Below are 72,089 nucleotides of genomic sequence, written 5' to 3'. Positions count from 1 at the left end.
CTAAAAATATGTGACAAATATCAATTGGGCAGCACCTTTAAACATATTGTTCAAACATCAATCCATATATCCAGAAGTCACCTTAGAGTAGTAAACAATGAGTTCACATCATGCAGTCATATCACTATTATACTATGAAAGTAAGATGAGAATATTTATCAGTTTTAACTTAAAATCTTAGATCAAAATCACACATGAGACTATGTAATAACTTCAAATAATGCTTCATATCAGATTATCCATACAACTTATTTACCCCACGTTATTGACAGCGGGGCCCACAGAGATGGCTCCCATCTCAATGATATCTTGTTAAAGTACTTTTTATGCCCCATTTATGGACATAATGTTTTCTGGTCTGTGCGTCTGTCCATCCGTTTGTCCAAAATTTTGGTTAAAGTTTTTGGTCGAGGTAGTTTTTTATAAAGTTGAAGTCTGAAACTTAGTTAACATGTTCCCTATGATATGATCTTTCTAATTGTAATGCCAAATTAGAGATTTTATCCCATTGTCACGGTCCACTGAACATAGAAAATAATAGTGTGGATGGGGCCACCAGGTACTTGGGACACATTCTTGTTTTTTTAGTAGTTTTTTTTTTTAAATTTCCCAAAATTGACCACCTTATGGTAGATTCTTCAGGAACCAATGGCTGTCTATTATCATTCTCTTTGTATTTCTTGTTTCTATACAGTGCTTCATTTCTATACCCATCTCAAATGAGGAAAATATAGATGAACAGTGGCGGATCCAGTGGGGGGTCCGGGGGTTGGAACCCCCCTTTTTTTTGGATGATCAATGCATTTGAATGGGAGCATATAGTTGGAACCCCCCTTTTTAAAATGGGTGGATCTGCCACTGATGAAACAAGTACCTTTCTCTGTACTATGACAAAATGGGTAAACATCTCTTTTACACAATAAAAAATATGGTTAAACAATTCTCTTTCTCTTTAAATACAAGATGAGGAAAATGGATAGATATCAAATATTTACAACACATCCAAACACTGAATTGTCTCGCCTGCATTATTTATGATTGAATTTATGTTGAAAGTGTGTAATATGAAGGTTTTACTATAAGTTTCAAATAAGGTTAATGTTTTAATGATCAAGGTAAGATGAACCTTGCTAAACAGAAATCAGGTCCACCTTACACTCATTCAATTCACCAATCTTGTTTCACCTTTTGCTTATGGTATATGAGAAATGGACCTAATAACGAAATTTAACATTGACTTATGAACCAGGAATATGAGGTTAGGGTCAGACAACATGGACACCAAACATTCATTCCACACACCAGATTTGGTTGAACTATTGTTTACAGCATCTGAAAAAAAAAACAATCATGAAATTTTTACATTGACTAATGAACTATGAAAATGAGGTCAAGGTCAGATAAACTACCAGACAGACATGTACACCTTACAATCCTTCCATACACCACATAGTTAACCTATGGCTTACATTATTGGATAGACCGGCAAAACCACGAAAACTAAACATTGACCAATGAATCTTGACAGTGGTCAAGGTCAGGTGGATCCTGTCAGACGGACATATACAGATATAGGAAGATGTAGTATGAGTGCCAATTAGACAACTCTCCATCCAAGTTACACATTATAAAAGTAAACCATTATAGGTCGAGGTACGGTCTTCAACACGGAACCTGGGCTCATGTTACAATCATTCTATACATCAAATATTATTAACTGCTGCTTATTGAATCTGACAATTAGACCAAATTAAGCAAAATCAACATTTACCAATGAACCATGAAAATGAGTTCAAGGTAAGTCCAAATATAGGTAACCTATTGTATCTGAGACATGAGTTCGAGGTCAGGTGAATCCTGTGTAACGGACATGCTATTAACCTTTAACGGAACCAATATGCCAAATATCATTATCATGTTTCTCATAGGATCCAGGGCCGTGCCCCCCCCCCTTTTGTTGGAAAAATGTTGTTGATCATTTAGAGAATCACCAAATCATGACTGGAGGGGGCCCTCGTAGGGCATTCGGTGCCCCCTCACCCTTTTAATGAAAGTTTCTGGATCTGCCGCTGTCAGACTAAATCAGTACATGCGAGTAAAAAGCAACAAGCTATTTTATTTCTTAATATTCAATGCTTTAAACAATCGTTTACGCCGCCGCCGCCGTATATATAGTAATGCCTATCTCTCACAAAGGCGAGACTGTTTGGACGAAATTTAAATAGAAGGCATGGCTAAATAGAATGTGGAAGCCAATGCTCATATACAAAACAAATTGTATGGTTAGTGTATCTTAACGTAAGCCTGTGGCAAGTGTCGCTTGTCATATTGAGAGTGTATTTGTCCATATAGACGCTAGACTCAGACGTGCAAACACATCTATGAAACATTTAAACCCAATCGCAAATGGCCTTTTGTTAAAAGAACTGTGAAACATAACTTACAAGAACGAAGCTAGACAATTAAATAGAGTTTACACATCATACATGAATTTAAAATCATTGAAAATTCTAATACTCTTAGATAGCAACACCAAAACATGTCTCTATGAATCTTTTTAAACCCGGTGATTTTATACTGAGACTACTATAACACTATATGCCTTTGTAACACTATGTGTTATAGTAGTCTCAGTTTTATAGTAGGATTATGTTACAATTAAAGTTCTTAAATTATTATGAGGTGATGAAAAGACAAATGTAAGCAAAATGGCACCGTAATTTCAGCGACAATATAAATTTCTAGATTTCTAATAGTGCAGTGTAGAACTGTTCATCATAAAATTTCAATAAAAATTAAAAAAAGATCTTGATTAATTGTTCATTTCAGACTTATTGCAATTTGGATATGTTTTAGTTTGTTATAAATCAAATATGAGAATTTGAGTCAAATCAATGAATATGAATTTGACAGCCAAGGATATTCGCACTTCTTGTTTTTTCGCTTTTTGTCAGATATTTAAAATCCTCTTAATTTACTATGTAATTCCAATAAATTAAATGCGCGCTGATTCCTAGTTTTCGTTCATTATTTTATTGCATATAGTTTAGGAGAAGCCGTTTTGAAAATCTTATAAAATCCTTGTTATTTTTTTTTTATGAAAAATCTAAAGAGATTCATTTCCCGCAAATTTTTCAATTGCTTATATTTCTCAACAAGAACACTGACCCTTCATTTTTTCTGCTCGTTAAGTTCCGATATGCATATACTTTCAATTTATCACAATCTTCTTAAAAGCTTAAAACATTTTAAACCAAAGTAGGAAACATCCTTAACATTATTATTATTTTTACTCTGAGCTATTTTCATCATTTGTGAAAGTCATTAAAGTTAGAATTGATCACACGAACCTCAGCTGTTTTAGCTAGCTTTGCTCTATACGATTTATCTGGCTATAAATCATATAACCAACGTTTTACTAGGAAAATACTGGTGATTGCATACTTCCTCCTCAGTTATAACACGAATACAATGTACAAATAGGCCATCACGGTAAGGCTATTCTCTTAAGCTCAGTTTAAACGATCACAATTTCAAGTGCTTAAATGTATAATATTTTGTGCCTTCTTTCTTAAAAAAAACTCTCAATATACCAATATGATGAACATTATTGTTTTTCCTCTGTTTTATCATTAGAAATTAGGATGCCTATAGAAAAAGGCCATGTCAGCTTTTGTTATCCCTTTGAGTGCGTCGTCTGGTTTAATTTTTTTCACAGCACTTCAAAATACATGACCACCATTGCATAGATAGGGGTAAAATAAAGTTGTTGGCTTATATCTAAAAACACCTAAAGCAGTTAGAAGAAATAGGTAAAAATAAATTATCCAAATGTCAAGGTCTATCTCCTGAAAATTTTCAGAATGTCTCTGAAATATGTTTTTGTTTAATTTCGTAGTTTTTTGCTTATGTCAAGTTAGAGCAATTCTGACATAAAGTACAATGGGTTTAAACGATCATAAAGGTCAAGTTTTTTTATCTACGAATTTACAGAAAAATCAGAATACCCAATTTGGAGTTATTGCCCCTGAAATATCAATTTTAGCAAATTTCACAGTTTCTGGTAAGTTTCTTGTGAATAATAACAGATTAAGATACATTTTGAACAGTAAAAATGTTTAATTTTCAATATTGTTCAAAAAAGTATAATCTATAAAGAAGTCAACATAGATGAATAGTCGACTGACCTCGAATAGAAGTAATGGTCCTTAAAAGGCTAAATACACATTTGTGTTGCCTTTGTCGCAGATAATGGATAAAGAGAAATTTTAAAAGCAAAAGTATTTAGCAAAAATAAGGTCTACAAACAAGTAAACTTTTCTGAAATCGTCAATTAACCGCCTATTATTTATGAATGCCATCGAAAGAGTTTTTTTATACATTTTTTAAGATCCACCTACGACAGTAGAGGGGCATTATGTTTGGTCTGTGCCTTCGTCCGTTCGTCCGTTCGTCCCGCTTCAGGTTAAAGTTTTTGGTCAAGGTAGTTTTTGACGAAGTTGAAGTCTAATCAACTTGAAACCTAGTACACATGTTCCTTATATGATCTTTCTTATTTTAAAGCTTAATTAGACTTTTGACTCCAATTTCACGGTCCACTTAGCATAGAAAATGAAAGTGCGAGTTTCAGGTTAAAGTTTTTTGTCAAGGTAAATTTTGATGAAGTTGAAGTCCAATCAATTTGAAACTTAGTACACATATTCCCTATGGTATGATCTTTCTAATTTTAATGTCAAATTAGATTTTTATGCCCCACATACGATAGTAGAGGGGCATTTTGTTTTCTGGTCTGTGCCTCCGTTCGTCTGTTCGTCCGTCCGTCCGTCTGTGCGTCCGTTCGCCCCACTTCAGGTTGAAGTTTTTGGTCAAGGTAGTTTTTGATGAAGCTGAATTCCAATCAACTTGAAACTTAGTACACTTTTTGCTTATGATATGATCTTTCTAATTTTAAAGCCAAATTAGACTTTTGACCCCAATTTCACAGTCCACTGAACATAGAAAATGAAAGGGGGAGTTTCAGGTTAAAGTTTTTGGTCACGGTAGTTTTTGATGAAGTTGAAGACCAAACAACTTGAAACTTAGTACACATGTTCCCTATATGGTATGATCTTTCTAATTTTAATGCCAAATTAGATTTTTTTACCCAATTTCACGATCCATTGAACATGGAAAATGATAGTGCGAGTGGGACATCCGTGTACTTAGGACACATTCAGAATTTCTTGTTTACCCAATTTCACGGTCCATTGAACATGGAAAATGATAGTGTGAGTGGGGCATCCGTGTACTTTGTACACATTCTTGTTTTCATTTTTTTTCTGAAAAAACTATTAGATTGAGATTGACTTGTAATAAGAACAGATGTAAAGCACAATCAGTTCTGCAAATAAGTCAACATGGCCCATAACTGTCGACAGTCCCCTTTTATGAGTTATTACCCCTGAATGACAGATTTACCCATTTGTAGATTTTTTGCTAATTGTATAGAGAAAATATATATAATCTTCACTATATACAAATCAGTCATCTTGTCGAAAACTTTAAACTGACTACTTATGAATGTTATGTCCCCTGAATGATGATTAGTATCTTTATTTTGCAATTGGGCAATATTTTAAATCTGGATTCAGAGATAAACTTTTAAAATGTAGCGAAAAATAATGGTCAAAATAAGACCTACAAGACAGTGGCGGATCCAGAACTTTTCCTAAAAGGGGGGGGGGCTGACTGACCTAAGGGGGGCCCGCTCCAGTCATGCTTCAATGATTCCCTATGTAATCAACCAAATTTTTCCCACGAAAGGCCCCCCCTCCCCTGGATCCGCCTATGCAAGAAATTCACAATTGTCAAATCATCACAATAGTTATAGGAGTAACTGCCTTCATATTTCAAAAACTTTAAAATATGGGTATGAACCGTAACCAATAAAGCTGATCAGTACAAGACGAACATAATTGCTACAAAATAAAATCTACAAATAAGTTAGCATTACTAGTTGTGATAGATTAAAAATATATCAGAATGGTATACATGTATATATTTACCAGATTAGCAGAACGGACCATTTGGAGCTTCTTGTTGAATTTACTTTGATAGTATTTTTGTTAATACTTTTTTTGTGATACACGATAGTAGCATTTTGACAAACGAGTGTGAACACAACATTGTTCCTGACACAAAAATGAGCAAGACACACGTTTCTTGTTTCTTTGACTTGCATTTTTTGTTACATGTATACAGGTTGTTCTTATTGTCCTATTTGGTGTAGATTCCTTGAGATTTCTATTATTATGATAGCTGCTCTTTTGAGATCTAAACTCTAACGGAATATACTAGCACACAAAAAAAAAAACTCAACAATATAAGACAAAACAAAAATCTCCCGTCCTTCTCTTAAAAACCAATCCATGTTTGACTTCGATTATTCTTATATATAAAAAAGAAAAAAATAAGCTGTGGTATGATTGCCAGGAAACATATCTTCATTATAGACCAAAGGGCATTTTGTAAACAAGTGGCCCTTAACAATGAACCAAAGCCATATGGTATATATAAATAAGGTGTGGTATGAGTACCCACGAAACAACCCCGGGAAACAACTCCCCATCAAAGTAAAAAAAATAAACAGTTATAGGTTAAAGTACGACCTGCAACATGGAGTTTTGGCTCACACCGAACAAGCTTCAAAAGGCCGAAATCGTACAGTACCTTTTTTTTAAGAAAAGGTTTCGACATGACAACACATTGGTTCATTCAAGAGAGAAAACAAACTGCCTGATTTATAATACAAAAAGAAGGAAAAAAACAGACAGTAACAAACTACAACTACGTCCATGACGGCGTTTAACAATACCCTAGCCTTGGGCAGTGGGTTAACAAAACGACACGAGAGTGGCATGATTACGTTTCACTCGCGCAATAGTGGTTCTGACCACGCCAAGTGTTTCTGTGTTAGGCGACGTCATAAACGGCACTAACAACCATGGAGTGACAGCTACAAGATAAACTGAAGAGAAGTTATCCAGCACAAAAAATATCAGTGCGTAAGAAAGATGCAACGAAGGGTTAAGAAGAGGAAATCAAAGGGAATGGAATTGCAAGTAACCGGAAAGAGAACAACTGACATGATAAAAAAGTGTATATGTGCTTCCAGTTTAATCCACATTAGTCTGTTAGAAGTCAAGGCTACCATGTGTAAATTGCTACGACATATTTTCGTGGAACTTAAACCAATCTATTTCTGGCCATACCTACTTGGTCTGTTTTTAATTTATTTTATAATCAACCTTAATATAGCAGACTACTTCATGTTCTTAATGTACGGACCAGTGAAAAAGGGACGAAGAGAAACTAGAGCACCATTGTTTTTCCGAAGAACAAGACGAGGAACAATTTATGGAGCAGGATATTAAAACTTTACTGAAGCTACTGATTGTTCATAGACATTTATACTATGGTTACATGTTTACATCTCTGTATTTCGTTTATATTATTTACATAAATCGTAAATGTTTCAACGTTCGTGTTATATTTGCATTTTTAGTTATCTAATTTCTTGTTGAGTTGCAAGCTTATAATGTTAAGACATTGTGACGGACAGGCGGGGATTGTTAGACAATGTGAAGGATAGGCGGCGGGGTTTGTTAAAAAAAGAATAACAGAGGGCAGTCATATATTTTGTTTCCATATCCGGCTTCAGTACAGTTTTCAAACTATATATAATTTCTTGATTATGCATTATATATTTGCCCACGTATTGCAGAAAGTGTATAAAAAATCTAGCTTAGCTACTACTCCTACAATTTTAATTCGAACGCAGACAAAATTTGATAATGAAATTCTTGATGTGAACTTTAAATATATGGAAAAGCTTAACTATTATCCGTTCTTCCGTGCTTCGGTGCGTGGGTTTTCAAGGCCATCAATACATTTTATACACTGTGGAAAACTACTGAAAAAAGTAACGTCGTAATTTGGCTTTTGATTATATTCAAATTGCATAATTGATCATCATCCAGTGTTATAGTATTAGTCTGTGCAATTGGATCAACCATGTTTTTATGCCCAATTTATGGGCATTATGTTTTCTGGTCTGTGCGTCCGTTCGTCTGTTCGTCCGTCCGCCCATCTGTCCCGCTTCATGTGAAAGTTTTTGGTCAAGGTAGGTTTTGATGAAGTTGAAGTCCTATAAACTTGAAACATTGTACTCATGTTCCGTATGATAAGATCTTTCTGATTGTAATGTCAAATTAGAGTTTTGTCCCCAATTTCACGGCCACTTGAACATGGAAAATGATAGTGCAATTGCTACATCCGTATAATATGGACACATTCTTGTTTAGGTCTGTAGGTATATAACGAAGTCAACACAAGTTCATATAATTTAGGCTTTGCACCCAAACAGTGCTTTTCTTATATTATAATTGTTTTGTCGGTTTCATTTCAAAGAACAAAATCATAACATTGCGTAATTCCCTTTCATATGTGTAAAAGCGTAGGTCAACAGCACTTTTGAAAGATATACTTGATTCTATCACTTGAGATGAAGCTTCCGATCACATTCAGGATCCTGCATGTTGTAGTAAGTGTCTTGTTTTCCGATATTGGTGTATTTTTTTTTATGTAAGTACCTTAGTCTGTTGTCGATAAGAAACTAGTGTGCTTGTAGACCACATCCAGGAAGCGTCTGAGCTATTGTTGTATTTTCGAAAGCAATTTTATTTGACAGAATTAAGCTAGTGTGCCTGTAAACCACATGGGCTGATCGTCTTTTTACTGTTGTGTTAATTAATGCCCTGTAATTGGACAAAAGATAGCGTGATAATTTACCACGTCCTAGGAGACTTCATGTACTTAATTCAAGTAATATAGACAAGTACATCTTCACTGGGGTAAAGCTGATGACCGTAACTGCATTCACGGTCATCCCAAGATGTCGGATGAAAAATTAGGTCAGTATCTGTATTGTCTGTTACAGTGTTTCTATATCATTTTCTTTACAAAGTATACATTGATACGATGTAAATTTATAAAAGATTCACACAGAAATCACAAATTACTACCGAAAAATGTTCTGGAAACGCGAAATTCAATTTGAAAAAATCGCTAAGATGTCCGTAAATTATTATCAAAATATTTTCAAGATGACCGTTAGGCCTACATAAAACAAGGGTGACCGTGATTGGTAAACAGATGATCGTAACTTTTAAATGATGACCCTCAATTCTAAGAATATCCGTATTTGTATTCATAGCTTTTTGTTGTGTTTGTCTCAATAGGGGCTTAGATAGCGGATATAAACATGTTTCATCAATTTTATTTTTAACTATTTGCCGTATTTTGAGTTCATGACAATGGTAGTAAATTGCAAATTTCTCGTAAACAATGAAATATTTATTGATAACGACTTTAAAATTTTAATACAAATTGACAGAGATACGACGAAAAGTTGAAGAAATAAGAATGTGTCCCTCTGAGGTGTCTCTAGTACATGCCTCATCTACACTATAATTTTCTATGTTCAGTGGACCGTTAAAATGGGGGGAAAAACTGTAATTTGGCATTATGATATGAAAGATCATATCATAGAAAACATGTGTATTAAGTTTCAAGTTGATTGGACTTCAACGTCATCAAAAACCTCCTCGACCAAAAACTTTAACCTGAGGTGGGACAGACGGAAGAACGAGCAGACGAACGGACGAACAAACGAACGGACGCACAGACCAGAAAACATAATGCCCTTGAATGGAGCATAAAAACCACTAATCAAACATATTAATATCCGGTAATCGAGCCTGTGTGTATGGTTCATGAGGAAGCAGATTAAAATCTTAGTTTGTCTTTATATATGAATAACATTGCTGTACATACAAATTGACAAGGTTCCCCTCAGTGGTGGATTTAAGGGGGGGGGGGGTCCGGGGGTTGGAACCCCCTTTTTATTTACCGATCAGTGCATTTGAATGGGGACACATTGTTTGAACCCCCTTTACCCTGGGTTGGGACCCCCTTTTTTTAAATGGCTTAATCCGCCCCTGCCCCTTGTGATACGCTATACGCACAAGACTATTTTAAGGATCTATTTTGCTGGAGCTCGCCTTCACTAGTTTAGTCGTAGTATTTTAAAAACAGGTTCTGTTATTTTACTTGCAGGACAAAATAGAAGACAAATCAAAGACGATATAATATCAATGGGTGTACATCCATTGGCATTTTTATAAAACGTGCATTTATTATATGTCTTTACAAGAGTTTCCAGAAATAACAAAACATCTTTTGGCTTTTAGTTGGAGGCTGTGCAGCACACTTTTTTTTTTATTATACTTGTAAGGTGTCATTTAATCGCGCTTTTGTTGCATGTTTTCCCCACTTTTTCAGGTGCATGTCTTGTTGCATGTTCATTTAAAAAATTATACCCTCTTCCGTAAAAAAAAGATATATATGGTGAACTTTGTATTTAAAGCACGTCTTATTTTCTCCTACCTATAGGATAATACTCTCATATAAATACGTTTTATATTAACACCATTAATCATTTGACACAAAAAAAGTAGTTATACAAATACGGATATTTCTTAAAATTGACGATCATCCTTTAAAAGTTACGGTCATCATTTAGAAATTACGGTCATCATTTATAAATTACGGTCATCTTTTAGACAATTACGGTCACCCTTGTTATGAATTGCTGATTCTGTTACGGTCATCTCGATTGTGATTTACGGTCATCTTAGCGATTTTTTTTAAATCGAATTTCCTGTTTCATGCTCATTTCTAGGAAGTATTTTGTGATTTCCGTGTGATTCTTTAATAAATCTACATCGTATCAATCAATGTCTCCTTTGTAAAGAAAATGATATAGAAACACTGTAACAGACAATACAGATACTGACCTAATTTTTCATCCGACATCTTGGGATGACCGTGAATGCAGTTACGGTCATCAGCTTTACCCCAGTGATTTTACAATCATTCCACACACCAAATAAAGGTAAGGTTAACTTTTGATTGAATTATCTGAGAAACAGACCAAATCTCCTAAACTATACAATTCAATACAATATTTTTCCAAATCAAAGGGCCCATTAAGAGCATAACATTAATAACAATTAAGAATTGAATGCTTCTTTTTGTAACATCATTGGGGTGTAAAAGCGTTGGCCGAAGTACATTTTGTATGAAGCGCTTCCGCTTCATAAAACATGACCAAGTATTGCCTGACCAATTTAGAACATATTCACACTTTCGAGTGACCTTACAAAATTATCCTTTCCCATTGTAATATTCAAACCTAAATAAGAGTTCACTTTTATAATTAACTAAATGTAAAACATAGGTTATCATCATTGCAATGGATGGAATGAAAAGGCTCGGACATAGTTTGTGAGGACCGAATGGATAAACTGTTTTTTTTTCTGCTTCAGGTAAAATTCATTACTTATATATCTTGAGATTTTGTTATTTCAAAAAGCAACACAATGTTATATAAATCTCCTTTTTTTGAAATTTGACTTTTTCTATAAATATAGAGTGAAATTCAAAACAGTGTGGCTGTGGCCATTGATTGACACATTAAATTCATCCATTGACTGGTACAATTTACATGAACGTTTGTCTGTAACGACCACTGTTCACGACGTACCTACGATAGACATTTAAACTGTGGGGTCACCAAAGGTTTCTTAGCGCCTTTAATTATAAAATAATTCAAAAAATTAATCAGGAATAACCTTTATGTTTTGATTTATATTATTGATATAAATCAAAACATCGTGTTATTTCTGATTAATTTTTCGAATTACTTTATTAAGGTGTTGAGAACCTTTGGTGACCCCATAGCTTAAGTGTCTTTAAAAAGTACATAGTGAGCAGTGGTCGTTACATACAAACATTCACATAAATTGTCCCAGTCAATGGATGAATTTAATGTGTCAATCAATGGCCACAGCCACACTGTTTTGAATTTCATTCTAAAACTCTCTGTTTAAATATTTAAATTCAGACCATTCAACGTTAAATGCTCACTTTTTATTGATAAATTAACATGTATTGTGTTTTTTTCCGAAAAAAAATTCTTTGCCTTATATATCAGCAGTCTGGCATTGTTTTCTTGATAGAAAAAAAAAATCATTAGTGCAGTTATTAAGAGTTCACTTTCATAATTAACTGACAATGAAAAGTCATTCATGTATAGCATTTGATAGTGCATGGAAAACCATGTACTATGAAAATTAGAGGGGAAAAACTGACTTTCCATTGGACGAGAAGGGGTGAGTATGTTCTAAGTACTATTAATTGAGTATGTTATTTTGTTTTACTCCACATGATCCAAATTGGATATTTACACATTTTTTATTTATCCCATTATCAATATAATCTGAGACTACTATAACCAAGGATTTTACTATACAAATCCTTGCCATAACTAATGTGTTTATATAGTAGTCTCAGCTTATATTATATGACTTATATGTCTCTGTCGGTATATATTATCAAGGATTTGGATACTATTTAAAGATGTTACTAAACAAAACGTCGATTACAGCCACATATCATGAGACTTTTTTTTTTTAAAGTCACTAATGACAAATGACATCGAAAAGTTGTTATCTTAAAATTATTTGATTTCGGGAATTGTATTGTTTTAAATAACAAGAAACAATAGGTTGTTTGTGTGTAGTATGTTTTTCATATTCCTCGACATCCGCCCTTGCAATATAACAGATTAATTGTATATCTATTTACATGTACTCTTATGGTGTTATTAATCTATGTGGTAATTCTATTAATTGTCCCTCCAAACCACCTGGATAACGGTCATGTGTAAATAATCCGTAGACCATGTATACAGATTATTGTCATTGCTTTCCGAAATATGAATTAAATTGAGAAAAAAATAAGCATAGTCATTTTAAGTACAGTCGTAGCCTTGAGGTCGTAAGGTCAAGACAAATGACAAGGCAATATAGTTACGAAACGTGCAACTTGTCACCTGTTCTCACGTGTCTTGATTTTGGAGGCGTGTCTGTATTGCATTTACATTGGTCAATCCACGGAGGTGTGTCGGGAAAATCCATAAGTGAACATGGATATATATAATAAGAATAACAGTGAATATATTATTATCGAGGAAACGTCAGCCAGGTAAGTTCATCTGGACTGATGTAGAATCAATAATTAATGTATTAGGGTTATACTTGTTTTCACGGCACAATGAGAACTAAATTATCTCATTCGCAAGGGATTTACCATTTGAATATTTAAATTTAAATTTGATATCATATTGATATACTGGATGTTAAGGAAGTAAAGACAATGATTTTGCAGAAAAAACTCTCCAACCCTCCCCCATTTTAAACGATATTTCAAGTAATGAGTAGGATGAATTTGTTTTGGGTTGAGGTTTTGGGACATCTGTTTCGATAGATGAAGATTATATAAATGTTCTATGCTAATATAACCCAAACGTTCCAAAGCGTTAAAGCAAGTATAAAGCTGAACATAATGCCAATAACCAAAAATTAAATTAAAAAAAGGGGGGCGGGTTAAATAATAGATATCTTCAACTCTATGTATAACAAGTTTTGTAAGTATGTGTTTTAGCATATTTCTTATTTTTTTTTGCATTTTATAAAGGACTTCATTGATATATATATCAATTGGACACAGTCTGTTTATATAGTGATGCTACATGAAATTGATAATGATTTTAATTTTTTAGAAGCAAGATATTCAGTGGGTCCCCTTAATATGTAGTTAGTTTATGTCTGTCATATTTTTTTATGAAATTGTATTGTTATAAATAAGGCTGTTAGTTTTCATGTCTGAATTCTTCCACATTTCATGTCAGGACCTTTTATAGCTGACTAAGCAGTATTGGTTTGTCTCATTGTTTACGATCTTTTAAGGCCTATTATTGTTTATATCCACTTCGTTGGAACTTTGGTGAATAATTATCTCATTTGGAATCATACTGCATCTTCTTATATTTATTAGGGCCCCGCCAAAGGCGGGTCACCCTATAGTGATCAGTCTGTCCGTCCGTCTGTCCGTCCGTCTGTCTGTCTGTCTGTCTGTCTGTCCGTCCGTCCGTAACACTTTGTGTCCGCTCCATATCTAGAGAACTATTATGATTTCATACTTTATACTTTACATGTTTATTAACCACCACCAGAGGGCGTGTCATGATGTATGTACAACTTCCTAGGTCAAAGGTCAAGGTAAAAAAACTTTGGTTTCAGTTGACAACCCTGTGTCCTGTGGTGAAGATCGTGTCCGCTCTATATCTTGAGAACCGTTATGATTTCAAAGTTTATACTTGACATGTATATGAACCAACACCAGAGGGTGTGTCATAATTTATGAACAACTGCCTAGGGCAAAGTTCAAGGTCAAAAACTTTGGTTTCAGTTGACAACCCCATGTCCTATGGTAAAGATCTTGTCCGCTCTATATCTTGAGAACCGTTATCATTTCAAAGTTTATACTTGACATGTTTATAAACCAACACCAAAGGGTGTGTCATAATTTATTTACAACTTCCTAGGTCAAAGGTCAAGGTCAAAAACTTTGATTTCAGTTGACAAACCCATGTCTTATGGTAAAGATACAATTTTTTAATGCACATTATTCACAGCGGGGCCCACAGAGATGGCTCCCACCTCAATGATATCTAGTATTAGGTATAATTATATTTATAAGGTATGTTTCTTGTCAAAAGATATTTTATTGAAATAAAAAAAGGGAGATATTTGGCAAGACCATTTATAGATTTGTTGTGTTGTTGGAATTCTTTCTCATGGATCACACCATTTTTATTCATAGATATAATTAGATATATATTTTTACAATTTCTAATATGGATGAAGCACTTGATATCCTAGCTGTTTAAATTGATTGAAGTGGCTCATGATTAAAATTGAGAATTGAAATAATTGTCTGTTTATTTTTTTACATTCTTGATATTTTGTTAAAAGGTGCTGCGTCTTGTTTCATTTACATCGCCGTTAGCCATAAAAGGGAGGTAACAATGAAAACTTCAGTACTTACAGGAAAAGAGAATTTTCAGTCTTTAAAACCACCAGATTTATCTTGTTGTACTAAACAGTAAGTAGATTTAAAGATTTATAGACACAACAATAAAAAAAATGAATGCCTTTTCAGGCACATTGTCAAAAGTTGGTTTAAACAGTAATGCCTCGTTCACACGCACCTTTAATTCGAATTGCATTCGAATCGAATGTGAATCGAATTCGCTGATCGCATTCACACACTCTTCAATTTTAGTTCGAATTAACTAATGCGCATTAGAAATACGGTTTGTTAATCCGAATTAAAAGTTAACGTTGTTAGGACAGTAAAGGGAATTTGACGCGCATTCCAATTCGAATTAGAATTGATGTTAGGACGTTAAACGTTTCGAATGTGAAATAAACTAATTCAAATTAGTTAATGCGAATCGAATTAGAATTACGTGTGAACTCAGCATTAGACACTGATCACAAGTGAGAAGTGGCATACAGAACTTTCCACAGCTAATTCATCTTATCTACCAAGATATATATGCAGAATTGGAAAGCATTAGAAACTCTGAAAAATGTAAATATCAAACACAATAGTGGAATCTGTTCTGACTCTTAAGATAATGCATGGTCAAGATTTGATGTTTTTTTAACAAACCAAAATACACAACATCATCAGTCCATGGTTGCATTCATCAAATACTGAAAGCTGTTAGTTTTATAAGATAAGGCAAATCAAATGTACAATTGAACAAAGAAGAAATGAGAACAAGCAAAAATACAAGATTTATCAAAACACAAACAAGGAAAGTTGAAATATATATATGAAAATAAAAAGTGTGCAAATAAACAAAAATTTTTACTGGGAAACGAGAGAAGTTTTCATCAATAAGCAATTTGTCCATCTTATATGTGTTAAGGAAATTGCTTTGAAACCTTTGTCATCATTTGAACACCAGTATTCTGTGAAACCTCACAATGATAATAATAGTAAAAATCCTCATTCAATAAGATACCATTTTGAGGTATATGACACAATTGAAACATGATAAACATGGCAAAATTCATATACATATACCGAAAACAATTGGTTATGTTACTCCCAATGATGTTAACTTTCAAAATAAAACTGAAAGCAGATTTTGTAAAATTCAACATTTTAAAATTCGAAAAATGCAGCACTATATTAAGCATGAATCACTTTTGAACTATGTCATTGCCTAAACTTATAAAATCTGCTTGCAGTTTATATTCAGGCTCCATTTACTTGCCTTTTGTTTAAACACCATGAAAACCAATATCTGAGATCTTTGACCTTACTGTGGATTAATTATTATTTGTTGGATACCATTTTTCGGGGATTTCATGGGTATAGGTAAACCATGAAATTTAATGTTCAACGAATGACAAATTTTCTGAAGGCTTGTTTGAAGACTTAGACAAAACCACAAAATTTAATGTCCACGAACATGCAAGTTTTCCTTCATCCACGAAAATTGGTACCCATGAAAATAAATGAATCCACAGTATTTAGAAATATGTATGCAAGCATTTTAATGGAAACCATATTTCAGACAGTTGCAAGACTATTTTGAGAACAGTTATGAGCTGAACGAGAGTCTGTTTTTATCTCTGAAAGGTAATTGTATCCATAGCATGTCTAGTTTTTCGTTATAAGGTATTTGTATCCAAACTTTGTCTGTTTTTATCACTGAAAGGTAATTGTATCCAAACTTTTTTGTTTTTACCTTTGAAAGGTAATTGTATCCAATAATTGTCTGTTTTCATCCCAGAAAGTCCTATTTGTATCCAAACTTTGTCTGTTTTTATTTCTGAAAGGAAATTACATATGTATATCCAAACTTTGTATGTTTCCATCTCTGAAAGGTAATTTTAGCCAAACTTTGTATGTTTTATCTCTGGAAGGTAATTATCCAAACTTTGTCTATCATCATCTCGGTACAGGAATTGTACCCAAACTTTATTTACATCTAAGCTCACCTGGCCCTTTCTCATCACTTGGCGTACGTTGTCCGTCGTCGTCATTGTCCATCGTCGTCGTTAACTTTTACAAAAATCTTCTCCTCTGGAACTACTGGGCCAAATTTAACCAAACTTGGCCACAATCATCATTGGGGTATCTTGTTAAAAAATGTGTCTAGTGACCCGGCACACCATCCAAGATGGCTGCCATGGCTAAAAATAGAACATAGGGGTTAAATGTAGATTTTGGCTTATATCTCTGAAACCAAAGCATTAAGAGCAAATTTGACATGGGGAAAAATTGTGTATCAGGTCAAGATCTATCTGCAGTGAAATATCAGATGAATCGTACAACCGTTTGTTAGGTTGCTGCCCCTGAATTGGTAATTTTAAGAAAATTTTGCAGCTTTTGGTTATTATCTTGAATATTATTATAGATAGAGATAAACTGTAAACAGCAATAATGTACATGTACAGCAAAGTAAGACCTAACAAATTAGTCAATATGACCAAAGTGGTCAATTGAGCCCTTAAGGAGTTATTGCCCTTAATAGTTATTTTTTACAATTTTCATAAATTTTGTCAATTTTTACAAAATATTTCCCACTTTAACAACTGGTCCAAGTTCATTATAGAAAGAGATAATTGTAAGCAGCAAGAATGTTCAGTAAAGTAAGATCTACAAACATATCACCATCGCCAAACACAATTTTGTCGTAAATTCATCTGTGTCCTTTGTTCAATAGGCACCTCTTGTTTTATCTCTACAAGGTAGTTGTATAAATAGTATGCAGTGTGTAATTTTTTTAAAATTGATTGCTATGAAATTGCTTGATTATCTATTCTAAGAAAAAGAGATCATTTTAGTACGTAAAAGAAACTTTTCTTGATTGGAATTAAACCTTGTGGAGTGACCATAGACTTGAGTGAAAGATGCCATAATAAAACGTTGAAATTAAAATTAATTTATTCTGTATAAGAGCAGCACCATTATATGAAAAGCATGCACAGGGAGTCAAAATCAATATCCACTATGTTTTCAAATGCATATAACATTTTCTTTAAAATAAATATTTTTTTCATTGTTTTTTACATTTTGTTTCTGTCAATACTTCAGAAAGGCAATAATGGGAGATAACTCTAAATTTTAAAAAGTCACTTTGACATCAATGGTTCAAACATCTACAGAAAATAGAGTCTGTCCACAAGGCATTATTTAATATGGTTAGAGTGGCTTTAGACACCTTTTATTAGTAAATCTTTATCTCATTATGAATTTTTGTCCTGTACTTTAAGAATCTTATCCATGTGTACTAGATAGAGGATCAATATTAAGTTATTTGGACCTTGAAGTCTTATCATACCTAGCTACAACATGTCACAAGTTAAATTTCTGGTACATTTTAATGTAACATAGATCACATGCACTGATACAAACATTCACTGTATCATTTTGTATGTTCATAGTATATTCTCCTGTTGAATTGGCATATGAAAAGTTTATCTGTTTTTCAATTTGCATAATTTCCCCCCTGAAAATCCTGTATATTGTTACATAGTGCAAGATGTCCATTACTAGCCCTATGAAAGCAAAACATTTAAGCTAATGGCCAAAAAAAGAGAATAAAGGGCAAACAAATAAAGAATCAAGTAAAATAGACAAAAAATAGAGAATAATAGGATTCTACATATAAAGAATTGCTTATAGTAGGGTTTTAAATGACAATTTTTTATTTGTAACTAGTATAAATTAGACTGTATTTGACACAATTCAATATATATTTCAGAGGACGACATTTTCTACAAATGTCCAGATCGCCTACGACTACCATTGATTTTCTACTTCTGTCATACATCAGTTGTATACGTCAACAAGCTGGTTCTAAGTGGACTATTGAAGGTATATCTCTTCCATGACTAAGGACTAGAGTTGTATTATCACAAATAGGAAAACAGTAAAAATGCATCTAGAAAAATATTAAGTCAACTGTTCTGTTACATTAATAATAGGTAAAGAACCACTAATGCTGCTGGGTCAGAAACAGCATACAAGAAAGTACCTGGTAGTACATATTTTAAACAAAATAGTTCCTACACATAGCTGTAATTTTGTTAATAAGTAAAAGAATGCATAATAGTGTAATTAAATGAAATCTTAAGGACTTTGGATTACTGTAGAACCCTTGAACATTTCTTTCAAAATAAAAAAATAATATATGAAATTCAAAAAGGTAGTCATATTTGCCCTGATGCTCAGATCATAAGAACCTGTTTTTGTATTAACCAAATTTTAGGAATCAGTGCTTTCACATATGCAATTTTAAAAAGTTATGTTGATTTTTTTCTGCAGAAGTCATGATAAGGAACATAACACAAACTTGCTATGAAGTTGCAGAATTTAACACTGAAAGCTATGGGACTATGAAAATGCAAAAGTTAACATAGAATTTGAAACAATGCTTGAGGCGAGTGATGATGTATTTTTGTCTATTTTGGAAAGAGTTAACTTAGAATTTGAGACAATGTTTTGGACGGTTTATGATGTTTTTTTGTCTTTTTAGGAGAGAGTTAATTTAGAATTTGAGACAATGTTTGAGACAGGTGTTGATGAGATGTCGTGGGATGACACTGTAAGTTCTATTTTCAGCAAAATGCATTGAGTATGTAAGTAAAGTTAATACCTTTGTCTAGTTTGCTTTCTAGCTGAACCATGAAGTCATTATTAGGTAAGGTGTACTACCCTCCTTAAGCAGTAGTCTAGTCCTACAGACACATAGATTGGTTGTCTGTCAGACTTGTCTACTTTTAAAAGAGGGTAGTATACTTAACCTAGGTTAACCCTTTCCTCCATAGTGACGCCTTTTGACGCCACCCCCTTTACTCCATAATAAAGCCTTTTGACACCTGTGAAGTACCTCAGTTGAAATACTTTGACTACAAAATGTCTGCTTCAGACTTAATAAAATTTGTATCCAATATGAAAAGGATATTCATAAGAATATCTGATTTGAATTTATTTGATGAAATATTTGTTTTTCACAATTTGTTTATACTTTAAGGCATATTTTTAGCATTTTATTGAAAAATCCTATGCAAATCAAGTATGCAAAAAAAAAAGAATGTCAATGGAGGAAAGGGTTAAGGTAAAGGTAAGGTTCAGCTAGTAAGCAAGCTAGACAAAGATATTACCTTTACCTACATACTCAATGCATTTTGCTGTAATTTAAATTTTCCATGTTTTAATTGCTTAATGTTGACAATACTATATCAAGCTTTAAGATTTAATAGACATTTTATTGTCAACAGATGGTGAGTGTTGGAGGGATGAGGAGCAGAGATTTTTTATCAATAGATCAATAGTGTAGGCTTATCTTCTTCACAATAAACTGGTCTGCAAAGAAAACCTTTCAAACATATGCTAAATAGTTTTAGTAAACTTATCTAGAACATAGACTTTTTAGAGCTTGCTATCATTTTAAAACTATTTATGATGACTAGGTGTGGTCATCTTCTTTTTACTCTCATATTTTTATGCCCCATTATGTTTTCTGGTCTATGGGTCCGTTCGTCCGTCTGTCTGTCCTGCTTCAGGTTTAAGATTTTGGTCAAGGTAGTTTTTAGTGAAGTTGAAGTGCAATCGACTTGAAACCTTAGTACACATTTTCCCTATGAAATGATCTTTCTAATTTTAATGCCAAATTAGAGTTTTTACCCCATTTTCACAGTCCACTGAACATAGAAAATAATAGTGCGGATGGGGCATCCGTGTACTAGGGACACATTCTTGTTTTGGATATTCATTTTCATAGTGTTTTACTGTTTTATCTCATTTGAATAGTTGTGTTTCAATGGGCTTTGTCCATACATATCTAATGTTGAAAATGTTTTTTGGTTTTTCTTTACAGGAGAATTATCGTATGGGTGGAAGTTATAAATGGCCATCAGTAAATGAAGTTATGGACTATCGTAGAACTGTAAGGAATATCATCATCAAAATGATACAAGACACACCACTTGTGCTGCCAATAACAAAGGAGAGTCCATGGGTAGGTTTATATTTGGCTATATAAAGGGAGGTAACTTGTGAAGGAATAGATCCCAGAAATGTATTTATGAAATTTGAGCATTAAAATGACATACTTTTTGTGCTACCTAATTCAAAGGAGAGTCCTTTGGTATGTTAATATTTGACATATTAAAGGGAGACAACTAGTGAACAAAAAGTTACAAAAACATGGCATGTTTTGTCACTACACATAAAAGAATTTAAAAGATAGAGACAAATAAAGGGAGGTAATTTTAAGAAGATGGAGTAAGGTAAATACAAAGTTTATTGGTAAGTTTTAATTTAAGTTTTATATTTCAGTGGGGACTATTGATGGGGATGGAACATGAAAGGATACATTTAGAAACATCTTCTGTTCTGATCCGTCAACTGCCCGTTGATATGGTAACTAAACCAGATGGATGGGTATATGGACCAATGAAATATAGTAATTATTAAAATTAATTTTAAATTTTTAATACATAAAACCTGCAGAGCATGTTATTTAGAAATTGATTTATATATTCTTCTGGGAATAAACATAGATTACACAAAATTTTCATTAAATTTTTTTTTTTTTATATACATGTATCATTTTTGTACTTTTCAGCTTATGAAGCTTATCATTGAACATGCTTTAACATTTTATGTTTTCTCAAGATACAGAAAGTTATAAAACTATTTTCTTAAGTATTTGTAAAACCAAAACTTTTATTTTATAATTGTATAAATAAACCAATTTTTCAAGACGTTATTTTATACTTATTAAGAAGTTATGTTTTGAATTAAAAAGGAACACCAGTTTACAATAGTATTTTGATTTAGATGTTTTAGCCATGGTAACAAACAAAATCTTAGCCATTCTTGTCTTCTTTAATTGTGTTCCCTCCCTTATTTTGAATTTTACAATAGAAATGGAAGAAAATTGTTATCTTGATGTGTTTGTTATTTCTTAGGTGAACCAGTGATGTCCAATCCAATGATCCGAGTTGAGGAAAGGGAGGTAACTTATGGGAAACCAGATGATTTTCCCTCTTATGGATGGGATAATGAATATGGAGAAGAAACCTCAAGGTTTGTAAAAGTGTAGCCATCTGTACAAGATAATTGTTTCTTCTAAAACGCTTTTTATAATGGTGAATTCAATGATTTATTTGTTTTATTTACCCTAATATCTGTATTAAGGCATTAAAGATTTTCATATTTTTGATAGTAGAAATAATTTTTTGAAAATCAATAATAATTTCTTCATCGTACATAATGCACATTTACTTTTTCTGCATTTGCATCAATAATTTCATTAAGGAATGACTGGGGGGTGAGTCAATAGGCAACAGAGTAGTGTAATATTTTTTTCTGTCTATGAAGAAATAACAAAAAATGTGGTACATAATGAATAACCAGCGTAGCAGGGTTATTTTAAAGTGACGTCAGCCAATCAGGAGATGTGATGCATCTTAAATTAAATGGTTTTGAAATATATAAATTAAGTACTAGATATAACAGTCCCCTGTTTTAGATTTTCTACCATCAGTTGTAATACACACTTTTGATTTATATATAGAGTTCCAGCATTTGAGGCATCCAAATATTTAGTGACCAACAGGGAATATTTAGAATTTGTACACGATGAAGGCTACAGTAAGAAAAATCTGTGGACAGAAGAAGGATGGGGCTGGAAACTATATAGACATGCTGAGCATCCAGCATTCTGGGTGTGTGATAATGGTACGTAAAGTTTTCAGAATGGCTCTGTTTCCAGCTTACCAGTATTTGTTTGGTGTCAGTGTTGGTAAAGTTGGGTTTTTTTACCAGATGAGTAATGGTTGATAAATTTTCTCACAACTCTCAATCTATCTTAGTTTTTGTTTATACATTGAAGATGTGTACCTAATTTTATGTAAATGTTTGGAGAATTATTTGTCTGCTTTAGCTTATTAATCTAGAGATACTAGTTTTTCTCAGTTTAGCTTATTTTTTTAGAAATAATGAATATCATATTCCTTAGGGGAAAAAACTGGTGTAATATGATTTACATGACACTAACCACTATCTTACTTGCTATTTCGACCATATTTGAATTATATACCGGTATATTAATTGAATTCAAACTCTGTTGAATTATTTTTTTCTAATTCTATGTTTAGGTTGTAAAGGTGGTTGTGGAGCTGCTCTGTCTTCATATTCACATTGTCACTTCAATACTGAACTGACAACCACTAATGGAGTGACCAATGGACAGAGCAATATAGTGACCAATGGACAAAGCAATGGACTTACCAATGGACAAAACAATGGAGTGACCAATGGACAAAATAATGGAATGACCAATGGACAAAGCAATGGAGTGACCAATGGGCAAAGCAATGGAGTGACCAATGGACACACCAATGGTTTTAATCGTGGAGGAACAGTGTACAAGTATGTAACTGAAAGAACACATCTTAATATATAAATGGGTCAAAGACTCAATTTGATTGGTTAAAATACATCAATATCTCTAAATTAACAAAATGAGGGAAAATACTATCTGCTTAGACATAAGGTTGACAGATAATGCTATAAGAGTTGGTCTTTGAGAATCCCTGAAAGTTCACTAAACTTCTCAAATATATGCAAATATCTTCTTCTATATACTTGAAGCCCTGTTCACATCTTCAATGTTCGTATAAAAAATATAGATTCTTTAATTGATATGATTTGAAAGCTTACTGAGAAGTTGATTATAACACTACTCTTTAATATCTAACATAAGCAATTCTAGTCACTACTTGTAATCTTTGTCCTTGTTCTAATCATACAGCAAACAAGAAGTATAAGCTTAAATACAAGAAAAAATATACAAGCTGTCAACCAATCAAAACTCAGCACACTTGTACAAATTTTTATTAAAAGGAGAATGAAATAACATTTTTAATCATTTTTTTTATTGTCAAAATGCCAGGTCAAATCAGTTTGACTTTGCAAAGCCATGAAGCAACAATTTTAGTACACTCTTCTGTATACTCCTTCATCTACTTATTTTATCCCTACAGATACAGAGCCATGTTTGATGTATTGGACATGCCATTAGACTGGCCAGTAGAAGTAAACTATCATGAAGCTCATGCCTACTGTTCATGGAAGGGCAGTGGTAATCGACTACTTACTGAAGCTGAGATGAACGTTATAAGAGATGATCAATTTCCACCAAGTGAAGGCCCAAAAAGTGATGTTATCTACCTAGACAATATAGATTTCAACCTCAACTTAAAGTTTGGATCGTCTACTGTGAGTTTAGTTGTCTTTTCTTATCTTTATGTAGTGTGAAAAAAATAGTTTTATAAAAAAAAAAAACAAGAATTGAAAATATGCCTTCTTTAAAAAAAAAATCAAAAGGAAATTAACTGGATAAGGAAGTTGTTAACTTTTAAAGTTGAAATAAACTGTTTTGATATAAAATGTATCTTTTAAATGAAAGAAAAAATATGAAGGGTTAGTATTGCTAAGGAACATAATCCCAAAGTATAAAGATATAAGTGTCACAAAGTATAAGTCTTGATGCAAGATAAAATGTCTACAATTTGAATAGCTGTACTGTTCCTGTGATAAATTGTTTTACTGAAGATTTCACCAGACTGTTTTCTCATGTACTCAATTGTTATCTGATGACCTTGTATTTATACCTAATGACCTTTCTTTTGTGTTGGTTTTACAGCCTGTGAATATGTTCCCAGCAACAGAAGCAGGCTTCCATGATGTTTATGGGAATGTCTGGCACTGGACAGAGGACCATTTCAATGGACTGTATGACTATAGGTCACATTACCTCTATGATGATTTTTCCTCACCTTGTTTTGATGGAAGACATAATATCATTCTTGTAGGTTTTATTATTTAGTTTTAAGATGTGAAAAATACTTACGTCTTCATATTCAATCTGCAGACTTAATCATTCATAACAAAAGTTATACAAGCTGCAAAGTATAAGTTTGATTTTATGGATTCTGTTTCAATTGAAGAAAGGCTAAGATAGTTTAAAAAGATGTCTTGAACAGTCAATAGAAATAAGAAGATCAATGAGAGAAGTATAGATTCCTACACTGCAACAAGTGTATTACGATATTTCTCCACTCGAGACTGTTAAATTTTATTATTTAAAGCGCGAGGCTTGCCGAGCTTTTGAAATAATTAAAATTTAACTATCGAGAGAGGAGAAATATCGTAATACACGAGTTATAGTGTCGGAATCTGTTTCTCTGATGACTTTTATCATTCTTTTTCAAAGATTGTTAGAAACTTTTGTTCTTTATATGCGACGTCATCAGGCAAGGTCGTCTTTTTTCATGACGTCACGATAGGAAAATTCAGAAGAGAGCAATACATTTTGACGTCATAATCAATTTCGACTAATCATTTGCCGAGAATAGATTTTTCACTAGTGAGGAGAAATATTTTTCTCACACTGGACAGGAAATGTGAAAATAGCACAAAAATTAGAGAACTCTCCATCCAAGTCACAATGTCACAGTACAGTCTTCAACACAGAGCCTTGACTCACACCAAACAGCAAGCTATAAAAGGGCCCCCAAATTTTTTTTCGCTGAATTTCAGATTTGTCCTTTTCTAGTTTTGAAAGATTATTCGTCAAAAACATATAGGTTATTTAAGACACACTTGTCAGTATCAACAACCTTATGTACTTGTTGGTTATTTTAAACACTTTTGTACTGACTGTTGTAAGTTAACTATATATTTTTTTGTACAGGGTGGTTCCTGGATATCGACTGGTGATGAAGCTTCAAGGTTTGCTAGATATGCTTTCAGAAGACATTTTATTCAACATGCTGGGTTTAGATTAGCTAGATCTCTGGAAACAGCAGAATTACCAGCTAGACTGATTGACTCTGAAGTATTTGTCCTGGGTATTGGTGTGCAGGGTAAATAGATAACTGCTAGTTTGATTGAATTTTTTATATTCTTTGTCAAGGGTAAAAAAATATTTTGTCAAAAGTTTATGAAACTAAACGAGCCAAACAAATTTTAGTCAAGGTATGGTACCACCTAAACTGTAAAAATGTAAAATAATTTTAAATGTATATGTAGTAGTTTCCAATCCTTCTGAATAAAAGTTATTGTGAAAATTCTTTCTTATCTTAATATGTTGTATTTACTTTGACTATTGTTCTCTGGCAGACTTTTTGGGATATAATTATTTTTAATTTATAAGAAGTACTAATTAATGATAGAATTCAATATTCCAGAATGAAGTCAATATGTATGGAGAAAAGTTGAAATAACTCAGAATATGAAATCTGTTGGTTATATTAACGTGAATTCTTGGTGGCAGTTATACATTTTGAAGTCTGATAACATAAAATACAATCATTGTAATTAGTTTATATGTTTTTGATAACACTTGTAGACTTAATACCAAATGTTCTTTCAGAAAACCCATATGTAATTGAAGAGGAAGGACACAAAGTTATGAAAGTTCCAACAACCAATAAACAATATGGATATGATGAAAAGCATCAGTTATATGGGATCCTCGAGCAGGAATTTGGTTACCGTGATCCATTGCCACTAGCCATTGCCAGACTCTGTAAAGAATACAAAACTGAAAGTGGAAACGAATCACTGTGCTGGATTGGTTGTGGAACAGGAATAGGACCAATGCATCTACACAATGTCTTTCAAAATGTATGTTTTTAACTCACAAATTATTTGTTTAGATATAATGATTTTTTTTCGTACATTCACAAAAAATTTTTGTAAAGAAGTTTTGATAATTCAGTTCATTCTAAATAAGATGGGAAACAACTCATTTGATAAACTGTAATAATTCAGAAACTGATTGACCTGTAATATTAATTTTAAGTTTTTATATATATGTCGTTACAGATTTTGGCAATAGATTATGGTGGTCGATTTATTGACACAGCTTTAAAACTTCAGAAAGGAGAACAAGTAGAATACACAAAGTCAAATGGTCAACAGGCCGTAGCAATGTTTGATGGCGTGGGATATGACAATGTTGTTTTCAAACAGGTAAATATAGACCATAGCCACATTTCACAGAAGGTAGATTACATAATGTTGTTTTCAAACTTGAAGCTTTATATAATTTAATAGTATTCTGGCTTAAATCTGTTTCAACTACATAAGATACAAAGGTACTATATTTCAAACAAGCATTAAGAAATCAGAACCAGTAATACCAAATTTTAAAAAATCAATGGCTTAGCTATGACTGCTAAAACTTGAAGTGGTATTATAAATGTTATAGTCATTTTTTATATGTAGAGTCTCTATAATGAGTTTTTCACAATACTTTTGTTTTTCCCTTAAAAATTCTGAATCAAGTAATAGACTTCAGAAGTAAATACTCAAATAAATCCTGTAGTGTGGTTTTTTTGTTTGTTGCCTTGTTTTAAAGATGTTTAATTCATGTAACTTATTAATATCTTTTAACTTACTTTTTTTTAGTTAACATGGTTACCAAATGAAGTGAACAGCCATAGTATGACGGTTGTAACCTTCTTGGACAGAACACTCAATCCTAAAGGTAACTTAGAATTGTTTGTATTAAATGTAAAGAATCAGTGAAATAAAGTGAAAGAAGCTGATTAAACAATAAATTGAAAATCACCATTTCAGAATCTAAAGCATTGTGTGTTCCTTCGCAGGAAATTAATATCTTTCGTTGAATATGAATGTTAAGTATGTTATAAGCAAATCACAACATTGTGGTGTATGCATTTGAAAATATTACTTAGAATGCATTAGATTCTTAAACAGTAAATTCCAAACTATAATTTTTTTTGTCAAATATTTTCTAAAGATTGTAAAAAAAGAGAATTACGTTTTCAAATCAGTTCAGATTTATTAAAACAGTTGTTTTATTGTTATCAATATTTAAAGTCTCTGAAAATTGATAGAACGGGCTATATGTATTTGTTTGAATATTTGACAGCATGGTTGGCTCGACTGTGGGAAGTTACAAAGGAAGGAGGACTTGTCCTAATTGTGTCTGATTGGGAAAGTGAAAAACTACAAGTCAGCCTACAAAGACAGTAAGTAAAGGATAGAATGACATTTTATAATGTAAACTACTGCTACTTGTATAGGAGGTTGATTAAATCCTTTTCAATGCTGGTTATCCCTTTTTTTCCAGTACCAGTCTTAATTTTTGGTCTTTCATCCATTTTGACCAACTTTGCAAGCCTTCCTATACCATTAATTTGTTCTTTTCCTGAATATGCATCAAACATTTGCCACTAGATATTTAGCATTTAAAATTATAATCAACATATATTAACCACCTTTGACTTTTTTTCTTGTGCCTTTATTTTGGTACACAACTTGAAACTGGCTTCTAGAATATCAAATTATCAACAGTTTTTCTAACCAAATAACCAACTACAACTTGTCACCAGATTTTAACTTGTGATGAACAGCAATGATTCTATTAGTAGAAAAGAGAACCAATTTATCAATCTGAATCACCTTGTTCGGTTTTTTACATTTTGTTGCTGAATCTTTATCATTTTATCCCATATTTATAATTGTATCTGTGTTGTTGTATTGTCTTAAACTAATTACTTATGATACAATTGACCCCAGATATTTTCTTTGTTTTATCATATTAGGTAATGCAACAAGAAAAAATGCTAAATATATCTTAATTTTAATCTTTTATTTTAATTTTTCAGTATGGTTTACATTGGAAAAAGAGAGTTGTCATATCAAGATGGTAATGCTGTTGCAATGATGACCATTTGGAAAAGAATCTGAATTTGTTGACTCAATTTTTATTGTCAGAGACAATATGTTACTACTTTTTTTATATTTTATTTACACAACTATTAATTGTACATTTTATATTGTTTTATTATTATTAATTTGATGATACATGTATTTCCCAATAACTTGTTTATTTATTAGTCCTCAAGTCGTTATATAGTGCTGATAGTAATGTGTTCCTTACATGATGGCCTTTGCTGTTCAAATATTGGTATATGTAGTTAAAATTATACCAATGAATACTTATTACATTGTTATTCTTTATTTTTAATTTGGAACATGACAGTGTAATGTTTACATATGTTTACCGTTATATTGATTTAATTTTGAATATTAATTGATAAGGATGAAGATTGTTGTTTAAAATTTTCTTTTTACATTGATAATTCAGTTTTTTTGTTTTTTTTTTATTTAGAAATCAAAATGTTACTTTATGTGTTATTAATTGTGATGAAAAAAATCCCCTTTTCTTAAATAAAGTGTTTTGAATTTTATTAGTCATTGTCTATGTATAAGATAAAACTTGTTTTACTGGCTTTTAATGTGTTATATTGTCCCAATGGGTACTTTTTTTTGTTATAATCCAAATAGTTTTCTTTGATCTATAAAATCTAAAAAAAAAAAAAAAAGTATGGTACGATTGCCATTGGGAAAACTATCAACCTGAGACAAAATGATGAAGATCTAAGCAACTTATGATGTAGTAAGTAGTTTATCAAAAAGAATAGTTTGAATGTGTTTTTTTCAAATTTGCCTGAACATTTTTCAAACTCCTGTGAGAGAGCCACTAACAATTTATCAATATTAGTAGTGCAAATAAATGCAATGTTTAAATGTAAGAGTTCTACTTTCCCTTCAAAATACTTGAACTAAAGACTGACAACAACTTTATTCACATTCTACTGAGGAAAAGTATTCACATTAAGTATGGACTGCTGCAGCACCATCATGGACAACATCTAAATGCCATATGAAGAAGAAAAGTAGAATTGAACAATTGAATTCTGGTAAAAACAAAACAAATAATAAACAAGAGGCTCTTATGAGTCCTATGTCCAAACACCTGGTTCCATTTATAAATAAGAAGATGTAGTATGAGTGGTAATGAGACTACTGTTCATCCAAGTCACAATTTGTAAAAAGTGCACAATTGTAGGTTAACATGAAGCCTTGGCTCACACAAAACAGCAAGCTATAAAGGGACTCAAAATGATATGTGTAAAACAATTCAAACTGGAAAATCAATGGTTTTATCTATATGAAAAACAGTGAGATAAACACTAATGAACCACACCAACAATCAACAACAACTGTATGTTCATTTACAACACTCACCCAACATTATAGGTTAGGTATAATTCTATCTATGATGAGCGTAAATATTACTAGCATATCATATTTGCTTGTTAATTGTAGCTGATAATTTTTGTTGTTTTAAGTTTTTTATGAACTACATATTTTTGCCGAAAATACAAAAATGGCTAAAATCTATTTGAAGTGGCAAACTACTGTAAGAAATAGACTGGGTTATTTCGCATATCATTAAGTTATTTGTGAATTTTTGAAGAAGCACATTTGTTTTAATGTTAATTGAGCTTTCTTTGATCATAACTAGTAAAAGTTCGAATATTTTGCATACAATGAAGATTACAGTAATGTCTCAACAATGCGATGGTATTGTTGGGTAAATGTCTTTGTTTTGTTTACACATCGTTGTCAATATCATGGAATTTGATGCGACTGTCGTGCAAGTGAACGATTTAGCGCTATTGAACCAGCTTCAATCCACCATATTCTAAATAAGAAAATGCCTGTACTAAGTCAGGAATATGACAGTTGTTATTCATTCGTTTGATGTGTCTGAGCTTTCGATTTTGACAATTGATTAGGGACACTCCGTTTTTTATTTTCCTCAGAGTTCAGTATTTTTGTGATTTTACTTTTTTCTCATCACTTGGTATCCATTGTTTAAAGACATAACTTTTACAAAATCTTTCCCTCTACCAAAATATACTATTCTCAGTGGTGTTAATTTGTCCAAGGTTAGTATATTCTTGACAGTGGTAGTGCTATATCTGTGTCTAGTATTAAAGTTATTCCTTATTACCATATTTTTGTGCATTTTATGCTAGCTGGTTTGGTCTTGGATGACGTGAGCTAAACTCATGAACGGATTTTATTGACTCCTTTCATTCATTAGCTACAAAACTGATAACTGCAGACTGTTAAGTCATGACGGGGTACTAACTTGAAGGTTTTGAGATTTTAAATGACTGATTGAATCCTGGGAATGAAAGGTTGGCTTAAAATCTTTGATTTCGGTTCTGTATCTTTTTCTTCTCTGACAGCAAAACGTTTTTTTTACTGAATCTGTAACTTACAATGACAGAAAGACGGGTATTCATATCCGAGTTGAGGTATAATTTCTAAATATATTCGCGTACGCGATTTGGTTGGTACATACAGTTGAAAAACTGGATGGAATTGGTACCTGTTTAAGTCTGAAAGGGTGTAGCACGACATACACGTTAAGGTTGTACCGCTTTTAACTGAGTTTGTGAACTAAAGTTGTTTTTGTTGTTGAAGAAACGAAATTTGAATTTGTTGAAGTCAAAATTCTAACATTTTTAGTTCCAGTTCTGTCATTCTGTTCTGTTATCAGGGTTGAGTTCAATATCGTAGCAGCTACGTAACGGCTACGTAGCTGCTATCAATATCTATGTAACAACAAGTCCATAGCTACACATTCAATAGTCAAAATCTACGTAGCACTACGTAGCCGCTACGATATTGAACGCAACCCTGGTAGTGAACAGTGACGATTGGAAGTAGTGATATTTGTGTTTGGAACACTTGACTATGACCTAAGATTGGCTGTTCCATTTGGAATGTAGTCATTGAAAATTACCTCGTTTAACTTTTCTACCCGTCTTGTTGTTACCGAATATTGTGATTTAAGTTCAGTAATACGATTTTCATGTAGAGCTATTTTAGTTACCCTTTCTTTGTGTTCTTATATGGGTTTTTTTGTTTGTTCCAGCTATCCTACTTGATTTAGCAGTGTGAATGTTTGATTGGACATTTTGGTCCTGGGAGTATGGCGGTACATTGTTTTTTATGAAATCCGATGTTTTTTATGGTTAGATATTTGTCGCTTTTGATCATGTACGATCTTGTAGCTTTGAATCAGATACTTGATCATGTACACCATATTTTAATGAACATATTTGGGATTCTTGATCAACTGTAGATATTTGTACTATAGTATCCGGAGATTCTAGGGGATTGGCATATCGTTCAATGTTTGGAGTATTTTGTTTCTAATCACAAGTAGATAGATCTTCCAGAAACTAGTGACGTTTATTTTAAATGTTCAAAATTGTCAATACGTACATATCGCATACCTCTAATGTAACACTGTAACGTTTCTTCACAGCTGACACAGATAACAAATTTAAATATGTAAAACATAATCTACTCTGTAAGACACATAAGTGATAGCACAGTTGTGTTTTGAGGTCCTATCCAATTCCAGAGTGTTACTGGTGATTAAGTCAAGTTATGGTAAATTTTTGCATTCATGTCTTTCATTTTTGTTAATGTGCTTTTATAGTGATTAAGATTGTAAGACAATGCTGACTGTTGTACCCAAATTGTTGACATTCTTGCCTAAGTTACCAAGTCAGGAAATTGACAGTTGTTATCCATTCGTTTAATTTTTTGAACTTTTGATTTTGCTATTTGATTTTCCGTTTTGAATTTTCCTCAAAGATCGGTTTTTGTGTGATTTTACTTTAAACGTGATTAACCTGTTACTCAATTCATTTTACCCAGCAAAGTTGTTGATCGGAATATTTTTTTAAATCACAAGAATAACCATTAATAAAGTTTCATATGTCAATAAAATTTGCTTCAACAAACAAGGGTGTTTTGTACTATCATTTCAATAGCTTGCCTCTTACAAATACGCTTGATTTGATACTATATGTAACTTATTTTTATTTGGCGTATAATACATAACAAGGGACCTTTTCCTCAACTCAAAACTTATTTAAACTGATCAGTAGTGGAATGCTTAAGTGACTTTCCGTTTTGATTTTTCCTTAAAGTTCGTTATTTTTGTTAGGGTCCCGCCAAAGGCGGTCCCCTATAGTGATCAGTCTGTCCGTCCGTCCATCCGTCCATCCGTCCGTCCGTAACACTTTGTGTCCGCTCCATATCTAGAGAACCATTATGATTTCATACTTTATACTTTACATGTTTATTAACCACCTTCAGAGGGCGTGTCATGATGTATGTACAACTTCCTAGGTCAAAGGTCAAGGTAAAAAAAACTTTGGTTTCAGTTGACAACCCTGTGTCCTGTGGTGAAGATCGTGTCCGCTCTATATCTTGAGAACCTTTATGATTTCAAAGTTTATACTTGACATGTATATGAACCAACACCAGAGGGTGTGTCATAATTTATGAACGACTGCCTAGGGCAAAGTTCAAGGTCAAAAACTTTGGTTTCAGTTGACAACCCCATGTCCTATGGTAAAGATTGTGTCCGCTCTATATCTTGAGAACCGTTATCATTTCAAAGTTTATACTTGACATGTATATAAACCAACACCAAAGGGTGTGTCATAATTTATGTGCAACTTCCTAGGTCAAAGGTCAAGGTCAAAAACTTTGGTTTCAGTTGACAACCCCATGTCCTATGGTAAAGATCGTGTCCGCTCTATATCTTGAGAACCTTTATCATTTCAAAGTTTATACTTGACATGTTTATAAACCAATTTTTTAATGCACATTATTCACAGCGGGGCCCACAGAGATGGCTCCCATCTCAATGATATCTAGTTATTTCAATTTTTTAAAAGCTGTACTAGAAGTCTGTACCAAGTCAGTTATATAGTTGAAATCAAGTCGTTTAATGTGATTGAGCTTTTGATTTCTGCCATTGATTAAGGACTTTCCGTTTCAAATTATTGGTGTGATGTAATTTTCTATCAACGTTGTCATCTTCCCGAGGAAGACACTAAACATAGATTCAGAGAATATTAAAAGCACATTTTGACTATATTGAAGCTTATTTATTAGTATTTGTTAATTCTACTTCTAATTATGATCTAATACTTGTATAGACTGCAAAACATTTATTTTATCATTTTGTATGTTTGTCACACAGTGGACAACACAAGTCGGCTAGTAGGAGAACATTCTATAGGCACATTAATCTGATTTCCTTACTATTCAATTGATACCATGCATATTCATATTATGTTAATGTGCATATTTGTTTATACCAAAAAGAAAACCAAAAGATACCACCGGGATATTCAAACTGATAAATAGACTAAGAATGCCATGGCAAGAAAAAACCCGAAACACGATAAAAAAAGACAAACAGTACACATAACATAAACAATGGGCTCAAATGTTTCTCCAAGCTGCAGTTTGGAATCATATTGCTAATTGATAAAAAAAGAGACCATATAAAGTCTATTGCTAGTGAAAGGTTCCTCGTAAGAAGCAAGTGCACTGTAAACAGTTAACTCACAAAATTACTGAACGATATCTTTCTAAAACACAAAATGCATTTAACATTTATATTTCTAGTGGATACCAGTCCTTAAATCATTTTCAACTGGACAGGTTAGTCCGTACTCAACATAGATTTAGTGGTGTAAATACAGGATTTTTTGTCCATTTGTTATGGTGAACCTTAAGAATATAACATGAAAATCGTTTAAAAAAAAGTAAAAATTTTAAAATACTGAACTCCGAGGAAATTCAAAAAGGAAAGTCCCTAATCAAATGGAAAAATCAAAAGTTCAAACACATCAAACAAATGGATACTAACAGTCATATTCCTGACTTGGTATAGGCATTCTCATATGTAGTGGATTAAACCTGGTTTTAAAGCTAGCTATACCTCCTACTTGTATGTCAGTCGTATCAAATTCCCTTAGATTGACAACGATGTGTGAACAAAGCAAAACGGTTTTTCATTTTATTTAGGATTTATTGATTGAACAGATGATCAATCATGATAAAAACGCTGTTTTATAACGATTGTGAAATGTTTAGTAAAATATGAGCATGTATTTTCTTAACTTAAACGTAGAATAGAAGGCGTTAGAATTAGATCATAACTGGAACAAAACCATATAGGTAAGAGAAAAGTTTGTCAATCATAACATAGTGAGACATTTATTCATACAAATCAAAATATATTGTTAACGTCTCCGCTGAGACATTATTAAGAATTGAACGATGGAAAATCTTCGGGCTGAATGCTTCTTACTACTTAATTGGAATATATTACAGAGACGTGAATAACAACAGTTCGTTGATTGGTTGGGACAATTCAAACCTAGAAAATGTATTTCAATCCCGTAGAGTATCGAATTTGTACTCTCTGCAATCATATTTTGCATAGTCACAAATCGTGCATGTCGATACACAAGTAACCTTTATCTATAAATAGCAGAATCTCCTGATGTTTTGCAAAATCGCACATGATTGTTTCACATTCAATCCAGTCGCTCACTGTTACGTACATGTTATAAATGAAAAACATAAGAAAACTTGAACATGGTTATGATATTTCATAATGAGAGAATGAATTGTTTGACAAACATGCAAAGCATTCACAACCATGATTTTGATGATTATCACATTATGGACCTTATTTGACATGCAACATTTAACGATATACCACGGCTTCATAACGTGTGTGTTAAAATTTGTTGATTAATATGAAAGGTTATTCTGAATGAATTAATCTACAAAGCGAGAACACTTTCCACTTTTGTCAGCTAAGAGACGGATAGCTTTTTCTGAAAAGCTATTACTTTGTCTTCGCTAGCCAAATGTTACGATCCACTCCCCTTCTTTCATTTTTCGTTTCCTGCTTCGCCAAATTTACAGTCTTTAGGTGCAACCGTGTTTTCACCTCCACACCAAAGAGAGTTTAAGTGCTACCATTGGTCAAGAATAATGTATTCGGAACGGGTGTGACTTTTATCAACCGTTAGATGGCGCAACATTGTTACCACAAATGTTGGCTCTATCTGCCAAGAGTTAAGAGGAGGGGTGTGGATCGTAACCCTTGCCTAGCGAAGATGTAAAACCATAGGTTCAGCAAGAAACACACTAAGTTATGTTACAATTCAATCGTATATATCCTCAATATTGACTGCCGATACAAATGGTAAACAGCGTGGGTACATTGTTCAGGTACGCAAGGGTCAATCAAAAATATCACTGTCACAATATGCTGAATTTTTTTCATTTAAATGTTTTATCGCTGCTTGTTGGTCAATGCTATCGATGTCATAGCTTTCGTCTTGTATGCTTGGCGGTATAAAATCTATACATGGTTCACTTGGAGCCAACTCACTGTCAGAGACTGTACGTAAATTACACTCTGCTGCTTCATTAAAACCTGTCCAAAAATGTAGCGCATCAATACATTCTATCTCTGGATAAATTGATTTCAGCCATGACTCCTTAGTTGTCAATGCAGTATCAGGATTATATTCCATGGCTTCGTTAAAGGCCTTCATAAAGTCCCTACCCTCTTTAGACGTTAGAATATCAATATCAGGTTGGTTGCAAAAATGGTTAAAATCGTCTTCCCAAGGATGAAAATCACTTATATGACAAAAAAATTCATAAAACTGCTTTACTAGCAGATACTGATGTTTGTTGCAAAGATCAAAGGGAACCTGCATATTTTTACTATGCCCAAACTGAACAAGAATGGTCTTTTTTGATATGTCAGAATTACCAATTGAACTATTTAATACAGTTTCAATGCATTTCATAAAAACACTGTCACAATGTTGTCTATATGCCGACTCTATCCACTGTGAATACTGATTAACTGAACACTTTGATAAAATGAATACAATATGATCTGATTTATTAACGGTATTGTCGATCCAGAGATTTTTATTCTTAATCTGTGACCAGGGAAAGAAAAAAACATTGAGTTTACAAGATTCTCGAAGGAAAATAACGAAAGACTTCACCAATGTATTATGTCGATCGCCATCATCTGCCGCTACAACAGCAACTATCCTTGACCTCTTATTTAAGGCTGAAAAAAAAATACAATTATCAATTTTCACTTCAATTGAGAAAAATATTAGCATATTTATCCTGTAATTCTATTTCCAATCTTTGTTTAGGGGAAGAAGCTGGAATGGTAAACTGTTCATTACCTAGTATTCTATGTTTAGAGGAGATAGTCAGGAGGATAGACTATTATAGATACACAGTATACTCTGCTTAGGGGAGGTAGACAGGAGAATACACAGTAATTGTATCGTAATCATTGTTGATGGAGTAAATTTTTAAAGCTATCCTAAAAAATCTGTTTGTAATATTAAATTGACCATTAACTATTGTTGAGTTGATGTGCTATTTACGTTCATCCCGTGTCTCATTTTATAAAAAAAAGTAATCAATACGAGGCGCCGAATTAGTCGCATTTTTGTATTCTGTAATCAAGTATATCTGGAAACATTTCTATATTTGAAAATGCCTGTACCAAGTCAGGAATATGACAGTTCTTATCCATTCGTTTTTTTATGCGTTTTGTTATTTGATTTTGCCATGTGATTATGGACTTTTCGAATTGATTTTCCTCTAAGTTCAGTATTTTTGTGATTTTACGTTTTTTTCAGGACCTCCATATTTCGAGTAAATGATAAATGACTCATTGGAGACCTCCTGAAATATTTCAGAACCTCTATGATTCGAAATTCAGGACATCCTAAAAATATTTCAGAACCTCCACACATTTTCATTATCTTCATGAATATCATAACTTTTACGAAATCTGAGACTCAAGAACTGAAGTTAGTGTTTACCGATATTTGTTCTAAAAGTACCGAATTAAAATATATAATTGGGCAAGGTTTGACATACCTTTATTTTTACCTTTAATATCTGTATTATTGATATTTACATCATTGTTAGAATTTCTGTTTCCTGAAATTGAAAAATAATTATTATGCAAGCCAACATAATGTAATTTATAACATGTTCTACATCAACTTCTGGTATTCAGTTAAATAATGATTTGCTGGCAGGGTGATATATGATATTACTGTAAGTGAGAGAGCAGGGACTTTATTGTTTGAAAAAATAAATTTGGACTAGTAAAGGAAACCTGCATGCTCTAAAAAACTAAATGTTTTCAACAGAGGATTATTCATTTCTACCCCAAAAATATGTTAGTCGTTTCATTTTCCTGCCTCAGATAGATTTTTATATTCTTGTAAAATCTTAAATAAATTTAATAGTTTATTCACTTAAATTAAGTGCCTTGATGCTAAATTGACAATTTTAATGCTTCCTTTTTAGTTTGATGTCTTTTCCCTGTTGCATACATTTACACTAGAAACAGTTTTTCCCTTTTTTACATTGTGGGTTTCTGTTGGTTTGTGGTTTGTATGCTTCTCTGTCAAAATTAAGGTCCATATTCATGACTTACCTTTATAGAATTTGTAACATCCAACGATTACAATTATTGCTAAGAGGAACGTTATAAACCCGAGAACACTTGGTAAAATATGCTGATTAGGTGTTTTACTTATATCAGGGCTTAAAACTGCTCGAATTGGGTCTGGTGAAGTTTGTTGTAGTCTCTCAATTCTTCTTGTTAAAGGCATGTCACCTTTGAAAGGAAAAATTTCACATTAAACACTGAAAATTAAATTTAATAAACAGTCCCTGGTATTACCAACACCTTAAGATTTCTTACTTATAATTTTTCGAACATTTAGCATATGACATATTATCACGAAAATTGCTACAATTCAAGAATAAGGGTCATACCAGTAGACATTGATCGTTTTTCCTAATTTATATATTTGTCAAGTAATGGTAGCGGTTGGACATATTATTTATTCAAGTGTATGAAATGAACTAGTATAAATCCGTCTTGAACAGTTTTATAAAGAATGATATTTAAAAGAAATTATTTAAAGTAAAACTTGTCAATTCTAGAGTATATCAAATATTCATTTTTTGGGGTTAAATTTGACGTATTATTTGACTTTAAAACCTTATTCTAAGTTAAGACTTATTACCTTTTTTTATGAAAAAGCATTGCTTTGTAAAATTATCTTTCGATGTATTAAATTTGAATGCTGTATATTATGGTGTTGACAGTTCAGTCTATGATTGACATGCACAAAAAGTATGTATATTGTGTCAATATTTTTACCTGTCGTCGGCACAATAATAACAGAAGTTCTTGTCCGTATACACTGTCCACAATAGTTTCTTTTGGATTTACAAGTGCAGTTGTCATCAAATGGCTGAACCTTAAATATATCATACGTTATGTCTAATGATTTGTACTTTTATTTTAGGCGACAAAGCCATTTCAGTTTTTATGTTTTTATAACATTCCTACATATAAAATATCATAAATTTCGGTAAAGGCGGGCGGAAGTATAGGATACAATATTTAGGGGTTGACGGGATACACAGTATCATAGGTACTTATCGATTTTGTGTTTGTTTGATACATTTGACGCGACTCAGTACTTTTACAGCACGCCATTGTGTTATTGTGGTATTGTCAATTTTGTATTCTTGTCTTTCATTTTTGCTAATGTGCTTTGTCTGTATGCCTTTTGTGCTTCATTGTTATATATTTATTTGTTTTATAGAGATTTTAATACAATGTTGACTGCTGTACTCCTATTTGAGAAAGTTTAACCTATTGTGTCTGTTTGTTTTGTTCACACATCGTTGACAATATAATGGAATTTGATGCGACTGTCATACAAGTCAGCGGTTTGGCTAGCTTTAAAACCAGGTTAATCCTCCTTTTTACTCATAAAAATTGCCTATACCAAGTCAGGAATATGACAGTCGTTATCCATTCGTTTGATTTGTTTGAGCTTTTGATTTTGCAATTTCATTACGGGTTTTCCTTTTTTAATTTTCATCGGAGTGATTTTACTTTTGCATGCATATTGAAAAACATATGGCTCAGTACGAGTGTTTTTACATTTTAACTTAACAATTTTAACTTAACAATACCCTTATTTCTCTGAACAGATTTCTTGTGCACGATTCTGAATATACTTGTTTGACCGTAAGCAAAATACGAGACAACCTGATTTGTTAACATTGCAAAACAAAAATAAATAATATTTAAAGTCGTTGAATGATAATGAAGGTAATTGTGAGGGAATGTTCAACTCGACCGCTCCAATAATACACTGAAAGAAATTCGAAGTTCCATTAAATGTTTTTCGATTTTTCCATATCAAACAAATATTTTAAATATTGAAACAACTTTTTGGAAATTTTGGTCCTCAATGCTCTTCACAATTTGTACTTGTTTGGCTTTATAACTATTTTGATATAATCGTTACTGATGAGGCTTCAGTAGACGAAATGCGCGTTTGGCATATTAGATTATAATCCTAGTACCTTTGATAACTATTAAAACAAATTATGCTATATGATTCGAGAGAAAACGACTGTAAGGATTATGTTTATAACATGATGATTTACGAAAGTGACAGTATATAACATCGAAAAGGAAGTAAGAGATAGTTTGAACAGCTTAATATCATACTTTTTATTGAGTTAACCACCATTATTAACTAAAACCTACCAAAATCCTGTATCTTCCAGGTTTTACATTAAGAAAAGTGTAGTCTACCTGAAATATAATTTCTTATTAGATATTTGTGCCTGAAAATACATATGTACATTAAGATATATAAATAAACAGAAACATTTAAATTTTTTTTTATTGAAATGTGTTTAAAAAGGGAAAATCTAAATAACTACAGTCGTACGGTTATCAAATAGTATAAACAAAAAGTAAGGATAATACGAACAGCATCTGATGTGCTCTGATACAAGCCTTTGTCAATATATATGAATAGAGAAATTAAGTATTTGTAAATGGAGATTGTATTCACTTTAGACTGATGTTCGTTGAATTGACCGTTTGCTAGTGGTTTTCCTTAATTCCAGGCTTATTCGAAACGATTAAACATAGTACATATAATTTCTTCAATAAATAGCGAAATATAAAACTTTTACCTTGGATACCCTACTCTCTTCTGTAACATTTCTATCTTCGAAATCTGTTTCTTCTCCTGACTTGATTTGTTCTAACGAAACAATATACTGTGAGAATTTGTATTCCACAGGAGCGGCAACAAACCAGATCCTTATGTACATATCATCGATATTATTGAAGTAAGAAATAGTCGTTATCCAGTCCGATGATGCGTTCGTCAAACCTATTATTTAACAAGCAACAATTATAATACAATTTCTTTTTGAAACATCCATTTATTAGGAGTAACATTTCAACACTGAGTAATCTAAGCTGGAAGTCCTAGTCTATTCAAGGACAGGTCTAATTAGATTCATATAACTTGTCTTTTTTTTTTGTTAATTTTTTTGAGTAATCTTTTTTGGGGGTCTATTGTTCTCCGATCATTTGTTTCTCACTATTATGATCTTGAAGTATTCTTAAATAAAGGAACAGTTGTATACCGCTGTTCAAAAAACATAAATCGATTGAGAGAAAACAAATCCGGGTTACAAACTAAAACTGAGGGAAACATCAAATATAAAGGGAGAACAAAGAAACAACTGAAATACTAAAGTGCAACAAAAAAAAAAAAAAAAAAAAAAAAAAAAAAAAAAAAAAAAAACCAACAATGTAAAATACACAGAAACGAAATATAAGATAACAATTGTCATATGATTACGAAAGATACCAAAGGGACGGCCAAACTCATAAATCGAAAATAAACTGACAAAGCCATGGCTAAAAATGAAAAAGACAAACAGACAAACAATAGTACACATGACACAACATAAAAAAACTAAAGAATAAACAACACGAACCCCACCAAAAACTAGGGGTGATCTCAGGTGCTCCGGAATGGTAAGCAGATCTTGCTCCAAATGTGGCACCCGTAGTGTTGCTTATGTGATAACAAATCCGGTAAATAGTCTAATTCGGTAGGTCACATTTATGAAAGGGAAGGAGATTGTAGTTACGACGTACGGAACATATTTGATATCATTTGTGAAACGGTTATTTCAGAACGGTCAACCAACTCGTGATGGCGTCCGTAAACTTTACGAAGGGATGATTTCAACTTCATCATTTGGAACTCTTGGTTAAATAGCTTCTTGTGAGCAGCAACCCTCTATCAAGGAAATCATGATAGGAAATGCAAGCACGGGAATATTGTATCAATTGGGAGATATATATACCCCGTATGCAGGTGCTGCTGGAATGTTGCTACTTAAAAATGGAAAGTTCACAATTGGAAAGCTGAAATCATCACTTTTGTCGTAAAGTCTTGTTGTCAACCGAACCTCATTGTCAATTTCTAGATGTAAGTCAAGATATGAGGCCGACTTAACTGTATCTGTAGTATTCTTTATCTCTAGCTCGATGAGATAGATGAGTTCCACATAGTCACCATATTTTGAATTATTTAGTGAAAGAACATCATCTATATAGCGGCAAGTAGAGTTAAAGGATATCGCGAACTTCTTATCTTTCTTCCTAAGAAGTTCCTGCATGAAGTCAGCCACATAATAACAAAGAAACAAGTCCTTGTACACGTTATGTGCTTGTTGCTTAATCCTTTTTATATCCTAATGAATAAAATATGTTTAAAAATCAAATAAAGCTACCAATTATTATCTATCTCCGTTCCTTTATAGGTGGATATATGTGGCAGCTAATTGTCTTATTGACAATGATGCCATATCTCCTTATTTTTATACAGGGATTTTGTGTCATGAATCAATACAGCATTTTCTTATTCTTCAACTACTCACGAACTTGACCTACCCCATTTCCATTTTCCAGTTCTACCATTTCTTATCAGATTTGTATCGAGTTCGCTCTCAGGTGGTTTTGGGAGAGTCCATGATGTAATGAGAAAATCTTTATCTCCGTTCAGAGGCCATAATTTGATTTTAAATTTCAAATCATTCTGAAAATAGAAAGAATTGCATAAAACATATTTCAGCAGTAATAAGGTTATTGATGTAAGTGAAAAACATATTAAATTTTTTAGCTAATGACCAACACACCAGGAGTTTCTCCGATATCTAAGCGATGTATTGCAAGTTTATATAGTTGCACGATATATCGGATTTTGGATGCATTCGAACTCGTTGACCAAAACCTCTCTGAAAAAAGATATGCATGTATGTAACGTTAACAGAACAAAAATTCCAACAATTGAAAGTAGCGACATAGGACTTAACATTTACTAGTACAAAATACGTAAAAAAAAAATAATAAGTAAAATCACAAAAATACTGAACCTAGAGGAAGATCAATTGGGAAAGTCCATAATCACATGGCAAAATCAAATAACAAAACGCATCAAAAACGAATGGACAAGACATGTCATATTCCTGACTTGGTACAGGCATTTTCAAAAGCGTCGAAAAAAAAATAAGCAGCTTTCACTTTAAATTGCGTTTTCTCGCATTCTACTACATTGGTTAATTACATCTATTTTCGAGTGGTCTAATGTAACATAAGTTATTACAGTAAAATGTCATGATTCAAGTCAGGAATATGGCAATTGTTACCACATTTTTTCTTTTATATGCATAGTGGCGTTTGTTTTTGTAGACGTTTAGTGGTGTTTTTTTTCTTCATCCCATTTATTTTCCTCATGTTTTTGATGAATTCACCTCGGTTTTATTTATGACCCAGATTTGTTTTCATTGTTTCCGCTGACTTGATTTGTGACATTTATGCCTTTATTTATGGTGTCTATGTAAAAATGGTTAGTAATAGATAATGTTTCATTAGAACTTTTATATTTCAATCTCCATGAGTGTTGTCTAAGGTAAAAATGGTTATTACAAAATGAGTACTGTTTTGCTTTGATTAACATACATGTTGTCGAGGTGAAATTGATAACTGTTCAGGTTACACTAAACCATTAGATTTTATGGGCACAGTTATTTTATGAGCATAACATGGTATTCAGAATTAAGAGTATAGCTAATCCTGATTGGTTGATATGTGCGCCCGTTATTTTTTGTTATTACAGACTTCGTGCATTCTGCATTATACCAACGGCCAAATAAATTATTCTATTTAGCCTTAACGGAACCGAGATGTCTTTTAAACGCTAGGTCCTAATAATTTTTCTTTCATTCTAGCAAGGTTTCGTTGAAAAACTCAACTTTTTAAAGTCTGTATCTCGAAAAAGGCTATCATTGTCGCCTATGGGGAAATTAATTGTTTATTTCAATCTGCAATTGTACTTTGATATTTACATGTCTAAGGTAACACTATTTATTACAATAACAGTACAGTTTTGCTTTGGTTAACAAACATGTTGTAATGGTGAAATTGGTTATCAGATAACAGTACAATTGTGCTTCGATATTTATATCTCTATAAGTGTGGTCTATTACAATAACAATATAGTCTTGCTTTTATTAACAAACATGGTGTCCATGTAAAAATTTTTATAAATAAAAGTACAATTGTATTTCGATATTTACATCTCTTTAATCTATAAGTGTCTAAGGTAACATTGGCTATGACAATAACAATATAGTTTTGCTACGATTAACAAAATATTTGTCTTGGTAAAATTGGTTATTAGATACCGGTTCAATTGTACTTCGATACTTACATCCCTATGAATGTGGTCTAAGGCACAATTGGTTGTGATAATAACTACTGTTTTGCTTTGAGTCACACACATGATATCTTGGTAAAATTTGTTATTAGAACAAGGTACAACTTAAATCTCTTTGAGTGCGGTCTAAAGTAGTGGTTATTAATTAACAAAACATGTTGTCTTGGTAGCTATAAATTATCGTTGATCTTCTCAACGAGATTGATTTCCTCGCTTGAGCCAGTACGGCGAAAGTGAGAAAAGCAATTGAGTTGAGATAACTAACGGTAATTCGATATTTTACATTTGACAACGTTGTTAATTTTTTTGACACCGGGCACGTGCGCCCTTAATTTCTGGCGATAATTTTCCAAATCACTCTACTGTGCTGAGAAAAGAAAATATCGAGAGTAAGAATTAAGGAAATTTCATAAAATAGCGATAAAATTGGTTATCAGATAACGTTACAATAGTACTCTGATACTTACTTCCCTATGAGTGTGGTCTAAGGTAGCATTGTCGATTACAATAATGATACATTTTCTCAGGTTTGTGTCCAAATCCTCGTAAAATAAGTGGAATCCTCTGACATTTTGTATACCTTAGAACAAAGACAACCAGTGCAAACGTTATTGACTAAAAACTAACTATTTATTATAGAGTGTTATTTTATTCAAGCTCAAAAAGAAAGAAAAATATGACAAAAAAGGAAAAATCAGAATAAAGTGGCACTTTTTCCAGAATTTTCTACGTGAATGAGGGTATATCAGAAATATTTCATAACGGAAACAATCTTCATTACTTTTATTATCTAACTATAAGAAAAGTTAAAAAGTTACTGCATACTCCAAGTCCACAGTTTTGGTGGGGTTCGTGTTGCTAATTCTTTGGTCTTATATATTGTGTCATATATTGTTTCTCTGTTTTTCACTTTAAGCCATGGCATGTTTTCGATTTATGAGTTTGACTGTCCCTTTGACACAATTTTACAAACTGACTTTAACATAACTAAAGCGATAATTTAATTGTTAAATAAGGAAACAGGATGCTATTAACTGAAATACCCGCAATTAAGTTACATGTTTTAAGATTGGACCTCGATGACGCTTGTTAATTTTTCTTACTTGAAATTATTCAATCTGACTTATTCTATCTCACTATTTAAACAATATACCTGTTCTAGGAGGTTGAACTACTACTAGAAATCCAGGATAGAATAGAGTTGTATTTAGGTACTCTTCTTGTATTGGTATTAACTGCAAGTCATGTGGTTTTGCTGCCCAATATTTTTGTCCATATAGATCTCCATATATAGTTGACAGGACATTGTCTCTGCAGTCTGATAAATGAGAATAATTATGTCATTAAATGAAAGCTAAATGGACATTTTTGATAGTATAGCAATCCAAACAGATATTATACAACATTCAATTTCAAAAATTCTGATTGATTTTTATGTGCAGTATCACATTATGCTTAACATTTTCAATTATTCTTAATTTTTGTTTGGGTTGATTTGTGTGTTTATTGAGCGGTAAACTGTCTTAGAAAATTGTTTTTTAATGTGCGTTTGGTTCTTTTCCTGCAGCTATCTATATGCATATTTATGTATATTTTGATTTATAACGAAGTTTTATTATAGCTTTTTTACTTTTCTGGTATCTCGATAACAGGTATTTTTGTTTACGTCCGAATTCCGCAAAATTAACCTTACAAAACAAGATCACTAAACTGAATAATTGCGTGGTTTTCCTCTATTCAAATTTCATTGCATTCATTTAATATGATGGGATCGGCATTAAAAATGGAGTCACTTTTCAAGGAAATTTGAAGCTACTATGAATATTGAATAATAAGTATATGATTTATATAACATCAATTTATGAATGATAAAAATAAAAACACGTAAAAAAACTACTGCATTTGAAAACAAAAATGAATATCTGTCAAAACATAAAGTTGCTACATATCTTATAATGTGACATCAGTAGTTGTCCATTTGTGGAATTTGACAAAAAAAAATAATCGAAAATATCATTCTTTCATGAGGAACACGACGGTTGATACATGTGGAGCAGGATCTACTTTCCCTTCCGTAGCACATAAGATCACACTTTGTTTTGGCGGGATTCTAGTAGTTCTTTAGTTTAAATTGTTGTGTTTTGTATACAGTTATTTGTCTCTACCTTTCTGTCAGTTTATTTTCGATTTTTTTGTAATTTTCGCTTCTATTTTTTATTAAAAAAAAATGATAATGAACTAATCCATAAAAATAGAAAATGATTTATTTATTGTTTATATGGAAAATACCTACTTTCTTTTTCGTACTTTGTGGCTGTGCATTTGACTTTAAAGGCCTAAAATAAATTAAAAGATTCAATATAAGAATAAAGGTAAATATATTTTAACAATATCAAGCAATAGTACACCCATTTCATTTGAACTATGGGAAATAGTGGTATCATTGACTTTCATACCAAATCTTCTTATTTTCATATAATAGTTAGAGTATATTTGTAGACCTGAATATGTCAATACGTCATTTTTACTATCTTTCTAAAATTATTGTTTAGTGCTGAATCAAAGCAAAATATATATGTGTTATTACTACTGCTTGGTAAATAAATCGACATACCTTTTAAAAATAAAATGAACAGAAAAGTGTAAAGACCAATATATAATCCATCAAATGTATAAAAAAAAACGTCTTGGATAATCGAAATGTGAAACTTTTGTCAAAATTTTGTTGTATTAAAGAGCATTTTGTGCTCCCTTGGCATTGAAATGTGATCATTTAAAAGATGCATACACGTGCATCTATCATGACGTTATATAGATATAGACAAAAATGCATCAGAGAACAACCAACTAGTTTATAAGATTAAAATATGAAGAATATATGACTTACTGAACTGTCTAGATGTGATTCACATGCCAATTTGAAGCAACTTGTATATGGTATACACGACAACAAGAATAATATACTGATGTACCACATGTCTTCATTGCAGCTAGGTATTCCGAGTGGCATGTCCACATCCCATAATGTCAAATTTAATAAATTGTAATTCTATACTTCATCATATCATTGACGAAAAAAAATCCGTTTTGCTTGAATAAACAGTAACTTTTATTTAAAATTCACAATTGCTTTTCACACAACTTTCAGATCAAAATGATATATAGGATGACATTTCATTGCGTTTGAGCACCTAGTTCAGTAAATATTTAAGAGAATAAAAGTACATCGTAACATCACAATAATTTGAAACCAAATATTTTTTCACGGGTATTGGGTTCAAGATTTAACCATACACAATAGTATGTATATGAACAAGTACAACAGAGAAAATAGTTATTATTGATGCTTAGATAATGTTAAAGGTCATGTATGTCAGAAAAACTCTGAATTTGATACTTGTGCGCATAAAAAACTTTGTTTAATGCACGTTTTATTATCTTATTCTTGCCTTTATAAATATATTGAACATTATTTAAATTTTTTCAAGCTATCTTTCTTAAACATTACATTTCATGTGATTATTATTGAGAAAACTCAACTATTCATTTCAAATATGATTAATTTAAGGTTAATTAAAGAGGGACGAAAGATACCAAAGGGACAGTCAAACTCATAAATCCAAAACAAACTGACAACGCCATGGCTAAAAATGAAAAAGACAAACAGAAAAACAATAGTACACACAACACAACATAGAAAACTAAAGAATAAACAACACGAACCCCACCAAAAACTAGGGGTGATCTCAGGTGCTCCGGAAGGGTAAGCAGATCCTGCTCCACATGTGGCAGAAAAAATAGGAATTCCTAAGAAATAATATCCAGCAGCATAAAACCTTAGTTTAAAGACTTGAATAACTCCAAGTCAGTTCAAAGACTTGCCACATTTATTCTATCACATATTACACTGGGGATCTCTTCGTGCATATAGTGTGTCCTCAAGACCTTTCATAATTTGTGAAATTGTGTGCAGTAGTAATAAGTAGTTAACCTATGCTAAAAAGCCGCAAATCACTTTCGAACGGACTGATATTAAAACAACTGAAGGAATCACAAACAGAACGAGAACTGGTGCATCGAAAAGAAGTCATACCCAGTCAGTGATCTCTCTGGAGGACGACAATGATAATCTCCCATTTTTTTTATTGTATGCCAAGCATTAATTATGCTATATTATAGATGTATATAATTGGATTAAAATGTTTCCACTTTTCAATGTTTTTTCCAATGAAAATTTGCGACAAAGTCGTCTTCAACTGTAGTGATAACTATAAGTTAATTAGAATCCAAAGGATTCATTGCAATATTGCCAAGTATGAGACTTTAAGTTAAGTTTAAGGAATTTTGGTCCTAAATGCTCTTCAACTTCGTACTTTATTTGGCCTTTTTAACTTTTTTGGATTCGAGCGTTACTGATGAGTCTTTTTTGTAGACGAAACTCGCGTCTGGCGTACGTACAAAATTTAGTCCTGGTATCTATGATGAGTTTATTTGTAATATTCGCACTTTCACCTTTTATTTAGTTTACACTTCAATGTATGTTTCAATTAACTTCTAAGAAACTAAAACTTCACATAATGTTGAAATGTGATAAGGAAGTATGCATTTTTGTTATGGTTGATATCAGAAGTTACTTTGTCTCAGAAACAGTACCAGGAGTATATCTTATGAATAAAGGCAACAGTAGTATACCGGTGTTCAAAATTGACAAATCGATAAAGAAAAAACAAATCCGGGTTACAAACTAAAACTGAGGGAAACGTATCAAATATAAGAGAACTACGACACAACAGAGACACAACACCGAAACGTAACACATACAGAAACGAACTATATTGTAACAATGGCCATTTTCCAGACTTGGCCAAGGGCATTTTATGAAAAAAAAATGGTGGGTTGAACCTGGTTTTTTGGCATGCCAACCATCCCGCTGTTATGGCAGTGTTAATTATAACATTAAAATGACAACATTACACGACAGGGTTACAATAAATAAAAAGATAAATAAGAGAAAATATAGGACAGAGAAACAAACGAATAATAGCCATCAAAAGGTAACAGGTTAAAAACATATTTTTATACGCCAGACGCGCGCTACGTCCATACAAAAGTGCTCAAATGTAAAAAGTTTGAAAGCCATAACAACTACAAAGTTGAAGATCGCCGAGGACCAAAAGTTCCAAAAAGTTGTGGGGCCTGGGTTATCCGCCTGGGACAAAAACATCATTATTATCAAGAATAATAGATAGCTTTCCAAACAGTAAATTTTATAAAATGACTATATAATAGATATACATGATTTAACTGAAGTGGTGGCTAGCTATATGATAAAAACGAATACATTACAAAATCACAGCCCTGTTAGCCATAGTCAATGCAACGCCCAAAGTGACGTCACATATAAATTTGGAAAACGTGTTCCGAAAATTAAGAAAGAATTTGGATGAAATTTTTGAACATCGATATACTACTGTTGCCTTTATTTATGTACCGTTATTTGTCTTTTCGTTGTTTTTAGTTTTTGCAATGACATTGTCAGGATGTTTTGATTTATGAGTTTGAATGTAACTTTGTTATCTTTAACCTCTCTTTCGTCTACTGACCGTTTGTCGAATATTTGTCTTATTTACACTCATACTACATCTTCTTATCTTCCTGTTTGATAAACTTTCCATAAAAAAACTAAGTGAGTTAGCCAGAGTGGTAATGAATTCTGGATTAACCTTCGTGAGGCAACACACACAAAATGATTTGAAAGACAAACTTCAGAAGTACTAACTTTCAACATCACTTAATGTAAAACAGTATTAGAAAAATACCAAACTCCAAGGTAAATTAAAAAAAGGGAGGTTCATAAAAATTAAAAGCTTTAGATTTTATTATTTTGATGGCCACACTAGTCACTTTAAGTCAAGATGGCCAACTTTATATTTGGCATAGCAGGTGAGAAATCAAATCTACGAATAAATAAAACATTCAAACTATTTCGCTTCTCTTGTGGATAGACATTGATTTCCTACAGTCAACCAACAATGTAAACAACAAAATTCAAAATTACATGATATTTGCTTTTCTAACACCAAATTATTTTGCTACATACTATTTTATCACATTCTTTTATTTTATAATTATAGGTTCTTCTATAAAATTCTCTAAAATCCAATAGCTTGGATTCCTTAACTGGATTTTTTGCATTTACCAATCCCAAGATAATTGCCCGTCCTAAAGACCCAATATAACTTTACCATCACTGTCCTTGAAAACAGTTTTTGCATTACCGTCAAGGGTTTAAGAATATCTATAAATCCGATTTTGAAGCTTTAACACTGAATATGACTCATTGATGTATTTTACCATGAGTAACACGATGAGAGTCACTATTAAAGCAGGAATTTTTTATCATTCCCTTCTAAGTCATACCCATATTCATTTCTGATTTTCCTTTGTAATGTCTTTCGATTTCAATTTAGTTTTTTATGGAACTTGTGTTTGTCAAATCGCTGTTTTTTGTTTTTGCTATAATGCCGTTAGTATTTATTGACTTTTTTAATTGCTCTCCTCAGTACTTTCTCCCTTTGATACTCATGGAATCCAAGTTAAAAGTCTGTTAATATGTATGTTTCCCCGTTGTTATTATTTTATTTATTTTCGTATCTTTCCTTGTCTCCATGGTTGTTCTTCCTATTTTTTCTGACAAAGTCTAAACAGCGTATCATTGTTTATAGTATTAGAAATGTATAAACCGTTTTTGTCAAAATTGAATTGTTTGCAATCGGTCGAGTCTGATCTTTTACTTTTAATCTGACTTCTGCTGGACATACAAATTTATTTAAAATAGAGTGAAGATATTCGGTTTGAATGAACAATATTGATATTAAACCAAACACTCAGCATTCTCTTTTTTTTCTAACTTTGGTAAGTCTTACATGAAACATGTTTTTATATTCAAAGAAAAGAAATATAAATTCACACACAGATGAATTTGATTTTTTTGACGTTCGTGTACGAATACTTAAAACAATTTGTTAAACATGCTTTGATATTTCTAAACAAGGTGTTGAAAGTCTAAATTCTATCTGTTTATTTAGTGATCTTTTTGTCTCTTTTTCTTTCCTGATGTAAATACACTGATGATAATTGATGACTTGTTTTGAGTTGTAATATAATGCAAAATGCTGGTGATAATTTAAAATAGTGATTATCATCAGAAAATAACGATGGTTCATACAAAAATTGGAAACAACGTGAAAGTAATTTGTATGTGACGTCATTATTATAATTTATTGCGTTGAGGCCTGGACTGAGTCGGGTGTGTCTATTCTGTGTTGGTCTTTAAATCATGTATTCGTGTTTGTTTTCTGTAATTAGTTAATACCTCAGTTTCATTATGTATATCTATTATATTCATTTAATATAATCTACTGTTTGCAATAGCATTAATTGTTCTAAATGATAAGGACGTTCTTATCCCAAGCTTAAAAACATAGCCGTATTTGACACAACCTTTTTCAATTTTTGATCTTCAGTGCTGTACAACTTTGTACTTTTTTTCACTTTCTATCTTTTATATCTTGGCGTCACTGGTGAGTCTTGTGTGGACGAGCCGCGTTTTTGGCGTATTGGATTTTAAACCTAATGCTTTTTGTTATCCATTAATCATGTGTTTCTTTGTCTAATACGTTCTCCTGTTTATTTGTGTTGTAGTCCTGTAATATTATGTTGTCATTTCAATGTTATATTTAACATTGCCATTAAAGTCCGAGGTTTGGCATGCCACAAAACCAGGTTCAACCCACCATTTTTTCCTTTAAAAATGTCCTGTACCAAGTCAGGAATATGGCTATTGTTATATTATAGTTCGTTTCTGTGGGTGTTACATTTTAACGTTGCGTCGTTTGTTTTCTCTTATTTTTGAGTGTAAATTCACATTGCGATAAGACGTGTCACGGTACTTGTCTATCCCAAATTCATGTATTTGGTTTTGATGTTATATTTGTTATTCTCGTGGGATTTTGTCTGATGCTTGGTCCGTTTCTGTGTGTGTTACATTGTAGTGTTATGTCATTGTTCTCCTCTTATGTTTGGTGCGTTTCCCTCAGTTTTAGTTTGTTACCCCGATTTTGTTTTTTGTACATGGATTTATGAGTTTGAACAGCGGTATACTACTGTTGCCTTTATTTAGAGATAAGTCGCAAGTGGCGAATGCTGATGTCCATCCATTGTAGATACAATCAAATAAGAAGATGCATACTAATATACACTAAGTCTTAATAATCGATCATTATTGCAATTTGTGTAAGCATGTTCCATATCCAGTGAAATCGTTCTAAGTTCTAATTTGAATATATTTTGATATTATCGTTTTATTCTTATCTTATTGTTTAATAGAATTGATATCAAACTGCATACTTCGAGCGATTACTTAGCATTTATTATGAAACACAAAGTCCACAATGTAAAAACTGTTGTTTATGACAATATGACTTATATATACGTATCTTAGTTTTTATATACAAATAAGACTAGATACTGAAATTGATTGCGAAACATAAATTCACCATAAAACACAAAATAGATTTTGTACATAAATTGTTTATATTTGTGGTACGATATCTTTATTCATTTGACGTGTATTATAACAAGTATTCTGCAGTTAATACTCCGACCATCAAGAAGACAGAGGAAGAAGAATTTCGTACAAAAGCCGTCTCTTGAAAAGTTCTTTCTCGTAGAGGTATCGCTGGTATTATAACAATAAATAATAAATGATAAACATCTATTTTCGTTGTATAACATCATGAATAATAATGATGATTATAATGATATTAGAAATGATATAGCTAAGGCCGATATATAAAGTGTAATCACAGATTAGCAAGATACGATGTTTTCTCATGGATGTCATGTTTAGTTTGTTGATAATGTTTTCAGCATCGTAATAATGCTGAACATGACCAGATCTCTCTATGGACATCATTTATTATTGTCATTTGATTGTTGTTCATCAATTCGCTCAGTGACTAAGACTTGGTGTCTTATTGTTATCATTACCAGGTAGAAACTCTTTATCAAAATCACGGACCTGATCCATCAGCATACTAAAATTGAGATCCTCACTTCGACTCTCTGGGGTTGGAGGAAAAAATTCAATCGATACTATAGATACTTCATCACTTGTTGGATTTTTTGGACTATTATCAATGGTTAGGACATTATTTGGAGTAATAATTCTCATGTCCACAGTAGATTCAGGTTGAGGTTTTGACTGATCTAAATGAAATAAAAGAAAACATGTATAAATTCTAAGCTGAACTAATCATCGTCATTAAGAACTCCAGAGAAGTGTGAGTTTTTGCTCAGGGCTGAAAGTCATATCAAGAAGGTAATGTTGAGATGATTAAAAGCAATAATAGGTTTTGTCTACTGTTTTCCTTGTAGGGATTTTGTGTTATAAATTTATAAAACATATGTCTTTCTTTGTCCATTTCATACGCCATATCAATATACACAACTTTACCAAGCTGTGTTATAGCTTCTTTCTGAGAACCGTTTTAAAACACTGCGTGCATTTTCTAATTAACCGTTCACCAAATCCATTAAACTGTTAATGTTTAAACATTGAAAATTTCATTGTGGTTCGAATATCTCTTAAAATTGCGTCGAAGCCTTCAACATGTAATCATCAAAGTATATAAAAATTAGAAACAGGCCTCACACACAAACACTATTGCATTTATTTATACTAATATTACAACAACAAATGACATCACTACTATCTCTTCGACGAATATAGCAACACATGTTTTTTCCCTTTAAATCTATTAAAAATATAACAACAAATGTGCTTACCATATCTCTATGAAGAATATAACAACACATGTTCTTACCTTCATCTCTGTAAAGAATATACCAACTCATGTTTTGCCTTTTTTTCTAGGACAAATACAACAACAAATATTCTTACCTCTTTTTCTATAAAGAATATAAAAACACACGTTTACCTCTTTCTTTAAGACAAAAACAAGAACAAATATTCTTATTATATCTCTGAAGAAATATGACAAACATATGTTTTTACCTCTATCGATAGGAAGAATATGACAACATATATTTTTACTCTTTTTCTTAGACAAAACCAACAACAAATATTCCGACCTCTTTCTCTACGAAGAAATAAAACTAACATATGTTTTTACTTCTTTCTGTATGAAAAATACAACAACAAATGGTCCTACCTCTTTTTCAATAAAGAATACAACAACCGATGGTCTTATCTCTATCTGAACGAAACCAGGTTCAACCCACCATTTTGTTCTTAAAATGTCCTGTACCAAGTCATGGAAATGGCCATTTTTACGTTATAGTTCGTTTCTGTGTGTGATACATTTAAATGTTGTGTTTCTGTTGTGTCGTTGTTCTCCTCTCATATTTGATGCGTTTTCATCAGTTTTAGTTTGTAACCCGGATTTGTTTTTTCTCTCTATCGGTTTATGAGTTTCGAACAGCGGTATACTACTGTTGCTTTTATCTTTGAAGAATAGAACATTAAATGGTCGTATCTCTATCTCTATAAAGATTACAACAACCAATGGTCGTATCGCTTTCTCTATAAAGAATACAACAACCGATGGTCGTTCCTCTTTCTCTATAAAGGTTGCACTTTGTAAATACAGCTGTTTCTCAAAACACGCCTCTTTTGGGGAGTAATTGAATATTCATAGAAAATTGATTTTGTTTACATACTGGTTCCCAGTTATGCTCTCTGTGTTCCATATCGCAGAGACAGAACTTGGGAATGTTACCAGTAAATAAACACGTGCATATTGTTTACATTGAAATCTGTGGTAACCTTTCATTCGAGGAAGGGGTAGTTAAGAAAATTAGTGTAAGTTTAAACTCTGAAAAGTTCAGGGTATATAAACGTTGAAAATATGCCGCACAGCCCTATATTTTGACCTTTGAAAAAAATTGTGGTGCATATGAACTTTCAATTCTAGGATAAGATTTTTTTTCAAAACTTCATAGTAAAAGTGGTACAGTTTTAGCCGTAAAAGGAGTTCCTATGGGAAATTGCATTGTCAATATTTACAGAAATGCAACCTATAGAATACAACAAACAAATGGTCTTACCTCTATTGCCATAAAGAATATAACAATAAATAGTCCTACCTCTTTATCTTTAAAAGTACAACATCAAATGTTTTTACCTCTATGTCTGTGCAGAATACAATAACATAATCTCTTACCTCTGTGAAGAAGATAACAACCAACAATTATTACTACTACAAGCAAAAAAGCAACAAAACCAAGAACGCTCGGTAAAACATGGTTGATTGTTTGGTCAGTTTCCGCCGCCGTTTTTTGTGGTTGTGAAGTTGTTGCTGTTGATGACTGTAGCTCAGTAGTCATCACTACATCTTCACCTAAATTTAACATCATTATATTTAGAACAAATGTGGATTAATAGAATCATGTCTGCTTCAAATATGCGGTTTTTCATATTTAAAAAAAAAGTTTGTGAAATTGACATTTCTTATTTAGCAAAATTTTCGGACAATATAGCTAAAATTATGTAAAGTTAACAGTAGGTATATGTGGCTATCAGATTTATGTCTGTTTTGGTAATAAAGCTCTTTCACTGTTTCGTATATTGTAGTGATTGTACATCCCTGACTTTCAAATATTTAACTTTGTGATGTTCCCCAATGACGGTAAATCCAGAGAAGCATCTCAGACGCATGTAATTAAATAGTTTTGTTATCACTTTTTAATGCATTATTGTATTAATAAATCATATATGGTTATAACTAATACAGAAACGCAGATCAAACTATCCCCCATTCTCTCTGTTTCTTTCTAGCATTTTCAGTACACGCCATAGCCTCATAGTCGGATGTAAAACAAAAGTTAACTTTAAACACTCATGTTGTAAAAAGGTTAATGTGATTGAATAAAATGAAATAGGTAGATGTTAGATTAATAGGTACTTCTAGGTACAACTATGACGGCTGTCATTGTTTTAACACATTGTGTACATCCTCCTCCTTTCTTACATCTACAATCATTCAGCGAGTCCAATTTATCGTCATAGGCCTGAACCTTGAATTAAACAAAATGTTTAGTATATGTTATTGTCAGTATTGGTATCTATCGAGAGTTTTCAGTCAAAATAAATAACATAATTGTACTTCACTATTTCAAACGTACAAAGTGTATGAAATCAAATGTCCTTTAAATTCATTATATAATTTTGCATGATATTTTAGATGACTGTTTCTTTCATATTTATAATGTTTCGTCCATCAAATTGTTTTTTTACATAGGTTCCTACCATTCGTCAGTGTGAAGTGTTTAAAAGGATTACAGCTGTTAAGCTCTAAATGACCAATAAAATCATAATATAATCAATATATGTTTTTAAATCCAATTTCAAAAGTTATCTTTTTGAAAGACTTTATTTTGAATTTAAATACATTTCAAGCTTTCAGAAAATATTTTCCAGGTTGGACGCTTAATATATTGAAATAACCGTGGTTATAGGCAACAGTAGCTTAACGATGTTCAAATCCCATTAATCAATTTTGAAGATGAATCAAAGTAACAAACAAAGTTATGTAATCTCATGAACTCAATAAGGAGCAATGGAGGCCGTGTGCTTCAAAGGGGTAAGCGTGAGCTACGATGCACGCATCATACGCCATGCTAATTCACACTCGAAATGTCGCAATACAGGACATATATGTAATGGTAAAAGTTAACTATGTTTACAGGCTTTTTTGTTATGGTAATTTAAAAAAAACAACAACATTACAGTCTTATTTTTAAGATTGAATAAGATTAAATACTAAAAATAATTTTAGAAAATCTACCATAGATTTATTTTAACAAATTATACCTATTTGCAACAAAGTATACTTTGATATCGTATCAATATCTAACATTTCATAATGACACTGCATATACTATCACAGCGAATGTGTCTACACTGCAACACAGGACAAATATCACCATCAAAGAAAGGAAAATTAGAACTAGGCCAGAACAATATTTTATCTACAAAATTGTAAGTTTTATACTTAAATTTTTAAATTCAGAAAAAGACAATTATTGCTGTTTATAATATATGTATGACAATGAATTATCTGCCGATTAATTCAATCTGATTAAAACTAAAGTTCATTTAATCTTAAAAGTAATTCGTTCAATGTGAAATGTTCCTTTAAAAGATTAGGAAATAAAATAACTTTATCTTATTTTATCTTTTCTTCATTCCTAAAATCGTATGGGAAAAAGTAAAATCACAAAAATACTGAACTCTAAGGAAAATTCAAAAAGGAAAGTCCCCAATCAAATGGCAAAATCAAAAGTTCAAACACATCAAACGAATGGATAACAACTGTCATATTCCTGCCTTGGTACAGGCATTTTGTTAGACAATGGTGGATTAAACTTGGTTTTATAGCTACCTAAACCTCCCACTTGTATGACAGTCGCATCAAATTCCATTATATTGTCATAGATGCGTGAACAAAACAAAAGACACAATAGGTAAAAATGTCAATAAATTGGGGTACAGCAGTCAACATTGTGCTATCATCTTAATCACTATAAAAACAACAAATGTAACGAAGAAGCACAAAAAGGCATACATCAAAATAACGTTCCCATTTTATATGACGAGGAATCAAAAAATTATTTCAGAATTGTTATCAGATTTGGTAAAACAACTTTGAAATGAAATTCTTAAAGGTAGAGGTGATATAATTTAAAAAAATACAGAATTAACTATTGTCTTTGAATATATGGTTTCGTTTTGTCTAGTAAACTATAAGTTTAGTCATAAAGTTTGTATCTAAGATCTTTTATTGTTCTATTGATGATTCTGGTTGAGTAAACACTTTACTTACAAATACTCTGTATCTTCCTTGTTTGACATTTAAGAATGTGTAATCTGCCTGAAAGAAGGATAGAATGGTCATCAATCTAAATGCTGCAGTATACAATATACTTATTTGATGTCTAGCTATTTTCTATCTATCGCATTTTTTCGTCAACTTCGTACTAAATTTCGAGTGTCGATGGTGTAGATAAATTAAGGCAACAGTAGCATACCGCTGTTCAAAACTCATAAATCCATGGACAAAAAACAAAATCGGGGTAACAAACTAAAACAGAGGGAAACGCATTAAATATAAGAGGAGAACAACGACACAACACTAAAATGTAACACACACAGAAACGGACCAAACATCAGACAAAATCCCACGAGAATAACAAATATAACATCAAAACCAAATACATGAATTTGGGATAGACAAGTACCGTGACACGTCTTATCGCAATAGAAATTACACTAAAAAATAAGAGAAAACAAACGACGCAACGTTAAAATGTAACACACACAGAAACGAACAATAACATAACAATGGCCATATTCCTGACTTGGTACAGGACATTTTTAAAGGAAAAAATGGTGGGTTGAACCTGGTTTTGTGGCATGCCAAACCTCGCACTTTAATGGCTATGTTAAATATAACATTGAAATGACAACATAATATTACAGGACTATAATACAAATAAATAGGAGAACGTATTAGACGAAGAAACACATGATTAATGGATAACAAAAAACATCAGGTTTAAAATTCAATACGCCAAAAACGCGCCTCGTCCACACAAGACTCACCAGTGACGCCCAGATAAAACGCCTCTTTGCAATCTCAAACTTTAATTCTGGTGATAATCTGATATAGTTTACAAGTCAGACTCAAGACACTTACTATCACCAGCCCAGTAGTCAACACATCGGTGGTGACATGAATATCAATAATGTGGTCATTTTAATAAATTTCCTGTTACAAAACTTTGAATTTTTCGAAAAACTAAGGATTTTCTTTTCCCAGACATAGATTACCTTAGTCGTATTTGGCACAACTTTTTGGAATTTTGGATCCTCAATGCTCTTCAACTTTGTACTTGTTTGGCTTTATAAATATTTTGAGCGTCACTGATGAGTCATATGAAGACGAAACTCGCGTCTGGCGTACTAAATTATAATCCTTGTACCTCTGATAACTAAGTAGTGATAACAAATCTAGCTATCTATCTAATTCCCGAACAAATCATTGTTCCCATCAACTTGTTATACATCTTTTATCCGAGCTTTACACGGTCTCCAGATACTCTTCATATATCAATTAAATCTCCATGCCTAATATATCATGTAATGTCTTATAACTGTAGACTCTACTGAAAGTACCTATTATCAGGCTGTCTGCATATAATTATTGTAAAATATCACCTGTAAGTCACAATATGAAGGCTTTGTCGAGTGAGCGTGTTATTATTGTGTCATACATCCTTAAATTCTTTTGACCTGTTGTTTGATATTATGTGGTTATAATTTTTTGTCTAGATGCAATCTTAACTTTCCTTGGCTTACTTAAAATAACGAGATCAAAAAGCCTTTATATTGTGTCGAGCATCTGGTATTTTACAATATCTATATGCCGATAACCTGATAATCGATTTTGAGAGTTTTTTCTTTGTTTTACCAGCAAACCAAAAGATGACTTGATAAGTTCGGGTGAACGTCATCCTCGTCGGTTCAAACATAATGACGTCGCTGATATGTCCGGATCAAAGTTTTTAAGACCGGGTCAACGTATTTGACGTCACAAAGCCGAGATATGTAATTTTATTTAGAGCTGAGCAGGGTAATAAAGACAGTGGGACAAACAATAAGGAAATGTAACCTTCAAAATGCTTAATTTTTTGTTCATTCCAGGTAGCCGAGTAGTCTAGAGCGCTAGACACAATACAGGCGGTGTTGAGTCGGTATCCAAATAGCATGAGTTCAAACCACTGCCAAGGAAGAACACAAATATGCTTTCGCAATTTTTTAGAGATATATATATCCGATACCGAACCCAGTGTGGACTCCAGCTACTCGATATCTGTTCGATACAGAATCCAGTACGAACGACAGACACATTTTGGAGTGATCATCATCATCTATAGACATTCACGAGGAAGTGAATTGTTAATTTAATTCTGATAAAATATTTTGCTGGATGAAATTTGACAAACAAATTAAAAAATAAACATAAACTGCCCAACATACACCTTTAAGGTAATACAATGCATGATAACCGTGACTGTGTAGGTGTAATACCTCCAAATCATGGTTCGTCACATCCGGTTGTATACGAAAATAGGTCGAAAAAAATATTCCATTGAATTTTACAGTTGTTTGAAATTAATCCTACATTTTATTGCAGTAAAACATTTCTGTTTCATAAACATATGTCTTGGGTATTTCAAATCACTATTCTCTTTTTATTTAAGAGTTTTTATAGAATATTTTGTAAACTTGAGGTAACATAGTTCCTAAATCTTGTACACTGGTTAGATAAGGGGAGAAATTTGATTGGTTAACTCCCAATGATGGTTATTTTCTTGTAAGCAATGAAATGTTATGTGAAATTTTTGTCTATAGTATTGCACAGGATAAAACTTTACTCATGCCAAGTATTTCTTTATTTGAAACAAAGATAACTTCTGCACATTTTTTTGGAAAGTGCAAATTTAACAAAGACTAATAGGGGAAAATCAATGGTGGTATTACACCTTTAATAATCTGCAATCATACTTATACTTGTTTATGATTTCCAGGACCATTTTTGATTTTGAAAAAAATGTACTTACTTTTGAAATCGTTAATTCTTCAGTTTTATTTCGGTGTTCTTCGCTTGTATCTTCCCCCGTTAGTATCATTTCTAATGTGACTAAATATTTAGAAAATAGATATTCATTTGGTGCTTGAACAAACCAAATTCTTATGTATCTGTTATTTACATCGTTATGGTAGGCAATGGTAGTAATCCAATCAGCAGAGTCATCTGTCAAAGCTGTTGTTTATAAAGTAAAAAGCAAAGAGCTTATATTCGCAATAAAAACAAAATACAGAATTTGAATATAAAAGTTTACGTTTGTATGGATAAAACTATTTTTTTTATTCATTTCTGATTTAGTTATTTGTTTGCAATATAACAACACATGTTTTACTGGATCGTCACGTTAGAAGTGACATATTTATTTTAATGCATGCTAGGAAATACTGAATGCTGAATATACAGAAATAGTTTATCGCTTCACATTATTAAAAAGCAACTTGAGCACTAATATGTTAGTCAGCATATATATTTTGTTTTTAATTTGAAGTTATCTACATGCAATATAAATCTATCTTGACTACAAATTTCTTGCCAATATTTTATAAGGGTTTTTTCATCAATTAACTACAGATTAAAAATATAAACTGCAGTCAAAAAAGATTAGTAAAAGATATTAAACTCTTTTGTGGTATATTTGATATACTGATGGTACAGTTACTGTTTATTTGGATCTGTATGTGTAGAGAACACATGCAATCACAAAAAGACACAAAATACTAACCCAAACCATATTTGCCAGTTTTTCCATATCTTGTTTGATTTCCACCGGATTCATCTTCGGGCGGCTTGGGAAGACTCCATGCTGTAAAAAGGAAGTTTTTCCCTCCATGCATAGGCCATAGTTTTACAACTAATTTCAGGTTATTCTGCAAGACGTATTTACAATTAAAGTTTAACTACTGTCAGGATATCTAATTTTCAGTGATGATGCAGTATAAACTATAAACAAAAAGCATTTAGTTACTTATGTTGATTTTGTGGAAGTTATTATACTACTTTTGAATTACTGACAAATATCTTTTATTTAAGAAATGTATATTGAAACACGTTGCATTACACTTGTGTTGACTACGGAAAATGCGGTATGCATAGCATCAAATCTGTAAATCTTGAACTACTGAATATGTGGTATGCATTTTTCATATTTGTTAATACGGTACTACAATGGCATTGCGTCACATTTTAAAATATGAGACTACACAGGTTGTTGTTGTTGGTATTTGTCATAATTGTAAATCTGGTACTTCATGGGTTGTGGCATGCATTACTTAACAGTTTATGATATAGGACTACAGGGGCAGCGTAGTGATTAGTTCACATTTGATAATAGAGGACTACACTTTCATCGATATTACAGCAATATGGTATTCATGATAATAAAACACAACAAAATAGTTTTCATAAAATAAATTTGTCACAAAATATTACAGATTAATCATAAGAGTACAACATAATCAATATGAATGCAGTAAAGTAATTATTCAAATAATACCCAATAAATATCAATAACAGGACCACTTACCTCCCTATGGTTGTGATCTAGACTGGCATTAGAAAGGATAATTATGACACATTTCTTCACATTTCCCTCTTCTTGATAATTGAATTGAAATCCTTTAACATCCTTAATAGAACCTGAAAAATGTTTATAGTAAACAACTTATTTAATTCCTTACCATCAAAATCAATTTATAATTATTTAATAAATATTAAATGAAATCATTGATATTATTATACCTTACATATATTACAAACAATTTTATTGGGCAATACGTTATCACGTGACATGGAATAATTCAGTTAATTTTCATTCAATTGTAAGGAAGGACGAATAACCCTAAAAATTTACACCAGCGTTGAATAATAGTTATCAAAGGTACTAGGATTATAATTAAGTACGCTAGACGCTCGTTTCGTCTACATAAGACTCATCAGTGACGCTCATTTCAAAATATTTATACAGCCAAACAAGTACAAAGTTGAAGAGCATTGAGGATCAAAAATTCCAAAATGTTGTGCCGAATACTGCTCAGGTAATCTATGCCTGGAATAAGAAAATCCTTAGTTTTTCGAAAAAATTCAATCCTATTATTCTCCGGAGAAAAACCTTTTTTGTTTCTTGATTTGCACCCATGAAAATGACGTCACAAACGTAAAATAAACAAAATGGCAACGTTCAAATAACAGGAAGCCCATTAATTGAGAGAAGAGGAAATAAGGCATTGGACGTGAATCTTGTTCCGATGATATATCTAATAAACGGTCCTTTTCAGGGACATTAATATCTTACAAAAAGAATCTATCTTCGTTGTACATACTAGAATCCTAAGACAAAAATGACGTATTTCTTAACGTCAACTTGTGTTTGTTACTGACTTAAGTAAGGTTAAGTGCTTTTACAATGAGTCAAAATCCCTTCCACTGTTAGTTTGGTATAATAACACAATTGTGGCCCATTGAGTCGGTGATTGTCCAAAATTGTCAACCCGAGCAAGAGTTATTCCTCTCGAGCTAAAGCCCTCATGGAATAACCCTGACTCGGGTTGACAATTTTGGACAATCAACTCCTCAGCGGACCATAATTGTATAATGATACTATCTAAATGATTTTATGATTTGGAAAATTTGTTGTTTATAAGACCGCTATAGATCTACTGGCTATATGTATTGGTAGAATGCTTAAAATAAACAACTTTAATAATAAGTATTGTTATTACCACGTCAAAACAGAATTTTGTTTCAATGTTATCCAATGTGCTAATAGACCATCAAAGTACATCAAACATTAAGGATTTTTCATACAATAACTCAAAGTTTATATTGAAATACCTGATCGAGGCGGCTTTATTTCTACAAAAAAACCAGGATACAGGTTATTACTATCACGATACTCTGACTGTATGGGTTTCAACATCAAATCATCTGGTTTTTCAGACCAGTATAACTGCTCATACAGATCTTCATATTGTCCAGAAAGAAATGAGTCACTACAATCTAAAAAAGAAACTCATGATTACCATAATTTACTTTTGGAATGATAATCATATGATATGATAATGTTTATAATTTTGAAACTAACGGAGATAGCAAATTGAAAAAAAAGTTCTTTAAAGACCATCAAACCACATCAGAAGATATAATGGATTGAAGTAACAGAAGGAAACGAATATCCCCAGTTTGAAAATTTGGCAAGGTTCCTGATAAAATTTGTAACGTCAGGGCGTGTCACATCTACATATATCGAAGACTCATCAGTGGCGTTCCAACCAAAAAAGGTTGAGGAACATTACAACCTTACTCATAAACAATTATGTTAAATACAGCTAAGGTAATCAATGTCTGTGGGAAGAAAATACTATCCAGTAACTTAACATAGTATAAACAGTAAATTTGTAAGAAGATCAAAACATTCAATGATTTTTTAAGTTCATTTTTCAAAACAAAAGTGTGAACTAGGATGGTGATACCCTCAATGATTAAATGTCTACCAGCAGTAGCATTGATTCAAAACCTGAGTGGTGACAACTTGGCTTGTGATACCCTGGATGATTAAATATCCACAAGAAGAAGCCTTTGATTCATAAAAAGGTATGAACAGCTAATATAAAAAAGTAGATGTGGTATGATTGCCAATGAGACAACTATCAACAAGTAAACAAAATTAAGCTGGTGATACCCTCGAGGATTTAAAGTCCATGAGCAGTAGCATTGATCCACTAATAGTAAATAATCATTAAAGAAAGCAAAATTATAAAGCATAAACATTGCATTCAGTTCAATATAATCAAATACTGCATTTGGAATGCCTCACACAATCCAAATAAAGAAATTGTATGAAACTTTTAATGTAATTAAATTATTGTTATATAAGAGCAAGCATAATGTTTATAATAATATAAAGGAGTAGGTCCAGTAAGACCCCTTTTTGGCCCCAAAATATAGAAGTTTTACAAAATTGTTAAAATGTAAACTTTTAGTTATTTATTGGAAAGTAGACTGCTTCTGCTACATAAATACATGCTGTTTTTGACAATACAATGCGCATATATCTGGTAATAGCCAGGGATGGGGTCGATTACTTTTAAATGTAATCGATTAAATTACAATTACTTTGCTAATAAAATGTAATCGATTACATTACAAATACACCCTATTTCATATGTAATCGATTACATTAGATTACTTTTCTTTATTGTAATCATGATTACTTTAGATTACTTATGATTACATTGTATATTGCTATATTAAAGTTTTTTTTATAACTTTTTATCCTCACAATAAAGCTTATTTTGGTGATTTTTTTTAAAAGCCTTAATTTATTCATCTTTTTAAAAGAATTTATAGACAAGACAGTTACAGTGTAACATGTGTAATTTGATAAAATAGCTATAGACAAGTGTCCTTTCTCTATGTAAAAGATATAACTTTATTTTTAACTACAAATTGTAACCAACTACCTAATTAACAAAAAAACTGAAAATAAGGAAAAATTAATTAAGTATAGTTTTATTGTCTGTTGGGACTTAATTGACACATCCATTAATGTTTTTACAGGTGCTAATCCCTACTTCCATTTTTTTAAACAAACAATAAGTGGGCTTGGGTATTAAAATTTTATTGTCTTAATATAACAAAATCAGTAAAGTTAAAAGTGGTTGATTGTCATTATTTGTTTGAAAATTTTTAATACTTGATCTAATTGAAATTAATAGAATTATTGTCAGGTGAAAACACAAAACAGTTTTGTAACTTAGGAAAAATTATACATTTCTCTTTATATTAAGAATGTTTATTGTATTGATGAAACTTCTGACGTCACCTATTGTTTACTATGCATATTGTTTGCAATATATATTGTTTGCAATACTATGCCATATGTATACACTGTACTTGTACTTGTTTATGCTGGTGAGCCTTATGGCTTAAAGTTAATAAAGAATAAAAATAAGAAAGCACATTTTATACAGGAATTTATGGAAAATAAAATTTATTCAATTTTGTCAATAAATGAAACCTGGTTTTAACTTCCATTTTGAATTAAGTGGGCTTACATATTTATGCCGACCATCAAAGTCAAATAGGAACTAAATGTTTTCTGCATTTGAATTTCAATGTATTTATGTAAAAATAGTGGGTAAACTGATATGAAATTGGAGTTAATATCAGAAGTTTTCAATCAAGGAAAACAAATGCTTTCAAGGCATATTCTTGTATCAACAGAGCTCAATCTCACAAAGAAATATTGGAGAATAAATTTCCTTTTGTAAACTGTTAACAAAATAAAACACTTGGTTATACAGATTTGTTATATAGATGATCACATTAAACAAGGTCCCATCATTGTGATTACTAGTTTCATGATTTTTCATTCAAGCTTTACATTTCTTATTTTCATCTTGTCTATCAAAATCTATTTTCATATATATATATATATATATATATATATATACAAGATTTGTAATCAGCAAGTAATCATATGAATGTAATCTTAAAGTAATCGAAAAGTAATCATGATTACACCTGTATTTTGCCATGTAATCGATTACATTACGATTACTTGTAATCAGAAATGGCATGATTACTGATTACATAGGATTACACTGCAAAATGTTATCGATTACAACTGATTACGATTAAAGATTACGATTACCCCATGCCTGGTAATAGCATCATTAAATCATGCTAAATTACTGAAATCTTCACAATTTTAGCATTTTAGTTTAATTTAAGACGGTTTCCGTCTGAAATAAAAATGGCCGCATTTGTGTTCAGCCATACTATTGAAATGTAAGTTGTATTTGATGATAACACATAATATATATAAAGATTCAGGATGAACACGGATACGGCCACTTTCATTTTTGACAAAAATCATCTGAAAAGTGAAATTTTTGGGCATTTTGATAGATTTTTCATATTTAAGCTCAATTCGGAGCGTTTTTAATGACTAAATTAGTTAAAATCTTGTACATTAACTAATTGAAACGACTTAAATAGACACTAAAGTGTTTAAAAAGTATCCAAAATCTATCGTCAGATGAACCTGAAATTTGAGGCCAAAATCGGCCTTTGCCGGACCTACTCCTTTGACAACAAATGGAAAAGATAGAATACCGACCGTGCGAGGGCTGTATAGTTAAAGGGTCAACTATTTGAACAATAAAACCCACTTCGAACCCATTAATGCACAGCTGTCATCTATCGTTAGGGGTAAGATAAAAACGAAACTTCAAATTACTCTCTTGTTAAGTAGTTGGGTATAAAATGCTTCTGTTATAAAAACTGAACAAGATTGCACTGCAATAAAACAATAAATAAGTATGACAATATAAAATCGAGGATTTCTATAAACAAACATTTGTAGCTTTAGAAGAAAATCAATTGATTTTCCATTCTACTAAAAGAATAAAATTTATAATTATTTGAATCACAGTAGATTTAAAAGATTAAAACAATCAAACCTTTCTTAATTATCAAATTTTGTCCTTTCTTTCGTATCCAACTTATCTCATTAAATGTGATGGTGGGTATTATCAGAAGTCTATAACTGGTGCCTCATAAGCTTTTAAAAACTCGTATCGGTGTAAAAATACTTATAAAACAAACTGTTTAGCTCGTTACAATATCTTTATACATTCAGAAAGCAGTTGGTTTGTCTAAATGACATTTCCAATATTTCAATAGTTTGCCAAAAGAAAAGACGATACGTTAACTTGTGTTTTTTAGCCATCCAACAACTCCCTCGTTCCTTTCTAATAGAGAACACATGAATATCATTCACATTTCATATATAAATTAACTGTTAACAAAACTTTGAATGTTTGAAATACTAAGGTTTTTCTACATCAAGAATAGATTACCGTAGCTGTTTTTAGCAAAACTTTTAGTAATATTTGGACCTCAATGGTCTTCAACTTCTTACTTTATTTGGCTTTTTTAACATTTTTTTATTCGAGCATTCGAGCGTCACTGATGAGTATTTTGTAGACGAAACGCGCGTCTGGCGTAAATATAAAATTTCAATCCTGGTATCTATGATGAGTTTATTTCCTAAATGCTTAATGAGCCCCTAATATTATCTCAAAAGTAAAGTTGGACTTTGCATGGAAATCAAATGATATGCTTCTATTAGAACTTGAAACCATCACTTTATAGCATCTTATGTGCTATTCTGAATTTGCCTTCATCAGGAACTCTATAAAGAAACATACTTGAAAGCCTTCAATGTATAACTACATTAAAGCGTTAGAAACTATATCACCCTATGGACCTTAAAGGGATATCAAAATTCAAAAGATGTCCAATTCAATATTAAAGACAATCTGTGCATCTTTTTTTAATAATTCTTTTGCATTTTACAGTAAAGAATTTCCTATCGTGAACTTCGGATGTGTTGTGACACAGTACAGGTACACCGAGTTAGCCGACAAAAAAAACCTTCCAGTATGTTAACCACTACTTGCACTTACCTTTCTATCAAACAGGTAGAATACTCGTACTTACTTTCTCCTGCATATATGGAAGCAGTACAATTTACGGCGTAATCCTACAAAATAACATGGGATTTAAATCAGGTTTATAAGAGCATATAATTTACAAAACAATGCCGAATAAGAGAGAAAGACGTTTTTTATAATTAATCCTCAATATTAGTCAACTTCCTTTATTTTCTAATATAAATCATTATTCAATATCATGTAATTAAAAAGCTTTTGAAAATATTTTCATTTTTACACACATTTGAATACTTACTGAATTATCTTGTTCCGAATGGCATGGTAGGCAGTTTTGGTTGTGTATACACAGAAAAGAGACTATGAACACAAACAAATAGGTCTGCATATCTTTGAAGTAAAATATTCGCCAGCTCATTGCAGTGCATTGTTTTACTTAAGAGTTCTTCTAATCCTTGATAATCATGATGATCTCACTGTGAAGGTTTTGATAGACATTTCAATTTAAGGAAACCCGTAAAAATTGTCAAGAATTCGATCCTTGCTGTAACATGTGTAAAAGCTGTTTAGTTTATAACATAACAATTTATACCGGGTATGATGTAGGTCAACAATGAGAAATTGTATACTACACAGGTACAAAAATTTAAGTTTATGCGTAAATAAGTGTAGCAAACAATTTATTTTCATTGTGTGATGCACGAATGACCGTGTGGTCAGATTTCAGAATTTACCATGATTATTTATATATATATATATATGACGTATACTACTATTTTGAAGAGCGATCTGATTAAAATACGCAATAGAAATGGAATGATCTTGGTTTAATTTTGTTAAATTTGAAAAGTAATTTGTCAACTTTATTGCGATTATTTGTTTTAGTAGAAAATGTAGTATGATTGCTAATAAGACAACCATAGCACAACTAAAGATGTCTGCAATAACAGGTCACACATATATATATACTCGTTTAGACGAGTTATATATATAAGTACGTCTGAGTCAATGACAACCCTACAACAGATGTATCCATCGGATCGCCATCAATGATGGTGATACATGGCTGTGTACATAATGTATATACAACTCGTCTAAACATCAACCCAACAATGTTAGATCTGTAAATTTGCTTTCGCAAATTTTAGGTTCTTCCCTCGCCGGGATTCGAACCCATGCTACTGTGATATCGTGACACCAAATCGCCTGCACTGCAGCAGTCCCGCTAGACCACACGACCACCTGGGCTCTTAGAAATAGAGCTTTCGCTGGCCGTGTGTTACCTTTCAACGTCAGTTTTAATCTAGCGGCGTACTGCAGTACATGATATAGAAGGCATGAAGATGTTATTGTTACAGATCAGCTAAATTGTAACATCTTCATGCCTTCTATATCATGTACTGCAGTACGCCGCTAGATTAAAACTGACGTGGAAAGGTAACACACGGCCAGCGAAAGCTCTATTTTTAAGAGCCCAGGTGGTCGTGTGGTCTAGCAGGACGGCTGCAGTGCAGGCGATTTGGTGTCACGATATCACAGTAGCATGGGTTCGAATCCCGGCGGGGGAAGAACCTAAAATTTGCGAAAGCAAATTTACAGATCTAACATTGTTGGGTTGATGTTTAGACGAGTTGTATATATATATATATATCATTTACTATAGATAATGTAGCTGATCTGTAACAAAAACATCTTCATGCCTTATATATCATGTACTGCAGTACGCCGCTAGATTAAAACTGACGTGAAAAGGTAACACACGGCCAGCGAAAGCTCTATTTTTAAGAGCCCAGGTGGTCGTGTGGGCGATTTGGTGTCACGATATCACAGTAGCATGGGTTCGAATCCCGGCGAGGGAAGAACCTAAAATTTGCGAAAGCAAATTTACAGATCTAACATTGTTGGGTTGATGTTTAGACGAGTTGTATATATATATATATATATATATATATATATCCTTTACTATAGATAATTTAGCTGATCTGTAACAATAACATCTTCATGCCTTATATATCATGTACTGCAGTACGCCGCTAGATTAAAACTGACGTGGAAAGGTAACACACGGCCAGCGAAAGCTCTATTTTTAAGAGCCCAGGTGGTCGTGTGGTCTAGCGGGACGGCTGCAGTGCAGGCGATTTGGTGTCACGATATCACAGTAGCATGGGTTCGAATCCCGGCGAGGGAAGAACCAAACATTTGCGAAAGCAAATTTACAGATCTAACATTGTTGGGTTGATGTTTAGACGAGTTGTATATATATATATATATATCCTTTACTATAGATAATGTAGCTGATCTGTAACAATAACATCTTCATGCCTTATATATCATGTACTGCAGTACGCCGCTAGATTAAAACTGACGTGAAAAGGTAACACACGGCCAGCGAAAGCTCTATTTTTAAGAGCCCAGGTGGTCGTGTGGGCGATTTGGTGTCACGATATCACAGTAGCATGGGTTCGAATCCCGGCGAGGGAAGAACCTAAAATTTGCGAAAGCAAATTTACAGATCTAACATTGTTGGGTTGATGTTTAGACGAGTTGTATATATATATATATATATATATATATCCTTTACTATAGATAATTTAGCTGATCTGTAACAATAACATCTTCATGCCTTATATATCATGTACTGCAGTACGCCGCTAGATTAAAACTGACGTGGAAAGGTAACACACGGCCAGCGAAAGCTCTATTTTTAAGAGCCCAGGTGGTCGTGTGGTCTAGCGGGACGGCTGCAGTGCAGGCGATTTGGTGTCACGATATCACAGTAGCATGGGTTCGAATCCCGGCGAGGGAAGAACCAAACATTTGCGAAAGCAAATTTACAGATCTAACATTGTTGGGTTGATGTTTAGACGAGTTATATATATATATATATATATATATATATATATATATATATATATATATATATATATATATATATATATATATATATATATATATATTTAAAAATAAGCAAACATATTATGTAAAGTAATATAGTAATACCGGTAAATAAAGGCAACAGTAGTATACCGCTGTTTAAAACTCGTATACCCATGGACAAAAAACAAAATCGGGGTAACAAACTAAAACTGAGGGAAACGCATTTAATATAAGACGAAGTGTGAACAATTAAAAAAAAGACCAACCAACAGACTGATTTACAACAGCAATAATAAAAATTACAAGCGCAAAGAGTTCTTATAAATAGGTTATATATAATATTTCTCAGGAAAATGTAAATCACTACATATATAATGTTAAGTGATTTAATGTAAAGATGCTATGTATATGCCTTCTAAGAAAATCAAAAGTAAATAGCAATACTTTACAATAAGAAGACGTGGCATGGTTGCCAATTAGAGTTCTAATGAAGTGGAAATAAG

At 32.2% G+C, this 72,089-nt stretch overlaps 3 protein-coding genes across 8 annotated transcripts; 1 reads left to right on the top strand and 2 right to left on the bottom strand.

Annotated features, from left to right (window-relative positions):
- Positions 1 to 8,745: 8,745 nt before the first annotated feature.
- On the top strand, positions 8,746 to 29,330 carry LOC143056623 (uncharacterized). Of its 4 annotated transcripts, none has more exons than XM_076229794.1 (18): positions 8,746 to 8,862; positions 14,979 to 15,108; positions 16,598 to 16,662; positions 18,794 to 18,906; positions 19,568 to 19,636; positions 20,912 to 21,052; positions 21,373 to 21,499; positions 22,008 to 22,125; positions 22,616 to 22,779; positions 23,199 to 23,472; positions 24,087 to 24,321; positions 24,749 to 24,913; positions 25,799 to 25,970; positions 26,480 to 26,733; positions 26,935 to 27,081; positions 27,520 to 27,598; positions 28,007 to 28,106; positions 28,746 to 29,330. In XM_076229794.1, exons 2-18 carry the CDS (start codon positions 15,032 to 15,034, stop codon positions 28,825 to 28,827), a joined length of 2,382 nt encoding a protein of 793 aa, XP_076085909.1. In that variant the 5' UTR covers positions 8,746 to 8,862; positions 14,979 to 15,031; the 3' UTR covers positions 28,828 to 29,330. The 4 variants fall into 4 exon arrangements, with proteins under 4 accessions (XP_076085909.1, XP_076085901.1, XP_076085897.1 ...); XM_076229786.1 differs by lacking the exon at positions 8,746 to 8,862 and adding an exon at positions 8,873 to 8,891; XM_076229782.1 differs by lacking the exon at positions 8,746 to 8,862 and adding an exon at positions 10,906 to 10,993.
- Positions 29,331 to 35,417: 6,087 nt separating this feature from the next.
- LOC143056614 (uncharacterized) lies at positions 35,418 to 47,677 on the bottom strand. 2 transcript variants are annotated; one of them, XM_076229749.1, is made up of 11 exons: positions 47,407 to 47,677; positions 46,813 to 46,855; positions 45,673 to 45,837; positions 44,987 to 45,099; positions 42,695 to 42,839; positions 40,912 to 41,114; positions 40,475 to 40,522; positions 39,065 to 39,164; positions 38,330 to 38,512; positions 37,774 to 37,824; positions 35,418 to 36,928 (listed from the first exon to the last, which is right to left on the bottom strand). In XM_076229749.1, the coding sequence occupies exons 1-11, from the start codon at positions 47,527 to 47,529 to the stop codon at positions 36,075 to 36,077; spliced, it is 2,028 nt and encodes a 675-aa protein (XP_076085864.1). In that variant the 5' UTR covers positions 47,530 to 47,677; the 3' UTR covers positions 35,418 to 36,074. The 2 variants fall into 2 exon arrangements, with proteins under 2 accessions (XP_076085864.1, XP_076085853.1); XM_076229738.1 differs by having other exon boundaries at positions 37,762 to 37,824; positions 47,407 to 47,676.
- A 5,251-nt stretch (positions 47,678 to 52,928) lies between these two features.
- Positions 52,929 to 69,302, bottom strand: LOC143056615 (uncharacterized). 2 transcript variants are annotated; one of them, XM_076229772.1, is made up of 10 exons: positions 69,008 to 69,302; positions 68,725 to 68,801; positions 64,085 to 64,249; positions 62,778 to 62,890; positions 61,977 to 62,121; positions 61,227 to 61,429; positions 58,427 to 58,474; positions 56,507 to 56,618; positions 55,766 to 55,942; positions 52,929 to 53,789 (listed from the first exon to the last, which is right to left on the bottom strand). In XM_076229772.1, exons 3-10 carry the CDS (start codon positions 64,167 to 64,169, stop codon positions 53,533 to 53,535), a joined length of 1,140 nt encoding a protein of 379 aa, XP_076085887.1. In that variant the 5' UTR covers positions 64,170 to 64,249; positions 68,725 to 68,801; positions 69,008 to 69,302; the 3' UTR covers positions 52,929 to 53,532. The 2 variants fall into 2 exon arrangements, with proteins under 2 accessions (XP_076085887.1, XP_076085880.1); XM_076229765.1 differs by having other exon boundaries at positions 68,759 to 68,801; positions 69,008 to 69,301.
- Positions 69,303 to 72,089: the final 2,787 nt, after the last annotated feature.

Source organism: Mytilus galloprovincialis, chromosome 1 (assembly GCF_965363235.1).
Source record: "Mytilus galloprovincialis chromosome 1, xbMytGall1.hap1.1, whole genome shotgun sequence".
NCBI lineage: Eukaryota > Metazoa > Mollusca > Bivalvia > Mytilida > Mytilidae > Mytilus > Mytilus galloprovincialis.
Note: the sequence above shows the minus strand (reverse complement) of the source record. Positions and strands in the feature narration are given on the sequence as shown.

What these genes read in the sequence shown, in the direction of transcription:
- LOC143056623 (XM_076229782.1), top strand. Translation starts at nt 10,921, where the DNA reads ATGACCGTGAATGCAGTTACGGTCATCAGCTTTACCCCAGTGATTTTA. An exon ending in TCTGTTTTTATCTCTGAAAG is followed by an intron (nt 16,663 to 18,793) that starts GTAATTGTATCC and finishes TATATATTTCAG; the next exon opens with AGGACGACATTTTCTACAAA. An exon ending in TACACAATGTCTTTCAAAAT is followed by an intron (nt 26,734 to 26,934) that starts GTATGTTTTTAA and finishes ATGTCGTTACAG; the next exon opens with ATTTTGGCAATAGATTATGG.
- LOC143056614 (XM_076229738.1), bottom strand. Translation starts at nt 47,529, where the DNA reads ATGCCACTCGGAATACCTAGCTGCAATGAAGACATGTGGTACATCAGT. An exon ending in CACAAAGTACGAAAAAGAAA is followed by an intron (nt 45,838 to 46,812) that starts GTAGGTATTTTC and finishes CTCATTTATCAG; the next exon opens with ACTGCAGAGACAATGTCCTG. An exon ending in AGTTCAACCTCCTAGAACAG is followed by an intron (nt 45,100 to 45,672) that starts GTATATTGTTTA and finishes CTTTGTTCTAAG; the next exon opens with GTATACAAAATGTCAGAGGA.
- LOC143056615 (XM_076229765.1), bottom strand. Translation starts at nt 69,127, where the DNA reads ATGAGCTGGCGAATATTTTACTTCAAAGATATGCAGACCTATTTGTTT. An exon ending in CGTCATAGTTGTACCTAGAA is followed by an intron (nt 55,943 to 56,506) that starts GTACCTATTAAT and finishes TGTTAAATTTAG; the next exon opens with GTGAAGATGTAGTGATGACT. An exon ending in TTGTTATCTTCTTCACAGAG is followed by an intron (nt 53,790 to 55,765) that starts GTAAGAGATTAT and finishes TATTTCATTTAG; the next exon opens with ATCAGTCAAAACCTCAACCT.